The 70,830-nt window shown below is 41.5% G+C and overlaps 4 protein-coding genes and 1 pseudogene across 6 annotated transcripts in view; all 5 read left to right on the top strand.

The window, feature by feature from the left end:
* Window positions 1-5,189, top strand: part of RHBDL2 (rhomboid like 2) — a 26,624-nt gene extending 21,435 nt beyond the window's left edge. The window contains exons 6-7 of the mRNA XM_054571573.1: window positions 4,191-4,252; window positions 5,010-5,189. Coding sequence (XP_054427548.1) covers window positions 4,191-4,252; window positions 5,010-5,189 — 242 coding nt within the window. The remainder of the gene's footprint in view (window positions 1-4,190; window positions 4,253-5,009) is intronic.
* Window positions 5,190-11,151: 5,962 nt separating this feature from the next.
* Window positions 11,152-12,899, top strand: GJA9 (gap junction protein alpha 9; the record flags this gene model as incomplete). Its single annotated transcript, XM_054572205.1, is given in 7 exon segments — window positions 11,152-11,372; window positions 11,374-11,463; window positions 11,465-11,559; window positions 11,562-11,858; window positions 11,861-12,126; window positions 12,128-12,525; window positions 12,527-12,899. Coding segments are annotated over 7 exon segments (1,419 nt in total), but the record flags the coding sequence as incomplete, so codon positions are not given.
* A 930-nt stretch (window positions 12,900-13,829) lies between these two features.
* MYCBP (MYC binding protein) lies at window positions 13,830-25,944 on the top strand. Of its 2 annotated transcripts, XM_054572009.1 has the most exons (6): window positions 13,830-13,916; window positions 14,097-14,169; window positions 17,797-17,845; window positions 18,086-18,215; window positions 19,461-19,543; window positions 25,891-25,944. In XM_054572009.1, exons 1-5 carry the CDS (start codon window positions 13,833-13,835, stop codon window positions 19,503-19,505), a joined length of 381 nt encoding a protein of 126 aa, XP_054427984.1. In that variant the 5' UTR covers window positions 13,830-13,832; the 3' UTR covers window positions 19,506-19,543; window positions 25,891-25,944. The 2 variants fall into 2 exon arrangements, with proteins under 2 accessions (XP_054427984.1, XP_054427983.1); XM_054572008.1 differs by lacking the exon at window positions 25,891-25,944 and having other exon boundaries at window positions 19,461-20,658.
* Window positions 23,773-39,511, top strand: RRAGC (Ras related GTP binding C). Of its 2 annotated transcripts, XM_054572006.1 has the most exons (7): window positions 23,773-24,087; window positions 25,891-26,094; window positions 27,058-27,257; window positions 30,298-30,412; window positions 31,384-31,526; window positions 33,568-33,716; window positions 37,980-39,509. In XM_054572006.1, the coding sequence occupies exons 1-7, from the start codon at window positions 23,851-23,853 to the stop codon at window positions 38,129-38,131; spliced, it is 1,200 nt and encodes a 399-aa protein (XP_054427981.1). In that variant the 5' UTR covers window positions 23,773-23,850; the 3' UTR covers window positions 38,132-39,509. The 2 variants fall into 2 exon arrangements, with proteins under 2 accessions (XP_054427981.1, XP_054427982.1); XM_054572007.1 differs by lacking the exon at window positions 25,891-26,094 and having other exon boundaries at window positions 37,980-39,511.
* A 3,308-nt stretch (window positions 39,512-42,819) lies between these two features.
* Window positions 42,820-44,181, top strand: LOC129069466 (proteasome subunit beta type-3-like; annotated as a pseudogene).
* Window positions 44,182-70,830: the final 26,649 nt, after the last annotated feature.

The raw sequence follows: 70,830 nt of genomic DNA, 5'->3' as shown, positions 1-70,830 counted from the left end.
ACTTCATTTGTTTTATATACTAAATTTTTCTTGTTCATACATTGGATTCTGTATATAATTTTTTTTTCTGAAAAGGGAAAGCTTGAAAACCACTTCTATCTATGTCCTTCCTCAATATCTAAATTTCCAAATTAAAAAAAAACTAATCTAGGATGTAAGCGTGGAGTAGTCCTGAGGACTGAAAATGAGTGTGGAGGAGTTGGAAATGAGAGTTCAGGGAACTAACAGGGTGACAAATAAGGGTTTTGACAGCTCCAAGAATTACAGAAGAGAATTACATACTAAAGAAATTTTAGGAGGACTGTTCAATCTGGAGAAGAGGTGGGATTTTAGCTGAGTCCGAAAGTCAGGGTAGAGTTTTGGATGGTGGCGGACTGCACAAGGTAGAAGAAAATGTCAATGTGAGAATGTCCAAACCTGGAAAGAATTTTCATGAGTTTCTTTGAGCCAAACTGATGACATAGGCTGGGGAGCAAGATCTCAAATGCTCTGGAAAGTAGTTTTGTAGCTTCTTTTATGCATTTGAATTTAAGGAGGAAAGTAAGGAAAGATTGGAGAAGGCAAGGCAGGGACTGGATTAAAAGATAGTTAGCAAGTTAGGTGCTTTCTTGAGGGTTAATACACCCTTCCAGGGGTATTTAGACATTTCAAAGGTGTGTGAACCTAGGTGCACAAGAACAATAGACAGGGCTGGCTTAAAACCTTTCACTAAACAAGTTACAGGGTTGGGGCTTGGCAGCTTACCCACCATGACCTGCCCAGTTAGGGACTTATGATCAGCTTGCTCTGTGAGGTTACTTTCTAAAGAACCCTTTTTTTCATCCACAAAAACAAGAGCAAAAGCACGGCCAGTTACTTGTGTTTCCAGAGCTGATCCAACTGAAGCTGTATCTGCTCAGAGGGTGTGGGGAGAAGGGCAGATGTTGGGGTCAGACTGTGGAGTCAGATTTGAGGGCCAAGATAGAGATGACACTTGACAAAGCCTAAGGTTTTGGCTGTCCACATGGTAAGAAAAAATGATTCTGCTTATTGGTGTCAAGAGTTCAATTATACACACTGTGGGAACAGGGATAACTGCCTCTGAGAAAAGTGACTAAATTCAGTTTATGAACAGCTTAACTGTAAAAACAATGTTTGATCCTGATAGAAAATCAGTGACTTGTTTATAGTCTATACCGTACTCTGTCATCAGAGGTGTCCAACCTTTTGGCATCTCTGGGCCACACTGGAAGAAGAAGAGTTGTCTTGGGCCACACACTAAATACGTTGCAACGCATAATCACAAACAAATCTCAAAATGTTTTAAGTAAACTTACAATTTTGTGTTGGGCCACATTCATAGCCATCCTGGGCTGCATTCTCCAGAAGAAATCCAAGAGGTGGGGGAAGGCTGTTAGTACAGACAGGGGAGCAAGTCTGGGAGTGAGTTAGGAGTTGTTGCAGGAGCCAAGGTGCTGCCTGGGTTGTTAAGAGTCACAACCAGACCCAAGAGACAAGTCCTTTGATGGAAAAATGTTGTTACACAAGTTACCTTGTTCTTCAATCTGCTCTTTTGGGTAACTATGAGTGACTTTTATAAAATAAGTCTTACACCTTTGATGGGGAAATTGTTTTTATACTCTTCTTGAATAATCTTCAATGTTGGAGTAAAAACCCAATGTTGCTCATGCACATGGTTTCTCCAAACATAGTTTATGTAACGTTATGTCATTTGAGGTAAGTGATAGTCACTGAATGATGTGCTTTTATTATATTTTACAAACAGAGGTAGAACATGCCAACATTAATCTTCCTCACTTCCCTGCATACATCATTTCTAAAAGTTCTTTGGCCTTGTTTACCTACTATTTTAAATTAGAAAAGTTAAAACACACCCTAGATTAATACAAGAACATTTTAATTTTAAAAACATTCTGTTGGGAAAGTGTGTGTATGTGTGTGTGCATGTGTGTGTATTTTAATGGTAATAGTTGTTCTTAATTGTGGAGGACAATTGGCCTTAAGCATCTTCCTTCATTAAGCATTATTTGTCAGATGTGCCTTCTGACAAAGCAACTGAGCTTCCCTTTGGGAAAAATTAAAGAAATCTCACATTTTCATCCTTCCAAAAAAAAAAAAAATTAAAGGCAACTGTCTTAAAATGAGTGCCAAATTTTTAGTGAGGAGAAAGATTTGATTTATTGGAATAAGGGCATCTTTTCAGGTGGGAAAACTTGTCTTTGATTAGAGACTGCAGCAACTTACAAGCAAACTCCCCCAGGAAGCAGAGCCAGACAGAGCTGTGTGGAGGGGGGCAAGATAAAAGAGAAATGAGATAGAGAAATTGACATGCTAAGGGTTACAAAGACTTGTTGTGAGTTGGCCCCCTACCCTGAAGACTAGACCAGAGTAACTGTTTCCAAGCAGTCGGCCCTATTCTCTGGCAGGGTTTTTCTTATACGTTTCTAGTTCCATCTCTGTATGTCATTTACATGGGATCAGGAAATGCAAATGATTGAAAATACCATAAAGCCACATTTAGCCAGAACGTTGTATAATGGCCATTTACAATTAAATTAATATCGAGTACTTCCTTGATCTCCATTCCTGTCCAGTGACTTCAACCTCAATACAGTACTGAAAGGGAAAGGAGCCAGAACACATGGTCCTGAAGCTATTTTCCCAAAGGCAAGGACTAGTCTTTCCCTCTCCTGGGACACAGTGGCTCACTAAGTGGAGCACAGGGAATTGGGGAATGGGTGTGGAATGTGACAGCTGCAGGAGATGTTTCCAAGTTCTGCACATGTTGGGCAGAGTTCTAGGCTAAGAACCCTGGAGTCTCCTTTCGCAGCACAGATCTGAGCTATTTGAAGAATGTCTAAGTTTTGGCTCTGACTGTTCATTAGAGAATGTGGGCTCATTCCCTTTCTTGGCCCATCTTCAGTACTCCTGATGGAAATCACAGGCAATGCGTTTAATGTAGAGGATGAGAGTGGAATCATACTGCTTAAGGTTCCAATCCTGCCCCTGCCTCTGAGCTGTGTTAGGTACTTGGCCAAGTACTTAATCTCTGTGTCTTGGTTTCTTTATGTATAAAATACCCCACCATTCCTCACTTGGACTGCTGAAATAGCAGTAATCTAGCTGGTCTTCCTGCTCCTGTCCTTGCTCACCTATGGTCTAGTCCCTATATAACCATGAGAATGAGCTTCTAAAAACCCAAGATAGATCATGTCACTCCTGTGCTCAAAAGCTTTCAAAGGCTTCCTATCACTCAGAACAAAAGCCAGAGTCCTGGGGGGACTGTCTGAGGGAGGGGGGCAAAGGGGGAAAAGTCAGGACAACTGTAATAGCAAAATCAATAAAATATAATTTAAAAGAAAGTCAGAATTCTTACATTAACACATAAGGCCCCTACATGGTCTGTGCCCTGCTCATCACCTATCACTTTGTCGCTAATGGTAGTCCAGAATCACTCTGGAAGTCTTGTTAAAACAGGCCATGAGCCTTACCTTCAGAGTTTCTGGTTCATTAAGTCTGCTGAGGGCCTGAGAATTTTAACTTCTAATAAGCTTCCAGGTGATGTTGCTACTGCTGCGTTGGGGTGAGGAGGGAACCACACTTTGAAAACCACCTACCCAACAAGATCAACGGCTTTGGCATTCCTCAAGTACGCCAAGCACATTCCTGCCTTAGGGACTTTGCATTTGCTCTTCCTGCTGCCTGGCAGACTCATATTTCAAAGGTCAGCATGCCTTGTTCACTTATCTTCATCAAATGTCATTGCTTAGCGAGATCCTCCCTGACTCTCCTATTAAAAGTCACATCCCAGTTCTCCCTCCTCCCTTTGTATTCCTCCACAGCATTAGCACCACTTGACACACTGTGTGTTTTAACTTGTTTGCCTCACTTATTAGCTCTGCAAGACAGGGCTGATCTCACTGCAGTATGCCCACCACCTAGAACAGTGCCTGGCACATAGGAGATAATAAATACTTGTTGGGTGAATAAATCTGCAAAACGGGATAATGATTGTACCAATTTCTTAGGGTCATTGTGAGGATCAACGATTGTAAAGCTCTTAGAACAACATTTCGCACAGAATAAATCTCAATAAATGTTAGCTGCTACCATTATTAGCGGGAAACCAAAAGCATTTGGTGCACTGTTGTGGAGGCTTTGATGCTTCATCAGGTTGCCTTTCTTCCTAGTTGCATCGGATTTGGGATTTGCTCTGTACCGAAGGTTCTTTGTCCCTCTAAATGGGTCACCGGTGAGTTTGGCTTATTTTTTTTCTCAATGAAAATTTGTTTACCTATCCTATTAATAGTTAAAAAGGGTCATCAAATAGGGGCAAAAATTCTGTGATTTAGGGCAGTAAAATTTCCATCCGGAGAAAACTGAGAAAACCAGACTTTTGGATTGTCCCTTTCACTTAACTCTCTCATGGCCCTGACCACTGGCTCTACTTCTCTGCATCGGCCATACTGGTAGCCGTTCCGGAACAGGAGAGAAGGGACTTCGCTGTTCACAGAGAATGAAAAAGCAGGGTGGAAATCAGCAATGAAAATCTGGGCCCAGATAAATTTAAAATATAAAGAAAACTTACAAAGATCTCATTTTATTGGAATTAGCCTTTGAATTTGGTAGCTGCTGTGTTTTAAATCTGACATGCGGGAACAGATTATGCTGCTATAGAGATCCCTCATACAACTCAACTCTGTTCTCTTGGTTGGCTCTATATAGAACCCCCCAAAATGGGATGATGATCAAGAAGAAAGAGAAACAATCGCTCTATCTTGTGTACTCAGAGAGTCAGTGAAATGACGTTTTCTAGCTTTGCATATTTTAGAACATCTCCACTCTGTGCACCTGGAGTTTTGTGTCTCTTGCCTGAGCTCCTTGTTCTTCAGACTTTAAAAACTCTTGTGTGATTGTGATGGTATTTGTTGTTTTGTAAGAGAGGTGCAACTGAAATATGTAATTAGTATTCTTTCCACTTATTTCCATTTTCCCCCTTTTCTCCTAAGGTGTCTTTTGCAGCTCATATTGCAGGTGGACTTGCTGGAATGTCCATAGGTTACACCGTGTTTAGCTGCTTTGATAAGACACTGCTGAAAGATCCACGGTTTTGGACGGCAATTGCAGCTTATTTAGCTTGTGTCTTATTTGCTGTGTTTTTCAACATTTTCCTGTCCCCAGCAAACTGACCTGCTTCTAATAGAAATCAATGAATAAAAAGAGCTATCTGGGGAAAAAAAAAACCCTGGAGAACTCTATGAAGAAATGGAGAAGTCCCAGCAAATGCTAACGATTTTAAAAGAAGGCAGACCACCACTGAAGTCATCGGTTGCAAAGATCTAACAAAAGACTTAGGTTTTAAGGAGGGGCTTTCTAAATGCCAAGGGAGTGAAGAGGAAGAGAGAAAAGGGAAGTAAAAACCAGAACGTGGGTCTTTCCCAGGCATATATGGTGTGCATGCAGGTATCCTCTAAAAGGGACTTGTTCTTGGAGGATATATTGTAGGGATAGCTTGATAGAATCCATGAATACTACACTATGCTGATAATAAAAACTTTTCATACTCATGCCAGATTACTGATAATCACTTTTGATCACTGTTTCAGTTGACAGATCACTGAGGTGCTTTATATACATTACTGCTAATCTTTTTTTATTTTTTTTAAATCTTCACCTGAGGATATGTTTATTGATTTTTGGTGGGGAGAGGGGCGTGGAGAAAAAGAGAGAGAAATGTGGATCAGTTGCCTCCTATATGCATCCTGACTGGGGATCAAACCCACAACCTAGGTAATGTGCCCTGACTGGGGATCAAATCAGCAACTTTTTGGTGTATGGGACATGGTCTAAACAATTGAGCCACCTGGCCACAGCTATTGCTAATCTTTTTAAGAAACCAGAAAGGTGGGTGTATTCTCTGCATCTGAGAGAGGAAGACATGGAAACTCTTTAAAAAAAAAAAAGATTTTATTTATTTTTAGAGAGGGGAAAGAAGGGAGAAAGACGGAGAGAAACAGCAATTGGTTGCCTCTCACACACCACCAACCAGGGACCTGGTTGGCAACTCAGGCATTTGCCCTGACTGGGAATCGAACCAGCAACCTTTAGGTTTGTGGATCAACGCTTAGCCCACTGAGACACACGTCAGGGCAAGGAAAAGGAAACTCTTTTAAAAAACCAAGTAAGTTGTCTGAGAGGGGACACAATAAGATTGGTAATGACTTGAAAGCCCATACTCTCTTCCCCTACTGGTCTAACAATGCCAAGTCCCCCAAGTACTGAAAGTTAAGAGTGCTGTGGGAGTATAGGGATAAACATTCCGATGGGTGCACCAGGGATTGTAGAAATACCTTACAGAAGACAGAATTCTCTGGACTGCTAGTTTAAGATCCTAATAGCTTGTCTAGGATCCCAAGGAACCTGGAACTGGCTTTCCAGGGCACACTATGTACCTGTCTCTGGATCTTCCTCTGTAAGATTCTTATCCTTTGCATGGCTAGTGGCTCTCCTAGGAGTAGCCAGGATTTATTTACAGAAGGTAAAAATATCTGAAAGCTGAGATGCCTGTGTTGTTTTCCGGTAGGGAACCCAGATTTTTGGCCCTTCTTTTTCCAAAACGATAGTTTTAGTTTATCTGAAATTAGGAAATACAATTTTTCTTCTTTCATCAACGTGTTTTATTTATAAACACCCATATAAACATGTTGCTGTATATGAAAGGAGCACCTACACTTAATATAGTGAGAAAAGTATTTTAGCATTATGAGAAAAGGTGATCGGGCATTTGTTCAAATTTCTTTTTTTAAATTTGAGTATGAGAATATGAGTATGTTCTTGGTTAAACAAAGATTTGAGTGAGAACTTAAAAAGGTAACTCCCTTTTCTTCTCACCTGCCCCCCCCCCCCCGCCAAAACTGCCTTTTTCCCTGGCGATGACCAATGTCAACAGCTGGGTGTGTATTCTACACCCTTTTCTACCCAGGATGAGCAGAAAGGGAAATCTATTTTAGCTGACAGCTAACTCTACTCACTGCACTGATTTGCACTGAATCTGCTCTACACTCCAAAGGGACACATTCTGAGAACAAGTTGGAGATGGCCCTGGCATAATTTCTAAGCATGATGTGCTTCTCACATTTACCTACACAAAGAAAGGTTTGGGTTAATAATCTCTGTTTTAGTTAATAAAATATACACATGAAATGTAGGTTTTAACAGCATAAAAGAAGTTATACTACATGTACTGTTTTGTAACTTGCTTTACAATGTGACTGAGATTGCTGTTAGTCTGTAGAGATATTTATTCTCTGAGTTGCTGAATGATAAAGATACGCTATAGTTTATTTAACCGTTCCTCTATTGGACACTGAAGTTGTTGCTGATTTTTTACTATTACCAACAGTGCTATGCAGTGTGTCTCTGCGTATGTTTTGCTGAATAAATGAATATTTCAGGCATCTAAAAACAGAAATGTGAGGTTAATTTGGATAAATTTAAATTGCCTCTTAAATAGCTGTATCCATTTATAGTCTTACAGTATATGAGAGTAACAGTTTTCTTGTACTTCTCCCAAAAGCAGATATTATAAATCTTTGAAAATTTTGCACTCTGATAGTTAAAAATGCTTTAATTTGTATTTCTCTGACTACTGAGGCTTAGTGTTTTTCAAGTTTATTAATTTACATATGACACATAATATGTAATTTATATAACATAACATACAAATATGAGTATATATTTTTTCTTCCCAGATAAAATGTTTGTATTTAACCTGAAAAGTAGCTATGAGCTGCAAAGAGGCCCAGGGAAGAAACACTTATCTGCCAGGATGAAATACCAGGTCACTAGCTCTGAGGTAAGGTCTTTAATGACCTAAAGGGTAATGTAATCATTAATAGAAAACTGGACAGAGCAACAGCATTCATTTAACTATGAAACTGGACGTGACCTATTGATTATTAAGACTGATGACTAGTTATTATCTAGTCAGAAAGATTTTTTGGCACTAGAAACATTGTTCATGTGACCAAAAACAGTGGTTATCTTATTGGGTTCCCCAGAGGGCAAAATTAGCACCAAAAAAGCACAAAAATTTGGTGTTTTTAAATTTGATGTCTCTTACTTATAGAGGAACCACTTATTCAGCTTAATTTGGGGTTTATAACTTTAGTTTTCTAAATTGGTATTTTCTAAGCTGGGTTATTGGAAATACTGTAAGTATTCTTATCTGTGTCATTCCATAAAGTAGCCATTAGGCACAGATAGCTTATACAAGTCACATTGCCAGAGCTCAAAAGCTACATGTGGCTAGGGGCTACCTTATTGGACGGTACAGATAGAGTCTATATCAACATTGGCAGAAAAAGTTCTATTGGACAGCCTGTTTTAGAAGCAAGAATGAGCCCTGACTGGTGTGGCTCACTGGACTGAGTGCCGGCTTGTCAACCAAAGGTTCCCTGGTTCAATTCCCAGTCAGGGCACATGCCTGGGTTGCAGGCCAAGTCCCCAGTAGGGGGCATGTGAGAGGCAACCACACATTGATGCTTCTCTCTCTTTCTCCTCCCCTTCCCCTCTAACATAATAAATACAATCTTAAAAAAAAAAAAAAAGGCAGCAAAAATGACCTGACAGGGAAATGGATTTTAGCTGGTGGCTGACTCATTCACTGCACTGAATGGAATCTGCTTTACACCTGCAAAGGGGAAAATTCAGAGAGCCGGTTGAAAATGGCTGTGGTATAACTTCTAAGAATGATTTGCTTCAAATTTATCTAAACTAAGAAAAGTTTGTGTTAATCGCTCTTTTAGCTAATTAAGAGCCATTTGAAATGTCTTTTTGTTTTTGAATTCTATAGTACTGTATCTATGTACACTAGTATTCATGTCATTTGCTATGAAAGCTTTAGAACCTAAGATTTGTAGCAAAATAATACTGTTCCTTCTTTCAGTAAATACCATACTCTTTAAGGGAAAAAAATATTTTATTTGTGATTAGAAAAGTAAAGTGCTTATGGTAAAAAAAAGTTATAAAAAATCAAGTCAATTGTACTCATACTACCCAGAGATGTTACATTTTGATAAATATCCTTCTAGTCTTTCTTGTATGCATCTCTACATTTAAGTAAATTTACAATAATGGGACCATCCTATTGTGTTTTATAACTCGAATGTCATGGAAGCAATTTATCAAAAGTCTTTTCATATTAACATATATTTATCATTTCTACTGTTTGCATAGTACCACTCTGTGGATATACTATTACTTATGTAAAATAGTCGTTCTTGTATTGATAATTATTTTGGATGTTTTCAAGTTATGATTACTATCATGAATAATATTCTGCTTACACTTTAAAGTGCTTTGGGTTGTTGGGTCAAAGAATGTATTATTGTTAACATAAAGTTAAATAGAAGTTTACTCTCAGGAATACAACTCAATTTTAGAAGGTTGACGCTTTTTCAAGTCTTTTTTTAACTGCATAAAGCTTTCAAAAAGGCTCTAACCAGTTATTTAAAAAGTCAAAACTATCACTATTTAAATAATTAAACATTTAAGAGAAAACATGATTTCTTAATGTCTCTTTCATGCAAGTTTCTTCAATATGCTTAAAGAGAAAAAAATAACAGTTCAGTAAAAAGGCTTGTTAAGAGCTGTTAGACTTTAGAGCCACACTGACTGATTTTGAATTTGTTTTAGCTCTGTGACCTTGGATAGTTTAAGGTGTGCCTGTTTCCTCATGGTAAAATAGGGAAGTAACACACCTACTTCACAGGATTTTTGTGATGAATGTTATCTTGTAGCTTTAATATCTCAGTATGTTGTTTGACTGTGTAACATTTCCCTTTTTATAAGGGTTATAAGACATACTTTTATATGTTAAATGAAAGTAATGAAACATTTCTTTTTTCTTTCCTTTGGGATATATTTCTTTCATATCCTAGGATACCAACCTCAATATAAAACCTACTGGCTGGCTGATAATTCAAGCCACGTAAAGTATAACTTGTCCCATTTTTCCCTCCACAAAAGCAAGCTATATGTCTTAAATAGGTCAAATACTGTTACAATGAAAATTTCTATAATACCATCACCACACCAATGTTCCATTTATTTCAAGTAATATACTAATAACATCCTGGTAGTACAAAATAGTTCAGAAGTTTTGGAGTTAATTTTAAGATGATAAACATTTATGATATTTTTTCATAGCAAAGTATAATAAGGATTTTATGAATATTCATAAATATACTACTGAAATTATTTCTGAAAATGTTTTAAAAAACTGTCATAAATAAACCAGAATTTAGTTTAAATGTGAATTAAAAAACTAATTAAATTTTTGTAGCAAGAGCCAGACTTGTTTCCTCTGATTTCATTAAATGCTATTGATAACTGAATTATGAAATGAAACACATTCATTTTCCTTTGTGTATTAATGAGATTTTAAAATCACTGACTTTGGTTATACCTTTTATATAAAATAATCTTAATAGGTTTATAAGATCAAATCAGTAGTTTTAGTACTCTCTCCAAAAGCTCTTAGTTAAAAAAAAAATAAAACAACAAACTTTAAGTAAGAAGACTCCTTTCTTACAGGGAGTCCTATGGTTCAATTTTTTGTAGACATTATGTATACCCCTCCCCAATATCATGCTTCCCCCGACAATTTTGAATTATGAGGTCTAAACATAAGTGAATTTAAATTCCTGATATCTTTTTTTAAAGAACATATTTTCTATTTTTTTCTTTTTAAAATATATTATTTATTTATTTTTACAGAGAGGGGAAGGGAGGGAAAAAGAGGGAGAGAAACATCAATGTGTGGTTGCCTCCCATGCCCCTCTGGGGGCCTGGCCCACAACCCAGGCATGTGCCTTGACTGGGAATCAAACTGGTGGCCCTTTGGCTCGCAGGTTGGTTCTCAGTCCACTGAGCCACACCAGCCAGGGCCTGATATCTTAAATATATTCTTGGTAACAGATTATCACAACTTTCTAGGGAAAAGGTCAAGCAACCAGTGCACTGATAGACTGATGCTTTGTTCATATTTTGGCCATAGGTTTGCTTTGAGAAATAGCACACCGTCAGAATGGAAGACTTTATGCCTCCTAGTTGATGGGGTTCAGAGCTAAGATGGTGGACTAAACAAACACTGGGGACTGGAATTTCCTTGGAGGCATTCTGGAGGAAGTTCACATCCACTCCACCATAATTGGAAAGATCTGGCTCACCACCCTGTTCATATTCCATATGCTTGTTCGGGGTGCAGTAGCTGAAGATGTCTGGAATGATGAGCAGTCTGGCTTCATCTGTAGTACAAAACAACCTGGGTGCAGAAATGTATGCTATGACCGGGCTTTTCCCATCTCCCTGCAGATACTGGGTTCTGCAGGTGATTTTTGCGTCTTTACCATCCTTGGTCTACATGGGCCATGCTTTGTACTGACTAAGAATTCTGGAGAAAGAGGCAGAGGGAGAAAGTTCAACCAAGAGGAGAACTGGAGGGGGTAGAGTTTGAACTGTCTTGGGGTTGGAGGAGATTGAAACAAGAACTTTATCATCTGGATTTCATATAGAGCCTCTATTTAAATGCCATGGATATCCATGTCCAAATATAATTGATTGTTTTGTCTCAAGGCCAACAGAAAAGACAATATTCCTATTATTTATGCAATTCATAGCCACTGTGTCACTTTTCTTAAATGTCCTAGAAATTTTCTACCTAGGCTTTAAAAAGATTAAAAGAGGACTTTGGGGACAAAATAAATTGAAGGATGAGCATAATGAATTCTATTCAAACAGGTCAAAACAAAATCTTGCCAAATACCAGAGCACATCTGCAAATTCACTGAAGCAACCCTTTCTGCACCTGATTATGATCTGAGAGTGGAAGAGCAAACATATACAACAGTGTATCCTAGATTCAATTCCTCTGCATTTCAGGCAGATCCTAACAATCACAATAGAAATGATGAGAAATACATTTTGGATGAACAGGAAACTGTACCTTCTAATGAGATGTGCACACTTGGTACTACCTGTAGTCATATTCAACACATTGGCTCAAGTACTAATGAAAACACTCATAAAAAACCTAGAAAAGGAATTAATGGTAACCAGTTAAGGAAAAAAAAGAGAAACTGACAGCAAAGACAGCAAAAGAAACCATTACGCTACAGGTCACTGTATCATTCTAGGTGTTGCTATAGATCTGGACAACCACGTGGGTCAATCACCCCAAACAGTTTTCTCTCTGCCAGTTAACTGCATCGGGGAACCAAGGTGGCTTCGTGCTACACAGAGTTCCTCTACAGAAGATGAAAATTGGGTGTCACCTCTGTCACCTCCTAAAAGTAGCCTCAAGAGTCAGTTCACAGAAGGCACAATTAGAACCCTTTCTTCTTTACAAGGAGAATTCCAACAATTTGACATTCCAGACACTGCTGATTCTTTGGGAGAGCTGTCCTTGGGATCTGAGTTGGTCAGAACCTGCAATAATCCTCCTACTGCTTGTCCTCCAAAACACTGTTGCCAACAATCTCATTAGTAGGTGGGCTCGGACAGACCTTCAGACCTGAACTGTTGGCTTTTAGACATTCTGCATATTATATCATCACAGAAGTAGCCTAGTGAGAGCGGAACACAGACAAAACAGATAAGGACAGCTCTAAAGACCAGATGTTAACATGGGCAAATGCAAATCCATTTTAAAAAGGGAAAAACAGTTCCAATTCTGAATTGTGAAGGAGTAGCTTTAAAAACAATAGCATAGAGTTACCAAATCAAGATTACTTTTTTCCGAGCTCCCTTGAGAATTTGTGAAAACTGAGTTTGGGGAAATCATATGTTCAGAATTGAGACTAAATGGATTGGAACGAAGTTTTTCTCTGAAGGGGTCACAGTCCTTCAGAGATTGTTCTTGATGTATAGAATTCCTTCTTTTAGTTACTGATCTTTTATTTGTGCGCACTGGTTAAATTTTTTTGTTCCTGGGACTTAAGTTTCTTTATAGACTTCAACCTAATGTGTCGTGAATATAATCATAATGTTATTATCCAGTAAATAAAAATTTTAAAAAGTTGGTGGCTTTCTTTGACCAGTTTATGGCATCGTGATTCGATGCTTCTACTAACTAGTTATCTAACCTTGTCCCTTTACTAACATTATCTACTATACAGGTACACTGTGAAAGTTAAAATAAGAAACACGTGTTTAATTCAGTGCCTGGCACACAGCGCTCAAAAGTGCTAGCTATGATTAACACGTTACCTCTCACCCTCCACAGGCCCACATTAAGCAAGTAACAAAACAAGGAAACGCCAAACGTGAAAGCTAGAACCGAAACATACGATTCTAAACACACGCCTCAAGCCATTGGCAATCTAAGGGTCGCCCTGCGTCAGTTGCGAGAACTTGTTAGGGTGAAAGCCAAAAAGCTATCTCAGAGGTATAAGTTACCAAGGCTTCGAGGTCTCAATTGAGGGAGGTCCGCCCACTATCGGTACCGGGAGATCCTCCCCGCGGTCAAAGTCCTAGTAGTCCCGGGCTTCTGAGGCTCTGCCCCCGGGGCGCCACGCCCATCTTTAGTCCGACGCGGATGCTGTCCAGAGTTACTGAAACTTCGCTTCTCTCTAAGCAACCGAACCGCTGCAAGGACAGGAAGAGGAAAGAAAGCGCTGTCAGAAGAGCCAGATGGGCGGGTTTACGCAGACTCTATCGCCTCAGCCCACCATGGGGCATTCAGAGCGTCCTGGTCGCCATGAAAACAGGCCACACCCCGTCCACCCCGGACCGTAGTTTGCAAGAGCGCAAGCGCGCGCGCCCTTCCGCGCATGTGCAGTGCTGCTCAGAGCCCGCCAGCCACGGTCTCCGGCGCCAGCTACGCCGCTGCCGCTGTCACTATGGCCCATTACAAAGTGAGGGGGGCGTGCGGGCGGTGGCCAGCCGCTGGTCGGCTCCGGGTGGGAGTTGGGGCGCGCGCGCGCAGGTTTTGGGGGTCTGAGGTAGCGATGCGGAGGCGGGGTTTGTCGAGCTCCCAGCGCCTTCTTCCTGCTCCGGCCCCCGGTTTCGGCCACTGACCCGCCGTGTCTCCTCAGGCCGCCGACTCGAAGCGCGAGCAGTTCCGGAGGTACTTGGAGAAGTCAGGAGTGCTGGACACGCTGACCAAGGGTGAGTATGGTATAGGAGAGGATTCCTAGTGACCTCGTCGTGCTTCTCAGGGCTGCGCCCCTGACGTTCCGTGGCGTGTGGAAGGAGGGAGTACAGGTGGGACCTGTCCGAGGTCCAGCGACGTGGGCCTCGGGGTTCCGCGCACGCCTGGCTGTGGGACACCGCTCGGGCTCGGGTCGGGTAGCCTACCTAGCTCACGCTACCACTCCCTCGGCCGGGAGTGAAACTCTTGCAGCTGTTGCAAAGTCTCTTCAACTTCCGTTGCTTTGCCTCGAGCAGCCGCTGTGGGCATGTTTGCTAAAGATCTTGAGATCCCAATTCCTCCCGCCTTAGTTTCTGCGGAGTCCTCAAAATCCTATTAAGAAACATTAAAGCTCGAATAAAGTGGTGAATTTTACAGATGTGAACGTGTGCTATGAAGTAGCTAAGTGAGTCTAATCCCCAAAGTAGGCGATTGATACATAGTCATCAGGCTGTGGCTTTTCAGCCCGCGTTTCATAGTTCACTTCAGTTCCTATACTGTGCAGATTTCATAATTAAAGTATTATTACAGATTAAGCAGCCTGATAGCTCATCAAAATGGTTATATCGTTTTCACATTTTAAAATGGAAGCTGTTACACTGTGTCTCTTCCTCCGGGGCTCAATGAGGGTGCGTGGAGCTAGAGGGTTTCAAGAGATGGTTGGGGTGCTGCCTATTTCATTCGCTCAGCAGTCATTTGAATGCCCAGGGATGAGGACCAGGGTCCAAACGAAAAGAACAGTAAGTGTCTGGGGAATAATTTGGTAGCTGTTCTTTGGGCAGAAGCAAAGGTTAGGAAAAAATTCTAAAAGAATAGCTGTACCTTAGCAGAAAGCAGGACTTTTAATCCCAAAGCATGGACCGGTAATTTTACTTTGGCTACCTACCATGGAAGGGTTTAGGTTCTAGTTTCTCTCTCTCTTTGCAAATAAATTTCAGCAAACGTTAAGGGACTATGGTATGAAAGCCTTTTCCTCTGTTGTTTCGGCAAGTGTCACAGATTCTTGGAGGCCCTCCCCCCTCAAAAAAACTCTACAAGTTCATTTCTTTCCCTTATTTAACCATTTCATTCAGGTCTGTGTTCTAGGTACTGGCAACACAGCAGTAGAAAGAAAAATTTCCCTGCTCTAAATGAGCTTATATCCTAGTTTGGGGAGACATAATACATAGTCCCAGCCAGTGGTGTTACAAAAACAAAAACCAAAAACAAAAAAAAACCAAAAACAAAAAAACATAGCGAGGTAGGGAATAAAGAGGGTTGGGTGTGCCATTTTATGTGGGATGGGTGGTGTCGGGGAAGACCTCTCTTAGGTAGTAGCATCTGGACAGAGACCTGAATGTAATTTCCGATGTTAGGAGTTCCAGGAAGTGTAAAGAGGCCAGAGTGGGTGGATAGAGCAAGTGAAAGGCAGACTGGTAAGGGGCAGGGAAGTGACCCTTGTGGGAGCTGATACTTAGGTTGTACAGCCTTGTGGCCATACATCGATTTTTCTTCACAAGATTGGAAACCACTGGTGGCTTCTTTTCCATTGCTCACAGCTACTGGTGTCTAACCCCTCAACCTATCTACACTTCCAGTTTCCTAAATAACATCAGACAACCTAATATGCTATCTACTGATGTGCTCTATTTGAAACTTGATTTTCAGCTTCAAACATAGGTACTTTACATAGATTTAATTTATAATTTTTATCTAGTGTATTTCCAAGAGCATTTGAAATTGCTTCTAACATTAAAAACACTAAAAGACAGGATGTCTAAAGATAAAGATGATAAATCATTTGGAAGAAGAGGAATTTTAGTTATTTTGAGCACTGTATCAACCTCTAAAATCCTTGCTGCTAAGGCAAAAAGTGGAACATCAGGTATCAAGTTTTTCTTGTCTGATTAAAAAGAAGTGTATTCCATCTATAGAAAAAGCACAGAAAACTTGACATTTACATCATGTTCTGTAATTATCAGCCTTGTACCACTGACAGAAATTTAAAGGTTGAAAGAAATAGGATGGGGAAAAAAGAAGAAAGGATAAGAGTATTCATGTCTTATAAAATTAGGACTCAGTAGAGATCAGTGGAAATTAATGGAAGAAAGAGAAGTTTGAGTTTGTAATTTAAAGAAAAAGGTAATAAGTAGAGGAATTAAACGATACTCTAACATATTGATGGGTCGAGAAGAATGTAGCAGTGATGTAAATATACCCACTTCTCAAAAAAGTGTTGTAAATGTATTTAGAGAGAAGAGTAACTACCAGAATTCAAAGTAGTTGCCCATTTGAGTTTTTCCACACTCTTATTTTGATGAGTTACTAAAACTCTAAAAAATAAAGGGGAAGCATGTAAGTTGGTTTACAACAAAAGTTCTTAACTTGGGATCTAGATATGCACCTTTTTTTGTGTACTTTTTTTTTCCTTTATCAGATTTTTCAGGGGGTTCCATGCACAAAATAGTTAACCACTGGTTTAGAGAGATTTTTGTCTGAGTAAATCCTGGTAGGAATTTGTTCAATAGAAGATGAGCAAGGTAGTGCTGACACGAGCTATTGAATATGAAAACACTAAAGTGTTATATTTGAATGTTGATTTGAGCATGTTAACTACTGGCAAAATTTTTGGCTGGTGATTATTTAGCATGTTATGCATGAAACTTTACTCTTTTTAAAAAAATATTTTATTTATTTTTAGACAGAGGGGAAGGGAGGGAGAGAGGGAGAGAAACATCAATGTGTGGTTGCCTCTCATGTGCCCCCTACTGGGGACTTGTCTCGCAACCCAGGAGTGTGCCCTGTCTGGGAATCGAACTGGTGACCCTTTGGTTTGCAGGCCAATGTGCAACTGGGCCGTACCAGCAAGGGCTGAAACTTTATTCTTTAAGAACATTTTGAATTAAAAAATTTTCAGTAATTACAATAGCCATGTTGATTCTCTCCTGCATTTTTCTCAAATTTATCTACCATGTTTCTACTCCTCTATTACTTTAGTGCAGGTCACTTTTTTTTTTAAAAACCCTCACCAAAGGATATGTATATTGATTTTTACAGAGAGAGGAAATGGGGTTGGGAGGTGGGGAGAGAGATAAAGAGAAACTTTTATCTGTTGCCTCCTGCATACACCCCAACTGGGGATCGAACCTTCAGCCTTTTGGTGTATGGGATGATGCTCCAGTTGACTGAGCCACCTGGCCAGGGCCAAGTCACTATCTTTTTCAACAGGATGACCATATCATCCTCTTAACTGCTTTGTTCTTGTCCCACTCGTTGATGTTCCACACAGCAGTAAAGAGTGACCCTGTCACCTTCCTGTTTAAAATGTTTCCTTGCGGGTTCTTAGGATCAGAGTCCAACTGAACTTGCAGGTTAGGTGTTCTTCCACTGTGCTCCCATAACCCACTATTTTGATTGTCCCTTGATTCTTTCTGCATCAGTTTCTTGCTTACCTTTTGCACTAGACTACAAATTCATTGAAAGCAGGGACCTTGTCTGTCTTATTCACCATGGTATGGACACTCCTAGCAATGTGCTTGACATAATAGACACTTAATATAGACTGTGATTTCAATCATTCAAATTTAAGACTTTAATTGTTGCTTTTTCTGCTTTTTGATTTGCAGTATTGGTAGCCTTATATGAAGAACCAGAGAAACCTAATAGTGCTTTGGAGTATCCTTTTCATCTTTCAAGTCAGAAAAAGGCCTTATTTTTGGAACTCTTTATTTTTCCACATTAGATAACCTTTAAAATACTTTTGATTATTGAAAAAGTTACTTTCCTTTGAATTTTTGGATGATGCTCTGTGGGTAAATATGGGTGGTGGGGTGTGGTGACTCTGATCAGAGATGCTACCCTGGGCTATTTCATTACTTTCATTCAGCTTAAGTAAATTCTTAACTTTGAGATTAGTTTTTTAAAGCATCACTTAGGAGCTGCTACCCCAGAAAATCCAGAAATAGAGCTGCTTCGCCTAGAATTGGCAGAAATGAAAGAGAAATATGAAGCTATTGTAGAAGAAAATAAAAAACTGAAAACAAAGGTAAATTTTAAAAGAGAATTTATGTTAATAATACTTTCACCTTTAGTTAATAGTTTCACCTATTAATAATAAGTTCATGTTAATATTAATATTATCAAAACCTCACTAAAATGGACAGTAGGAGAGGGAGGATGGTGACTGTCAATCTCAATTAATGGCAAGACCAAACTGATGCCCTGTCTAGAAAACAACACACACCATTGTAAATAGGACAGTCAGCAAAGTGTGGTCAAGAAGAGGTTCTTGGGAACCTGCATCAACAAAAAGATGAGAATATTGGTAATGCTGCTTCTAAAAGTATATGGAGATTTTTGAGTCTTAAGCAGTTGATTTAAGTTACTTTGTGAATGGCACCTCTTAAGGGTTGTGCAGTGCACAATCTACCTAGTGATGTGGTGACCCTGTAATGTGTTAGTGTACCTCTGTAAGTTTGTTTGCACTTAATTTTGTCTAGTTCTGAAGTTTTTTCTTTGTTTAAATTGTGAGAATTTTCATAAACTTCAAATTAGTCAACTTTTAAAGTCCTTGAGGTTTCACTACATTCTGAAACACACAGTACATGTTACATTACTCTAGGAATTTCTCATAATGTGTTTTATTTTCTCAATACCATTTCGAGATAAGCAAAATAGGTACACAGGTGAGGAAACTACAGTATAATGAAGTCTAATTAGTTTCTCAAATCTGACAGCTAACTGAAACAAATCTTAGCCTAGTGTTCTTCCATAGTAGTAGTAACTTAGCATAAAAGAAAATGCAGAATCTTAAATTACCAAGATTCCACAATGTGCAAATACCAGTTAACTCTTAGGCACTTTGTTTAAATAAAAGACATTGGCAGCTCTTTACTGACTGGCTAGTTTCATTTATGTCTCATAATTTTTCTACTTTGTAGGACAAAGCTCATTAAACTTTTGGTGGAGGGGAAGAAAGTCCCTTATTATAAGTCAAATTATCATCTTTGGGAAGATAGAGATTATTATACATCAGTGTTTATCAGTGTAGTCATAAATTGGAATTAAATTTTAGTTTCATAGTAATATTAAAAGATTTATGTAAAAAGTATTCATTAGGTTTGATTGTATTTAATCTTAAAACATTGAATGGTTTAATTATTTAAACATATAAACTTACTGATTCAATAATTAAATTGAATATAACAGTTAACTTGTTTTGTTACTATTAAGTTTTTTTTACCCAATTTAGAACAAAATTCACTTAAACTCCTCTGTCTTTGCCCTATAGCTTGCTCAGTATGAACCACCTCAGGAGGAGAAGCGTGCTGAATAAGATTCTTCTCAGTTGAAAAGACACTGAAAAATGGTTTTGTAAGACTTGAATAGTTTGTATAGTATATAATCTTTTCTGAACAGATGCTATAGAAGTCTTTTAATATGTTAAATTCACCTATCACACTTTAACTGTTATAAACACATATTAGAATCACTAATAAAAACTCAATATAACTTTCTTTGGGTCTTAAAAGCAGAAGAATCCAAAGTGAATCCTGAAAAAAAAAAAATTCTAAACACAGCCATCTAATTCATTTCCTTAAAAGACATTCTCTTTACTAGCCTGATTAGGAATGGTGGTACTGGTTGTTTTTTAGCCCAGGAAGGTTAGCTTTTCTTTGGTTTAGTTCAGGATATGAGTACAGGTACAATCATTCTTTAAAAGGAAGATGACACTGTTTAAATTCTCCGTAGACAACTGGAGCGATCTGTGTGACATGAGATGCTTTTGCATGGGTTCCCACGAATCTTTCACTCATTTATATAATGCAGAATGAGTAACTCTTCTTCGCCACCACTTTGCCTTAGGTAACTGTGTGTGTGCCAGTTTGACACCACATTTTCCTTCTATGCAATCATGCCCTATTTGATAATGTTGCCTTGCTTGCTCTGTGCTTCAATGAGTTCTACTTGCACATTGGCCTTCTGTGTTGATTTTCAATTTGCTATAATAGCAGTTACCCTTATTGTAATTTATATAACTTGAAACAGGATCACACTGTTCCCCTGCCATACTTAGTTGTTCAGTTGAACACAGAACAGAGGCAATATAAAATTCTGGGTTCATGCACAATCTGGGATGAGAAGGGGAATGAGCCATATATCATGGAAAATTATAGTCTGTGGGTATAATTATATAGTGCTTTTTTTCTCTCAAAGTAGTTTTCTAGCCTTGAATTCATTTTATCTTCATTACCCCTGTGATGTAGGTAAGGCAGGTATGACGGGATGTTGGGTGCTGAATTTTTAGGTCAAAGACTGATATTAATACAAATTATTTACTAACTGTAGAACCTTGGGCACATCAGTAAACTGCTCTGAGATTCACTTTCTTCATCTGTTAAATGGAAAGAATAATATCTGTGCTGCCTACCTCACAGGGTTGTTGTGAGGGTCAAATGGAATGTATGTGAAAGATTTGTAAATGGTAAAGCACTATATTCTTGTTTGTTAGTCCTTTTTCCTTTTTTTTGGAAGACCTACAGGCGATGTTTTGTTTTCTTGATCATTTATTTTCCTTACTGATTGACTGATACTATTAAGTAGTCCTATTTCATGTATCCTGTCCTGATTGTTAGAGAACCAGTCTTTATTTTTCAGTCAAAAGATACAAACACAAAACGATCCATTGAAAGCTGGTTTAACTAGCAAGTTTCAGCACCTGCTAGAAACTGACTAAACCAATTATAAGGGCATTTTAATCAATCACGGTAGCAGAAATATGGCAGTGGTCTGTGCCTCTTCTAGTCACAAGTTTGTTTTTGAAGGGGGGCCAGATACTGTTGGAAGAACATTCACTTGAATTGGCTTATCTTTTACTACTCTGAGCACCTCCTACATGGACAGCAGTGGGCTGAATGCCAGGTGTTACAAAAATGAACTTGAAATTAGTTATAAGATATGTATATAAGCAATTCCAGTGTGGGCTAGGATGTGTAAGAATCATACCACCACATGGCCCAATAGGGTTTTGGAAGAGAGAGAGACTTCTTTACACTGTTGATATGACAGTCCCTTGTGGATACAGACTAGTAGAAATTTTTGTCTGGTAGCTAACCCTCATTGCTATTTTCCCTTGGGACTAGTATTAATATTTATGTAAGGCAGGTGGCTGTCTCTTGTACCATCCTTTTGGACAAGATGGCAGCCTGTGAGTTGGATAATCACACTTTTTGGTGGCACTGACCTGCTAAACTGCTGTACCAGTCAGTGCTATTTAAGAATTCAGGGTCAGCCTGACCTCTGGAGGTCCCCTTCAACATTTCTATCAATGATTTGCATGAAGACAATATACAAGAGGCTCAATGGAGTAGAAAAAGGATCCTATTCATTCAGTTCCTGCCATGCGTCAGCTAACGTAACTATAAAATGTAGATTTCATATCTTGCTTACCTCAAAAGGTTGTTGTAAGGATCAAGTTAAGTATAATGGATGAAAATTACCTTGCAATTTATAAAGGACTACATATGGGTCAGATGATAGTAAGCCAAATCTGTAGGTGCCACAAAGTTGGAAGGGTTGGTTAGTAAACTATTGAAACAAGCTTGAAAATGCTTAACAACTTGGAATACTCAAACTTCTGGGCCCAAAAAGAAAGCTGAAATATAAGTTTTATATTTAGGTTAAAAATTGCAGTTACACAAGTTTAGGCACTAGGCTTGTTGACAAAGTATAAGTTCCGGTGATTATTGTTGGGGACCACTTGTACTTCATGAATTTTTAAAACTCCATTATGGAAAGCATTAATAGAATTACTGTCAGGAGGCTAAAGTCACCCTGAAGGCTGTATTGGTCAGTATTGCATTTTAGGTGCCAGACATTTGATGGATGTTGACAAACTCAAATGCATATAAAGGAAAGTGACCAATAGAGGGCATTTGAAAACACAAGACTGTGCTAATATGGAAGCCATAGCCACAGCTGGCATTTAAAATTATAATAAAATTAAAAATTCAGTTCATTAGTCACACTAGTAACATTTCAAGTGCTCAACCCACACTGGCTACTACAGTGACCAATACAGATGTAGAACATTTCTATCATCAGAATAATCTACTGGACATCACCATAGACGGAATGGTTGAAGGAACTGAGTATGTTTAGCGTGGAACGGAAAAGATTTAGTGGATAATGACTACAATCTAGGGCTGTCATGACAGAGAAAACTACTCCTGTGTTGCTCCTCTGTAAGCTCCTGGGAGTATGATTTTTGGCCTGAGTAAGAGAATTTTAAAGTTTTACCACAGGTGCGATTGGCCCCCTTTTGAGATAGTTCTCTTTTGGAACTACTAAAGTGTATGCTCTATGTGTATCAGATGGTGTATAGTGCATCCTCTTTAAGGTTGGACTAGATCTCTAAGGATGTGTCCTACCTTTAACTTACAGAGTCAGACATAACCAAATCCAAGACCTCCATGAACAGGCTTTCCCTTCATAATCAAGAAGTTAGTTTCCTTGGAAGACCAGTACCACCACCACCCCTACTTTAAGACAAATATCCTCTTTTATCGAATTTCCAAATCTAAAGCCTGACTGTCAAGGGTGAAAATTCCTCTAGTTTTCTGAAACATTTAGTGACAAGGATTTCTTTTGATTTGCTTCCATTATTTATTCCTTTGGTCTGGGGGAGGGGGTGCAATGTTTTACTCGGGGAGCAGGGACATGGAATTACTGGAATAGACTCTGACTAGGTGGGAAGGAGGAGAAATGGACTCATGCTGAATTTGAAGTGGTAGCAGTATGCACTGTCAGTGATTTGCTGAAGTAAGAGATGTTCTACCCGCTAGAACGAACTGTGTCACACTCCTGACTGTCTCGATTGAGGTTTTGCCCTCACCCTGGCTGGCTCCTCCTCCATACCTTTGCATTTCCCAACCATACCCATCCATCCTACCGTAGACCAGCTCCTTGTAGACTTTCTTACCCTCTCTACTTCGATCGTTATTATCTGTACTTTTGACCTTCCCACTTGTACCGAGGCTACTTACGACATTTATCTTCGAACGACTGGAAGGTAGGCAGGGTCCGAGTCGGCTTTAGTTTTGTGCCCCAGCACTTCGCAGACGTCAGTAAGTGCTGGTTTGGGCGGGTACAGTTGTACTGGGAGAACAATCAGTTCTTCCAAATGCCCAGAAAGCATCTCCCTTAGCGATAGTCCCCGGAGTTTCGAGGAAGTCGAGAGCGGTGAGAAACAATGAGCGTGGTTGGGCAGGACCGAGGTGCGGGCTGCGGGCTGTGGACTCCAGACTCCGGGCTCCGGGCTGCGGGCTCCGGGCTCCGGGCTGCGGGCTCCAGCTCCGGGCTGCCGGCTGGGGTGGAGAGCTCAGGGCTCCTCGGTGGGGCCACCCTCCTCGTGACTCCTCCTCCCCCTCCTCGGTTTAGAGTCAGGTGATTCTGGGCACGTGACGGGCACCACCTACCCTGCTGCTTCCGAATGACACCTAGGGTAGCCAATGAACGGCTGGGCCTCGGAGCGGAGCCAATGAGAGCCGGGCTCCAGGGGGAGGGCCGCATGGTGGTGGCGGCTGCCGGGGGCGGCGGCAGAGGTGGTGAACTGGGGAGGCGGCGGCCTGGCCTGGCCTGGCCTGGCCTGTCAGGGCGCGGGTGGCGGCGGCTCTAGCACCATGTCCCTGCAGTACGGGGCGGAGGAGACGCCCCTCGCCGGCAGTTACGGTGCGGCGGATTCGTTCCCAAAGGACTTCGGCTACGGCGTGGAGGAGGAGGAAGAGGAGGCGGCAGCCGCGGGTGGTGGGGTTGGGGCGGGGGCCGGCGGAGGCTGTGGCCCCGGGGGCGCTGACAGTTCCAAGCCAAGGATTCTGCTCATGGGGCTTCGGCGCAGTGGCAAGTCCTCCATCCAGAAGGTGAGTGGGGCTGCGCCGTGCTCCTCCGCCCCTTCCCGGGGGCAGGGTGGGGGAGGCCCCCCAAGGAGGGCGGTGGCTGGAGCTGGCCGGCAGGGCTGTCCCACCGCACTTTCTCTTCTCCTCTTGGGGAACAGAGCCGAAGCGCAGCCTGTGTGAGGACTCCGACCTCTGAGTCCACACCCAAGTCAGCTGAGGCCAAGTGGGTCCCCGAAGGCGAAACTGGCTGGCTGGAGGCAGGTGCTGTGGCACTGCCGGGACCTCCGCCTCCTGGGGACCCAACCCCTGTGCCTTATACGAAACCGATGTACTCCCCAGTTGTGATTTAGAGAACACACAATATTTTGTGTGTTCCACTCAGTTAAGGTAACCTGAATTTGCAGGGACTCCCAGGTGAGCCCCAGGGAACAGCGTCAGAAAGAGTTGTGAAGAAGTCACTGGCCATTTTAATGCTTACTCTTGTTGCTAATTCGGAGAGTTTACTGGAACATTATTGGATATTGGGGGCTGCTGTTCCACTTTTAGTACTTGTGGCTTGGCGAGTGTAATTGCTGGTGATAATATCCCTGTGTGTGGTCACAGAAATCCTCTGGGACCTTAAGAATAGTTGCAGACCTATGTCCATTTGCTTTCACTTGGGGTCTGTCAGGACCGAATGGAGGACTATGCACTTTTTGTAAGGGGAAAATACAGGCCAGGTTAACCTGGTCATAAAATGCCAGATACCTGCTCCTTTGCTCTTCCCACTCTGTTGCAAAGGTCTACCCAAAATACATTTCTGTGTAATACTTTGTAGACAATGTTTTTGAAAAGTCATTTTTTTTTTCAATTTATGGGATTGCATGCGTTTCTCCTCTACAACAAGATTTGAGTACGTCTATGATAGGTTTGTAGCAAACTGATCTTAAATCTTTAATTATTACAATTACTGACTGAACCTTGGGAGTGACTGTCCATTTTTCTCTTCTAGAAAATAACAGAAGTAAGTTAGTTTTGTGTTAGAGTTGTATGGATTGTGATTATTGTGATTCTTAACAATTGCGTTTACCATTTCTTTTCTCATGGAGTTTCCCTGTCAATTCCTAACCCTTCTCTACCCCGCATATATCACTTTCTACTTGATAACATTACTGCCTATGTTTTATTTCTTCCCGAAGACTGCAAATTCAATGAGGACAGGGTTCAGTCTGTTTCATTTCTGACTTCTCTTTGGAACCTAATGTAGACATCCAATAAGTTTTCAATGAGCAAAACTTCTCTAGCTTTAGCTATAAGCTTTCATAATCTTAAAGCAGATTTTTGCAAAATTAATACAATTCAACAGAAAAAAAAATGAGATGAGAGTGCTACTGCTAGTATTGAATATGGTGCAGAAAAAATAGAAAAGCTTCAGCTTCAAAGTAGGCTGACTGGAAAGTAATTTGGTATCTTTTTTTAAAAAGATTTTATTTTTTAGAGACATGGGAAGGGAGGGAGAAAAAGCGGGAGAGGAACATCAATTCATCGCTCTCACGCACTCCAACTGGAAACTGAGCCTGCAACCCAGGCATGTGCCCTGACTGGGAATTGAACTGGCGACCTTTTACTTTGCTGTATGGCACCCAAGCAACTGAGCCACACTGGTCAGGGCGTTATATTCTGTTTTGTCAGAAGTAAAGAATGGTGGTTACCAACGGATACACTGTTTACCTTTTACCTCTTTTAAAGTTACTGCTCTGGCATCAGGTTCTTTAGGTTAATTCATGGTAGAATTTTCAACTTTAAATACCAAGTTGAACAGTCATAAAATTGTTTTTCTTTTAACAGGTGGTGTTTCATAAAATGTCACCCAACGAGACCCTCTTTTTGGAAAGTACCAACAAGATTTATAAAGATGACATTTCCAATAGCTCCTTTGTGAATTTCCAAATATGGGATTTTCCAGGGCAAATGGACTTTTTTGACCCAACTTTTGACTACGAGATGATCTTCAGGGGAACAGGAGCTTTGATATATGTCATTGATGCACAGGTAGTTAGGAATAATTGTTACTTATTTCAATTTTTTGGTGGCAAAAGATGTAGAAACAAAGCAGAGTTGTTTATCTTTGTCATGTGCTTCTTACAGCACATTTCTTTGCCAGTTGATTCCCTAGCAGTGTAAGAGATGCAACTGCGGATGTGCTTTGGAAGCAAGCATGCCATTGTGCAAGTACAGAATAGCAGATGATTAGGAGATGTGATTTATGTCCTTGAGTTCTAGTTAATGAGTAGCTTTCCATTTTTATTTGTTAATAGTAGATATTGCTCTACTTCACTACTTCAATAATGATGTTACTGAAAAGATCTCATCAGTGCCCATAATATAAGGAGGAATATATGAATTGAGCCAGTAAATGTTAAAGTGAATAGTTTACTTAATTGTCCAAACTGATTTTAGTCCAACAAGCATTTATTAGGAGCTTAGCAAGTGGCAGGCCCTCAGATAAATGGGACATGTCTCTATCGTTAAGAAGCTTACTTTTTATAAGCTTGATTATATAGGAGTGCTTTCAGAGTGACGGGCTCTGTAATGGGTGCTTTCACATATCTGATCTAATTTATTTTTTATAATACTGTGAGGTAGGTAACTGTAATTCCAGTTTTTATGGCTGAGTAAACTGAGACCACAGAGTTTAAGCAAATCTGCTTCAAGCCATATGTCTAATGGCAGAGCTGGGGTTACTTTAAAAACAATTCTATTGGAAGAAATGTCCATTTCCTTTTCCCTTTCCTTATATTATCAGTATCAAAAATTACAAGCATTAACTTGGTAATTGAAGTTTTTCATCTTGAGAGATTAAAGATCAATTTAGTGGTATAAGTGAATGTATTTGAGTTTGTGTACTTATGAATAGTTAGGATAATATATTTTCTGTGGTGTTTTGAGGCTTTCTTAACTGATGACTTGCTTTATAAGATTTCTTTTTAAAAACTATTTTGTTCTGACTTACAGGATGACTACATGGAAGCTTTAACAAGACTTCACATTACTGTTTCTAAAGCTTACAAAGTTAACCCAGACATGAATTTTGAGGTTTTTATTCACAAAGTTGATGGTCTATCTGATGATCACAAAATAGAAACACAGAGGGACATTCATCAAAGGGCCAATGATGACCTTGCAGATGCTGGGCTAGAAAAACTCCACCTTAGGTAACAACATGTGTGTTTGATACGGGAGCCCTGAAAAATGTGTAAATGTGTTCCCATATCTGTCATTACAAATGCATAACTTTCTGTTACTGGTATACCCTTCCCAAATCTCTAATGTTTTTGACCTCCTCTTTGTTGAATTCAAGCAGTTTTGGGAACCTGATGCTATTGAGAAGTTACTTTTCCTCTTTTTCGCGTTTTCCTAGAGGTTGAAGTCATGTGAAGTGTTTCTGTTGGTGCTTTTCCAAATTCATCCCAAGAGACTGGAGCCAGGCTGTTTCCTCATGGCATAAAACTGTTTTGGGACTCCCCTTTTTTGGTTTCATCATTCCCCCCCGCCCCATACCTCATTTCAAGGACTCTGTTACATTTGCTGTAGATCTTCGTAGCTTGAGTTTTCACAGTATTTTTCTGAGTAGAAGGAGCCTTTTTTTAATCCTCACCCAAGGATATTTTTTATTACTGATTTTAAAGATAGAAGGGGGGATGGGGAGGAGTGGGGGAGAGAGAAACATCCAATTGGCTATACACGACTCAGTGAGAGGTCAAACCCACAACCTTTTGGTGTATGGGATGATGCTCCAGCCCACTGAGCCACCTGGCCAGGGCAGTAGGAAGAGCCTTTTAAAGAGGGTTTACTTTCAAATCTGGACTCTAATGTATCTTATGTTTTTCAAAACACTTTTATGCTTTTATGACAGTCTCAAGTTTGGGTTAGGTGGGTTTATCCTATAAATCTGTAGGGCTGCTATTAAGTTTGTTCTAGGTAGAAATGAGCAAGAAAATGTTTTTTTGATGATATAAAGAGCTGATGTTACAAACAGCTTAAAGGGGAAGCAGGGGAGAGACATGAGTGTATCTATTTCCTTGTCCCACGTCTGTTACAATGACTTCCTTATAGGCTGAAGCCAACCCCATCCTTGCCTGAAATATCCCCCGGGGCTTCAGACTCTAGAGTCCTTCAGTTCTTTTAGGAAATCATATAGAAAAGTCTTATTGATCTCTAGTTTACCAAGATTAAAATTTAAAAATATTTTTAAGTCATTCATGCATTAAACAAAAAGCAGTACAGTATTTATGAGAGAAGTGAAAGTTCTCGTGAAATTCCTCAATCATATTTTTTGGGAATCCACTATTAATAATGGATTTTAAGCCATGATTGTCCTGTGTTCCCTAGTGCCCATGGGAATCCTTCTTATACTCAATGTCCCTTTGCAAGGCTTCCCACTCCAGTGGTACACACTGTCCCTTTCCCCAGTTCTTTATAAGACCTTATGTCTTGTTAACCTCCGAATTCTGCATCAAGTTTTTAATAATTAATACCAGGCCTATGCATGAGGCTCCATTTGATTCCTGGTTTCCAGAAACTCAGCGTACTAAACTGCCGTTCTTCCTATCCCTATCCCTGTCCACTTCCAAGTCTCACTGTCCCTGCAGAACCTTCTCAAATTGCTAACCTTTTTGCCTAAGGAAACTCTAAAATATTCCTTGGTCCCTAGTGCCTTTGGTGAGTCATCTTGGTCTCATCTGTTTCCTTGCTCTCACGTCTAGAGCAGAGCCTCATCTTGCGTAGGGTTGAGTTCTTAGGTCAGCTCCTCGAGAGCACTGTGTCTTTAAATTAAATGTAAAGCGTGATACCCACAGTTCTGTGTTTCTGACTTTATAATATGTACTTACAAATATGTCATGGATACAACTGTATAATGAAGAGAATTGTTCACGCTGTTTAAATTGTTGAAGGTTCCTCTCCCTCAAATTCTCAAATATGTGTTTTGTCAAATGTATAGATGTTACTTCTCCAGTGTACATCCTTTTAGTCCACCAAATTCCTGTCCCATTTTTTATAGGTCACCAGCTGCCATCCTTCTTAATAGGTTATTTACATACATTCTAAGTACCAGTTGTATTCATTTATTTATTCAGATATTTATGAGCACTGTTTAGGGCAGTGGGGTGGCAACTGCAGGCAAGACTGACAGTCTCTCTTTGTGGAGCTTACATTCTAATGAATGAGACAGTGCAGAAGCACTTACAAATGTATAGTGTAATTTTAAGTTCTTGTCAGTGGTATGAAGAGAAATAAATTAGAGAAAAGAAGTAGAAAGCAATGGGTACAGAAATACTATTTCAAGTAGGGGGGGTCAGGAATGGATTTTCTGAGGAGGTGACATTTCAGTAGAGAACCAAATTATGTATACTTATTTATTAACTGTCACCTGTCTTCTCTAAACTCTCTTTCTCTTTTTTAAAGTACTTTTTAATTTAGCCCTGGCTGGTGTGGCTCAGTGCATTGAGCACTGGCCTGCAAACCAAAGGATCACTGGTTCGAATCTGGTCAGGGCACATACCTGGGTTCTGGGCAAGGTCCCCAGTAGGGGGCACGCGAGAGGTAGCCACCCATTGATGTTTCCCTCTTTCTCCCTCCCTTCCCTTTCTAAAAAAATAAATAAAATCTTTTTTTAAAAGAGTACTTTTTAATTTAATTTTTTAATCCTTACACAAGGATATGTTTATTGATTTGAGAGAGATAGGAAGGGGAGGAGAGAGAAAGAAACATGGATTGATTTGCCTCTCATATGAACCATGACCAGGGATCGAACCCACAACCTAGGTAGGTGCCCTGACCAGGAATTGAACCTACATCCTTTTGGTGTATGGGACACTGCTCCAGTCAACTGAGCAACCCGGCCAGGGCTCCTCAGATTTCTCTTGACTTTTTTCAGTTATGGGCTTAAGAAGCCAAGATTTTTGAATCAGATTGCAAGGAGTTAGGTGAATATTCAAGTTTCTGCTCGGAAAATGGCTTTCCTCAGTATTACCTCAATTGCCTGATGTGTAAATGCAATAAAAGGGCGGGATAGCTACAAGCCAGGTGGGAACACCGCATTTGTCATCTTCAACTATGGGAATGGTAAACAAGATAAAAAGGCTTTATTTGAACTTACTGAAATCAGTGTTAAGAAACTTAAAATTTTATGTATTATAATTGTCACCAAACTTGAGACTTTTCAGATTGATCAAACTGTGTTATGTTTTTCAGCTTTTATTTGACTAGTATCTATGATCATTCAATATTTGAAGCCTTTAGTAAGGTGGTACAGAAACTCATTCCACAACTGCCGACCTTGGAAAACCTATTAAATATTTTTATATCAGTAAGTGAGCTATTTAATTCACTATAGTTTTTTATTTCATTTTCATTGAATATATTTGTATTATCAAGTTCTCCAAAAAAATGGTTTGAATTTCTCTGAATCAAGTTTAAAAACTAATGACATAGTTAACATATAAAAACATTAAAAATGGCTTGAGTTATTTTCTGAATTCTTTCCTTGGTACTTATCCTTTTTGTCTTAAAATGAATTGGTGAAAAATTTTCTCATGCTTTCTTAATTTAAAAATATCTTCATGATACCTGTTTTCTGAAAGAAGAGTAGCACCTGGACAAGACTGAGTTTTGGGAATTTGGCGTAGTTTATTCTCTGCCGTAACGGAGGTCACATTAAAAAATGGATCTTTTCATTTTCTGGCTAACTAATCTTAGTATCATAATTTACGTTCATGTATTTTGAGGACTTAGCTTAATAAAAAAGTATATCCCTCCAATAAATTTAGCATTCAGCCATTATATTTTCTGAACATTACTTTGAAGGACTCAATGTGTAGTGATCTCCAGTTTTTTGGGCTTTTGCATTATGCTTTGCTAATGGTCACATAAAGCCTTTCTGGTGGCAAGGTCATTCAAATCAGACTGATTATTGTAACAAGAAAGGGTTACTGAAAATGTAGCATGGCTTGATTTTTGGAGAATTTTTTTGTCAATGTTTTTTATGGTGTACTAGAAAATAATTCATTTAAGTGATGAAGAAAAAAACAAATTTGACTGACTGATGCACTTAATGTCAGTAAGTCATAACAGAGAAATAATTTCACTTTTTTTCTTTGGGTAGCAGAAGTGCCTCTCAACCCAGTACTATCTTTTATTTTAGTATTGGGTTGTACCATTAAAAATGTCCTTGGATATTCATCAGTAATTCAAGATCTTTGATAAGTTGCAAATTGTGATTCTTAAAAAAAAACAAAAAACCCCAGACTGAACATTTCTTCTATTTTTTCTCCCCCCAAGAATTCAGGTATTGAAAAAGCTTTTCTCTTTGATGTTGTCAGCAAAATCTACATTGCAACAGATAGTTCTCCTGTGGATATGCAGTCTTACGAACTCTGTTGTGACATGATTGATGTTGTAATTGACGTGTCGTGTATATATGGGTAAGTTATGTACATACACCTCCAAGATCTCAGATGGAAAACTACCAGTTCGATTTGTCAACGGGATTAGTTTCTGAGGCCTCTAGTAAGTACTGTCTAAAGTGGACTTGTTCTGACCGTAGTGCTTCAACCTGGCACATGATTTCTCTGCTGAGTCTTACTCCTTCAGAGAGGATGGATAAGAACAGTTGAAAAAAATGTGACTAGAGCCATACTTTCTCCTGCCGTTATTTGGCAGCAGGGTTGGGGGGGAGGGGGAGGGTTGTACTGCATCTTCTCACTTAGGGACTTAGCTAGATCAAGAGGCTAGATTAATTTATTTAAAACATTCTGAGTGACATAGTGGGTACTGGTTCCTAATTTAACCTGAGGCTTTGTGGAATGAGTTATCCCTAAGGAAATTGATGTCAGAAGGACTATACGTCTAAAAATGTGACCCATATATCTGAATTTCTAAAGTAAATCTGTAAAATATACACTCTTCCTTTATATAAATTCACCAAACTCCATACAGAAATTTATAAAAGCCAACAAAGATGTGATTTTGTACATTATCCCAGAGGATGAGTGAAAACTTTGGAGAATTACTGGTATTTCAAAAGCCAATAACCTCTGTTGCCTCTGATAGCCCTGATTCCCCTAATATAGCAATTTTTACCCAGTGTGCCACAGCAAGCACACTGGTGTGCTGCAAGAATTTTTAAACCATGCAATCCCTGACTGTGTAGTCAGGGGCACTGACCTCTTTTCCCTTAGACTGTCAAATTAAAAAAATGACAATAGCCAACACAACAATAGCCATTTGGTGTAAATGAATAAAAATTATACCTTTTTTGGGGGGGGGGGTCAGATCAGCAAAAAATGTATTTTTTGATGTGCTGCGTAATTTTATTTATTAGTTTATGTGTGCCATGAGATGCAAAAGGTTAAAATCGCTGCCCTGTTACATTAACATCACTATTCCCAAGGCACTGTCTGATGGTCTGACGTTGCTTTTGCTTTCAGATACCTGTGCCCTTTATCTGTTTTTCTTCTCTGCTCCACATAGTCTAAGGTCCTCTTTCATTTCTCTGTCCCTACACTTTGCCTTGGTCTTTCTGCCTAATTTGTCAGTGCCTTTCTTTAGCTGTCTCTGAGTAGCAGAATGCATTTGTCTCAACTGTTTTTTACTTGTCTATTCCATCTCTATTTTTCACTTTTGGGATTACATACCCTCCTTTGTTTTTATTTTTTCCATAATGAAAATGAGATATCTGTTTATGTTATTCAGTAGAGTTTCATGTTTTCATTCCTAATTTTAAAAAATGGATGACTAGAACATTTGCTTTTTCTTAAAAATAAATGAAAATTTTATAAACCAATTTTTTTCTGTAATTAAAGTCAAAAGTAGGTGTAAAGTTTATTTTCAGTGTAATACATTACAAAGTTACATTATAAAGTACATTGTGAAAGAAAAAACCCATTATCATCTTCTTATTAACACAGTCTATGGGTGCACTTTGGTGTGCTTTATTATAGTTTAATTTCCCTCTTACCTGACTGTTGATTTACATTTTTTAAAGGGGAACTACATTTAAGAATTCTAGAATGAATGATAGTTCTAGTTTAATGAAGTTTTCAGACCCTGTAACGCTCCTTTTGCAGGCATCAGGATTTTGCATTATCTTTGATAAACTGTATTTATTTTAGTTTTTTTGTTACTCTTTTTTCACTAATGGTAGTTGTATTTTTACTTCGGGTCCTTTATTTGCAGACTCTGTCAGGACAGAGTAGCATAAAAGGACTATCTTAGCCCGCTGTGTTTTATGCGTCTTAGGTAAATAAGATGAAAGTGTGAATGTATGGGATGCTGCATCAAGGTCTGGGACCCTAGACACCTGAAGTAAAATGTCTGTGCCAATATATTTAATTAAGCCAGTATTCTTCTTTCATAAAAAACATTTGGGAAACGGGGTAGAAAGACTCGTCATTGTGCAAATGAAATGTGACAAAATAACCTAGTTGAGAACCCAGTAATGAACAATACTTTCTTTTGAAACAGGTTAAAGGAAGATGGCAGTGGCAGTGCTTATGACAAAGAATCTATGGCAATTATCAAGCTGAATAATACAACCGTCCTCTATTTAAAGGAAGTGACAAAATTTTTGGCACTGGTCTGCATTCTTAGAGAAGAAAGTTTTGAACGAAAAGGTAATGGCATTTTAAAATGCTGTTTTTATGTTAAGGTCTCTTGTTATAATTTTTTAGGTTCTTGAAAACAAGAAAATAATATTTCAGTGTTAGACCAGAGATTTTCAACCAGAGTGCCGCAAGAATTTTTAGAACACGCAATGCCTATTTAGTCAGAGGCACTGACCTCTTTTTCCTTAGATTACTATATAAAAAAATGGCAGTAGTTAACACAACAATAGCTGTTTGGTGTGACGAATCAAAATCATACCTTTTTTTGTTGTTAGATTGGAAAAAATATATATTTTTTGGCGTGCCTCAGAATTTTAGTAATTTATGTGTGCCATGAGATGAAAAAGGTTGAAAATGGCTGTTAGATGATTAAAAGCTCAAATTACTTTTGTCCCTTCCCTTCCATATATAATTATACTTACTCCTTCCTTTTGATATTCTATTTTAAATCAAATGTTTTAATTCCAGCCTCTGTTATTTCAGACCTTTTCATTACCCAGGTGCCTGCCATTTGGCTTCCACCTGAACCAGTTACTGAGATGATTCTTTCAGAGGTTACTAGGTTACCCCCTTGCTGCGTTCAGTGGCCTTTTCCCATCCTGTAGCCTCTTCAGCCTTCTGAAGCACATGACCTTGTCAGTCTCTCTTTACTCGAAGCTTCCTTCTTCCTTACTTGAAACTTTCTTCTCTCTTTGCTTTCCTAAAGCTGAACCCTCTGCATTATTTTATGTATTTGTTTTTCTGACGATCCATCTCTCCTGTTTCTTTGTTTTTCTTTTTCGTGGTTCTTAGTGTTCTTCAGAGTCAACCCTTTCTGCTCACTTCTCCTCTTCTCCAGGTCAGCTCGTCCAGCCCATGGCTTTAGTTAATCTTCTCTATATGGTTGATTGAAAAATTCACAGCTGCAGGTCTGACTTGGGCCCATATTCCTGTCCCATGTTTGAAGCTATTGATAAGACATGTACACTTATTTGATTGTTTTCTTGCCATGGTGTCAAAAACTGTTGAACATTTTCCCCTTTGTTTCATGGCCATCCTGGCTGCCCTACTCAGTTGTTTGTTATGACTTTTTTTTGATGTCCAAGCTTACTTGTCTCGTAGTCAGAGAATTTGGTGGTGGTATTGCTGAAAGGGCTTTTGCAAATAAGAGGGCATTCAGTGTTCCCCTTTTCCCATTCTTTTCCTGTATGCTTACATTGAATTTTCACCAAATCTTAGCATTTGTTATTAGGAACTGTTTCTTGGGTTTCCTTTTTATTTCCACTGTCAGCGACGCCAGTATAGATCCCTCCAGACTTGTGGTGCTGCAGCAACTTCCTATTTGAGCTTATACATTCAGCACATACAGGGATGGGCAAAAGTAGGTTTACAGTTGTGAGTATGTAAAACAGTTTATTCTTGTGTTATTATTTATTAATTTTATTATTTCAGTATGAACACCTTTAAACCTACCTTTGCTTACCCCTGTGTGTGAATCATCTTTTGTTTCAAAAGGCGGCTAGATTTTAGAGAATTGCTTTTATCATGTTACCTAACTATGTATGGATCTACAATATCTGCTACTTACCACAACAAGTCCCTGCCCTTCTGCCTGAGATTTTAGTTAATATTAAATGATAAATATTATTTCATTAATGTTAATATTAATTATTTCAGATATGCAAAGCTTTTTGGATAAAACAAAAATATGTACTTCTTTGAGCTTAAGAACTAAAACATGACAAATACATATATGTCCTCTGTGTCTTCTGTGTATTTCTCAGTTGAAAACCCCTCCTTTGCACCTGTAATGTTTTATTTTTCCCATGCATGATTTATTCTATTACTTCACCTCTATCCATAAACAATATAGAGTATTGTATATCTTCATATAAATGACGTAAAAATGTAAGTAGTCTCTTCTGTAATTCAAGATTGTTTTTGAGACTTATCCATATTGGTAGTATACACCTCTAGTTCATTCATTTTCACTGCCATACCATATTTTATGGGTTGAATATGCCACAATTTATTTTCTTGTTGCCGGACATTTAGATTATATTTAAGATTAAAATTAGTTTTGCAACAAATGCTCATTAACAATTTGCCTTTGCATATGTGAGAATTTCTCTAGAGTATATATTTAATAGTGGAATTTATAGAGGACCTAACGTCATATTTATTAGACATTGCTCTCCAAAGTGTCTTTACCATTTTTACCTTGACAGTACTGTGGGAGTTTTTGCCATTGATAATACTTGATATTGTTAGACTGTTTAGTTACTGTCAGCCTGGTAAATGTGAAATAGTATCTCATTTGGCTCTAATTTTTACTACTTTTAATAGTTAGGTCAAGCGGTTACCTTTTTATGCCTGATCAGGTTTCTTTGGTAATTTACTACTTCTTACTCCTTTTCTTTTTCATACCGTATCTTTTTTGTACTTCTTAGGAGTTCTTTATTTTTCTCCATTATAATGTTTAAGATTTTTAAAAAAACTCTTAGGTATGGAAATTTTCAGGTATGTATAAAAGTAGACCAGCACGATGACTCTTCCAGTACCCACCTCCCTGCTTTAGTAATGATTAACACTGCGTCAGTCTAGTTCCCTGTATGTCCTTTTTCCAGCTTACTCTTTTTTACTCCTTCATTGTGAAAACTGTCAAACATGTAAAATAAAAGTAGAGAAAATAATGCAATGAACTCTTTTTAATATATTACCCAGATTCAACATTATCAAAATTAAAGCCAGTCTTATTTCAAGTCTATACCTCTCTCCCTACTCCATTATTTAGAAAAACATCCCTGACATCAAATTACTTTGTACAGATTTCAGAGATATTTCTAAGAGATAGTACTCTTTTTCAAATGTAACAGTATTACCATTAAGAGATATAAACAAATTAATAATGATTTAATAATATCATCAGATACCAGGCCAGTGTTCAACATTCCCTGTCAATTTTATTTTACCATTTGCAGTTTTAATGTAGTTGAACTTAGGAAAACTTTTCTTTATACTTTTTTTCCCCTGAGTCTGAAGGATCTTCTTTGTTTGGCTCTAACCTACTTATTTAGACTTGATTCCCAGTACTTCCTACCAAGAATTCCCTGCCCCTCTCTTCAGACTAATACCTGCCTTCCACCTGTGCTGTGTTCTCATTGCCAGTGTTCTTAAAATTTTGTTCCTCTTTCCTGCCTGTTGAAATCTTGCTTGTTTCCCCAAAGTTCTGCTTAGTATCTGAAGTTTCATTAGCTGTTTTTGCCCTGTACTTTGCTTTCTTTCCTTTGGACTTCTTTCACGTTTGTAAGTCATTTTGACACCAGGCTGTTTTTTTTCCTTTTTCTATTTGTTTTTGTTTTTTTGTTTGATTTGTTCCTTGTGTGTTGTCTTTATGTCTCATATCCTTGAGGACCTAAGTACTTTTCTTTCTGCTCTACCATTCTTAGCACTGGCTTCTGTTCTCAAGTTCACCTCATAGTCCAGAATGTCTCTAGGAGCTCCAGCCATTTTATTTATATTCCAGTCATTAAGGAGGAACAGGGGTGAGGAAAGAGTATATTCTCTTCCTTTCTAAGGAGACTTTATGAAGTCCTACACACTTGGATTTATCTCATTGGCCAGAATTGGTCATGTGCCATACATAACTCTTAAGGAAGGCCAGGGAGTGTAAGTTTCAGCACCAGTATGCTTATCCAAGATTGGGGTTCTGTTTCCGAGGAAAAAGGAGGAAAATGGATGTTTAGTAGACAACTAGCCATTTCTGTCATACAGTAGAATTCTTTGATTGATCAGAATCTTGTTTGGGATCCAGTTCATGAAACAGATGAAGAAGATGCTGCCTTGCTTGAGAGGCGGGGTACAGGATGCCTAAGGCTCTGCCTGGTGGGCCTCTCGTACCTACCAAACCTCAGGGCTCTACCAAATGTTTGGCCAAACTACTATGCTGTTTCCTTTAGTTCTTCATTGGCTGCCCAAAAAACATGTAAAAGGAAAAGATTCATAATTCAAAAAGTATTATATTTTCATTGTAGATTTTATTGTAAAATTTTTGAGCAAATTCACCTTCCTAATTCCTTTGTTTGTTTAACCGCTCCACTCCCAGACCCCAGAGATACCAGTGTTAAAAATTTGGGCATGTGCTTTGTTCATTTTCAGTGTTGACAATTCCTCAGTTGGATGTGTGTTTTTTATAATGCATATAAGTTAGTGTTTTCTGTCACCAAGTGTGTCCTAGTAGATAATTTCACTGTTGACATTCAGGAGGACTGATCTTCTTTTTCCCTCTTGCAGGTTTAATAGACTACAACTTCCATTGTTTCCGAAAAGCTATTCATGAGGTTTTTGAGGTGGGTGTGACTTCACACAGGGGCTGTGGTCACCAGACCAGTGTCCCCAGCTTGAAAGCATTGGCACACAACGGCACACCGCGGAACGCCATCTAGCCTGAGTTCCAGTGGTCGGGGCTCTGTGCCGGCTTACTCTTCACTCCAGGGTCAGATGCCGCGTGCTACAGGACATGGGAGTTGCTGCTTGTGGGAATCTGGTGCCTGTCCCACTAGAGACGAGGGGTAGAGTTTCCATTTGGACGAAAACCCCTTCAATCAGTGGTGTACAACTGAAACTACTATTTCTTCTTTTTAAAAAATGGCAAAAAAAGAATTATAGAAACCACAACTCAAGTGTGTGTTTCTCCTCTTTGGGGTCCTACTTTAAGTAGTTGGGATATATTGGACTGGAGATAACACCACTTACCCATCCTTACCAGGGAATGTTGCCATCATTTATCAGTTGAAAATAATAGAACTGAGTTTTTATATGCTTCACTTAGGTTTTCAGTTGAGTAGTCTCTAAAAATGCTGCCTTGCTTAAGTTCTAACACTGCCTCCGATTTCAGTTTTGGGCATTGCATACCTAAGACCTTTTAAATGCATTTGCTTGCTAACTCAGAAGACTCATGGTCTGACTACAGCAAAGGACATTCCTGTATTTGTTACCGAAGAAATGAGAAAATTTTATGCTGCATCAGGTCAAGGGCAAAGTTCAACAGTGGAAGTACTGAGGAAAAAATTTTTAAACAGAAGAAAATTTTTGCGCCTGTGTTTTGGGTACCAGATATCTGGATTCTTTCTCCTGCATAAGATAAATGATCATGATCAATATAGCAAAAGGAATTTTTAAAAATTGTTTCCCCCACAATCTCCTCTCTCTAGGGAAGGAACTCATTATGTCATTGAAATAGTTAACTCATTTTTCTTTAAATTTGATACCAGCAGCTACATACCTTTTATTTTAAGCTGTCTAGATTCCTTAAGTACTGCTGTTTTATTGACTATGAATGACCCTATGGCACTGGTGGACTGTCCTCTGGGAGTTGGAGAGAGCACGTGGCACCACACATGTGTTGTTCAGCATTCTTTGTCTCCAGTATTCTGACACCAGGTGTCAACTGTGGTACTTTCTTCGCCTAGCATATTAATTCATAACTGTTTCTTTTTGTTGTTGGTTGATACCCTGTCTATTGATTTAAACTTACACATTATTTTTACTCCACATGCCCAGTAGTCGTATATTCCAAAGCCACTGGACCACTTGAGTACATAAGTGCCACTGTTTAATGAAATATGTATATTCAGGTCTGTAAACCTGACAGTGTGACTTGGAGTGCTTCCTGCAGGTGACTGACTGCTGAGTATTTACATGGACCATGGTGATATCCAAAAGAAAAATGCTTTTATATTTATAGATTATTTCATTGAACTATATAAAATGGGTATCAATAAATGTATTTACACCAAAATTAGTTTTTTTTATTTGCCTAAGATATGAAAAGGTGGGGTGATAGAACATAGGGTTGTCCCACTCTATCATTTTATCAGCCATTTCCTTTCTTTTGCTGCCTCTTATAGGTAACATGCTTATGTGTCAGGATTTCAGGTTCTGTCCTGCTGCAGGAATTGCATGCCCTGTATCCAGACAGCCCTCCTGGGCTGTTTCTGCTTTGGGTAGGAGGTCTGGGCCCAGGTGAAAATGGTTTTTTTTGGTTGTAGTGTTTCATACTAACAGATCTCACTCATGGTGGGGAGTATGCAGGGCCTGGCATAGTTGATGTATTATATTCAAGCTAGGGAGGAGATGAATTAAGTAGAACACCATATAAGAAATTTGCACAGATTCCAGCTTGTGATTCATTTCTTCCAGTTCCTGAGATACTTATTGACCCTAAATGTCAGTTAAATCAATGTTTGTTTATACAGATGCTTATATAGTTAGGTTGGGACTAAACTGATTGGAGTAAAATATGCATAACCTTATAAAAGGGAGGTAAGGTGGAAGATCTTTTATGATTGGGCTACTTTGGAAGGTCAGTTTTAAACCTCTGAAATAGAAATCACAGAAACAGACTGGGAAAAAAATCTTAAAATACTATCAGATCCTGGATCCTTTTTCAAATTATGGAAGCCTAAGCCCAGAGGATTAAACAGCCCTGACTAGGGTTATAGGTGGTATTACCATATAACTTAAGCTCCAGACCTGTTGATACTGTTGAGAGTGATGCCAGTGCAATAGGCAGAAACCAAGGGTGACCAACCTTGTCATAGATCTAGTTGGTGGGCAGGTGGGGTCTGTGCTCCAGATCTGGCAGCCCAGTGCTGCCTGCCTTTACCTTTAGCTTCAGGCTTCCGTTGGTTAAATGGAGGTAATGCCTCTAGATGACTGTTAATGTGGCACATAGGTGCCCCAGAAATATTTTTTTCTCCATTACTATGGTAAAATGTGAATTCAGGGAGTGATGAAGGAGAAAAGGTGAAAATGATGAAGTATAAATAAAATGAATGAGGAAAGGAGGCAACTCAGGAAAAGGGAAATGGGGGAATCAAATTATTAAGAAGGATTTGCCTGATGTATTTTACATCCCAGTGGATGTTTATCTGTACCGGGCTACCTCAGAGAGAGCTGGGACAGATGTTGAAGTAAAACCTTTAAAATCTTTTGCAGCAAGGTGTTTCGACTGTTTCACACATACCACCTCTCCCGTTCACACACATTCATGTACATGCACATACACACATGTACATTACAGACATCTATAATGGTGTCCCAATATAGAATACTCAAGGTGTTTGTGAGTTGTGCTAATTTACTTCCAAATTTTGAGTTCTGTGCTTATACAGAGAAACAATGATTAAAAATAAAATTCTGGTAGTTACAAACTTTATAGTTGGGGAAAGTAATGTATATGATTTGTGGACTTTTCTGTTTGTCCTGTTTTGTTTTGCTAATGCCGAAAGTTCTTCCTATTGTATCCGAAAGAGGTTAGTGAATTACATTATTGTTTTCCATCTAAGCTAGTAAAGTAACTTTAAACACTCCCCATCCCTAGAGACCCCAAAGGAGCATAGTTTTTACAGGGAATGTAGGCAGCAAACAGTTGGGCATAGCTGGAGTATATTTCTGTTAGTAGTATCTTCCCTGAAGTGCTCCTGCAGAGCTGGGAGACTTGAGCATGAGGGGGACCAGTGATTTTTGGTGGTTTATGTGTATTCTGTAATCTTCACAGTACTTTGCAAGGTAGGTATACATTGCTGTTTTGCAGATGGGGAAACAGTCTGAGAGAGGCTCAATTGCGAGTGGTGGAATTAGAATTGGAACCTATGCAGTTTGTAGAATCTGCGTCCTTAAACTGCCACTGGACCCTCCTTCCCCAAGGAGGGAGGATTTGCTCATGAGATGTTTTGCAGAAAATGAATTTGATCGTTAAATTTGGGACACAGCATTCTGTACTCTTCTTGGAAATTTACTATGTGCAGTCAAATACTAAAGATCAGTATTCTTTAGATTGCAAATATTAAAGATGCAATATTTGAGAAGACCTGCAATAGAGAAGTCTACCTTAGTTTATATCCCATGTTTGTAAGTTTTTTTGACCCTTTATGAAATGCTTATTCAAACAGAATATAATAAGTATACCAAAGGACACTTTACTAAAACGTTTTCAACAGGATTGGAAGTAATGATTTTTACTCTCTTTTTCAAATGTCTTAAGCATCAAGGAACTGGTTGTAAAGTTCGTATGTTTCACAATTGAGCTTAGTAGCTTATGTTGTTCTTGAGCCTGGAATTTGCTACCCTTGTCCTGTAGAAATTAATTACCCTACTAATCTAAGCTTAAATGCCACATCCTTCACAAAAGCCTACTTTGTCCTTTCCCTGCTGAACTTAAGCTATGGGTGGGTCTGTTCTCTGTTGGGGGCCTGTTTTGCAGGTAACGATGGGGGAACCCTATTTTGCTACCTTGTAGCATGTCCTCAATATTTCATATGTTGGAGAACCCTGTAGCATATCCTAAATATTTCATATGTTGAAGATTTCATATGTTCATTTAAATCGTCTCATTGCAGCGCAGTGTGAAGGCACGGGTGCCTTTCCAGTCTAGGCAGTGCTTGTCCAGCTTTTCACTGGGTTTAGATGTAGTGTCCAATGCCTTAGTATCCAGCCTCTAGGTGGTGGTGTTGTATCGTTTAAACGTGACTTCTAGCTTTCTGGCTCACACTGGCTCTGTTCTCAAAGATGAAATTGCCTGTATCACCCAAGTGTACACCTAACTTTGAGATCCAAAAAATTGCTGACGTTACTTCCCCTGAAATAATATTCAGGGCTGATTTGGGACGTTTTATTGGAGCTGGAGCAGTTTGTAATTTTCCCTTATTGTATCTGTTAACAGCTTTTAACAAAGAGTTGGATAGAACGAAGGTCATAACATCATTTGCTTTATGGATTATGGGTTATAAATGGGCCTTAGGAAGACCACTCTATCCACATTCCTACAGCAGGCAAACTACTTGCTGCTTATGCCATCTGTTGTAGATAGATGTACGTGCTCTTAAATGCTCCCAGGGAAAGGCCACATGTTTGAGTAGAAATACTTGCTTTTATCACCTTCCTTTGCCTCCAATAGGGTTTGTTGTAATCATTTCACACTTAAGAGTTTAAATATTGTGAGGGAAAAGGCTGCAACCCACTATCCTACCATGGACACTTGCGTTTTTTTTTTCTTTTAGAACCACATATGTCCACAATCCCCAGCTTTGACTTTTCTCTACCAAGACCTTAATGTAAAAAAATTAGGTACATAAGTGCATCTTCCAAACTGGTTAACGTATAATTGAGAAAATTGCAAAAGGACAGTTGTAATGAGGAATTGAGCGGAAGGAAACTAGTTGGCATCTCATCCCCGCAACTTCAAATTACCTGTTAATACCAATGTGTTGGCCTAAAACTGTTGGAACATATACTTTAAGATACTTACACTTTTATTTTCACATAAAAGTTCTAAGTTTATTAATCCTCATGAAAAATCTGCGCAGTCACTACAGATAAAATCACTGAAGAGTCTTTACTCCTCTTGACCAATCTCCAGCTCACTTTTGCCAGCACCATCGTTGGCCTTTGCAGTCCTCTGACTTTTTCCATTTTGTTCCTCTCTGTTTTCTTAAGGTCTTCTCATACAGGCCATGCCTCACCAGTCTATGGGTTCATTTTCCTTTGTGTAATCCAAGGAATCACAAATCATGCCAAAGCCAGTCTTCTTGACCACCAAAATGGGTTCTGAATCCAAATACGAAGATGGCATCTGGTGTGGTCTTACACATTTTGGCTAGTTTTTCCCAAATTTCTGTCTCAGGTATTATTGCCTTCCCACAGTGAAGGACTTCAATGACCATTTGTTTCCACTGAGTCTGTTGTTCATGAACTTCCTGGTACAGATAGTTACTGTGTCATTCATGATGGTGGCCCATCTTCAAGCCGCCAGGGAGGAAAAGTAGATATCTTACACTTTAGAAAGCATCTCAGGTTGTAGTGAGTGGAGGTCCTACTACACTGCAATCATGTCTACTATGTCCTATAATGGAGGTGCTCTCATGGCCATGAAGGGGAAGAACTGTGTGGCTGTCAACTGCCAACAGGTGCTTTGGGATCCAGGCCGAGATGCTGACCACGGATTTCCAGATCTCTCCCATGGGCGACAGGCCTGGCTGGGCTAACCACTGACATCCAGACTGTGGCCCAGTGCCTCAAGTTCCAGCTGAACCTGTATGAGTTGAAAGAAGGTCAGCAGATGAAGCCTTATCGCCCTCATGAGCATGGTGACCCACCTCTAGTATGAGAAATGGTTTGGCCCCTCATACACTCAGCCAGTCATTGCTGGATTGCACCAGAAGAACTTTAAGCCCTTCATTTGGTCTCTAGACCTCACTGGCTGCCTCATGGTGACTGACAACTTTGTGGTCAGTGGCACCTGTGCCAATCAAACACACGGGATGAATGAGTCCCTCGGGGAACCCAAGATGGATCCAGAACACCTGTATGAAACCGTCTCACAAGCCGTGAGGAATGCTGGGGACCGTGGTGCGGTGTCAGGCACAGGAGTCATTGTTCGTATCATTGAGAAGGACAGATCACCACCAGGACACTGAAGACTGGGATGCACTAACCTTATGTTCCCAGAGCCCACTTTAAAAAAAAATAAAAGTTTTTCTTAAAAAAACCAAAAGCCTTTTGACCTAAAGTAATCAGATATCAGATGATTGATTTAATATAACCTGTATAACAGAAGCTTGGACTATAAAAATGGAATTTAATCTTCTACAATTCTTTACTGTTTTAAAAGTGAGATACTGATACACTCATTTTGGTAAATTGTAAATATTCCTTCTTTTATTTCCATGTACTCTCTCTAGTTTCTATTAAAAAAGACAGGCAAACTTTGTGTTCCAGGTGATGAGTCAGCTGAGAAAGGATTGTGAATTTATTTGAGCAAGCTGGACCTATCTTGTTCTGAAAAACAGTGCTGGAACTCTCTGTACTGGGGCTTTATCCCAGAAAATGCATTGTCTTTACAGCTTTGGGAAACAGCTTAGGAAGTATGTTTATAGCCCTACTGACCATTTCCCTCATACCTGTCTTGACTTTGGAAATAGAGCTATTTGCTACTTTCATGCTTGGAGGTTGCCTTTTGCTGCACTGTATCTCTTCCTGGTTAGGTGTCTAAGACTGAAGGTTCTTGGGTTCTGTTTCCTCATTGCATGACCCCTGCGGCAGTCTATTGATAGAAATAGGGTGATTGAGAAAGGCAGGCTATTCGGCGAAAAGGAACTCATTTTGGTGTCAGGGGTCACATGATCTCAGTGGACCTGCTCTCTGGACAGCTACCATGATGAAGCTGGATGGAGGGGAAAAAGGCTGAACTGATGATTGAGCTAGCACACTAAGGGGACAGGGCATCTTTGGGAAGGCCATGATCAATCAGTGGAAGGAGGGTAGCTGGGCAAGAAGTCAGAATGATCTTTGCAGTGAGAGGAAAATCAGGTATTCTGTGAAATGTGAAATGTAGCACAGAGACCTGAAGAATGAGAACAAATAGACCTTAATTTTGCCTGGGAGTGACTTTGAAAGACCTCCAAACTGGAGATCTGGGCCACTTTATATTTCCTTAGGTCCTGACTGTCCTCTCCCAATGTATTTTTAAATCCCTAAATTGTTTATTTTTTATTCCTTTCCAATTCAAGATAATGGTTATAGAAGCACTCGTTTAATTGGTACTCTTTTATTTTACCCCATCCAGGCCGCATCCTTACCACATTTTATCTCAGTTATTACGGGAGCCTTAGCTTGTCTCTTCTCTTTTTCAAAATCTGGACTAGCCTATAATATAATAGTATTATTTTGTTATAGTAATTATTCGTATCATTAGTATTATATTTGAGTGCTTACAACTTGCCAGCCATTGTGCCAAGAGCTTACTTGTGCCCTCTCATATGATCCATCCAGTGTCATGAGGCTAGATCTGTTATGGGTCACTTTACAGATGAGAGAACTGAGACACAGAGAGGTTAAGGAACTTGCAAGAACATTGCTAATCATTGGCGGAGCTTGCACCCAAAGTCCCATGTGTCTGGTGCCAGAGCAAAGATCTGCTTTCTAGGTAGTAGCAGAGCTCCTTAGAAACAGTCTGCGTAAGGAGGAAGGATAATGGGGACATGGGGACTCTGGACAGCTTGCCCAGGAGCTCTTCAAAAGTATCTGTAGACACCCATTGTGCAGAGGCAGGATACCTGTTCACAAAACACGTTTCCTCTTCTTGGGCACAAGAAGAGCATTTTCAGCCTCCTTTGCAATTAGGGATGGAGTTGTGATTGAATTCTGACCAATAGAAAGTGAGTGGCAGGGATGTAAACCACTTACAGGCCTAGCTTCTAAAATACTCTCATCTCAGATCTGGGCATGATCCTTTCCCCTTCCCCCAGATTGCTGCCCATGTGTACGGCAACACTGTTGCAAATGCAGTGCCTTGACATGGAACGAACCTGGATTCCTGGGTCACACTGTGCAAGGCTTGTCTGCTGAACAGAAACACTTGCACTGGACTGTTAATAAGCAGTGAAAGCCTCTGATATGAAGTCTTTCAGATTACGGGGCTTTGTTATAGCAGCTGGTGTCATCCTAACTTAACACCTATATGCTATATGGGTCATGATTCTTGGCTAGGAGCTAGACAGCTAGGGAGTGAAAAAGGGTATAATCTCTGGAAAGAAGTGAACTGGAAAGATCCAGTTTTTGTGGCTAGTTGCAAAATGCTAAAAATAATGTGTTTTTTTTAGGCCAAAGAGAACATAATGGTTACAGAATTTGAAGTCTGAGGTTTGCTGGATACTCTTCAGGGCAAACTTCTAATGCAAGGAGTTCACCTTGACCCTAGGAGTCAATGGATGGGCTACAGGGGTTCTGAGAGCTCCTGAATTTGTGTACAAAATTACATATACCAGCTGGACACAGGAAGTCTGGCTTTTCTCTGTATTCTTGAAGGGGCCTGTACTCAAAAAGGTGAAGAACCAGTTGTGAATCTGAACACGAACCACTCAGGAAGCATATTTATAACAAAAATGAAAAACTTAATTTGGCTGAATGTTCTGGATTTCACATTTTTTATAAGGTTTCCAAACTTCCCCCTTGTATGTGTAAAAACTATAAAAGGAGAGCTTTTCTTGAAACCAATACATTAGCATATGGTACAAGTGTCAATGAGCAAGTAAAATAGTCTGGGTGAGGGAAATCATGAATATAAAATGTACTTGTCTCGTGGTCAAGCACTGCATTCGGCCAATAGTCTTAGGAATGAAAATAAGCCGAGATCGTGGTTTACCATCTGGCCTGCCAGCTTCCTCTTTGTGTGTTGGAAGTGTCCTCATCCTTCAAATCCCTTTATGCTCCCGTCTTTAATAAGCCTTCCCTGCTCCTGCTCTTCTCTTCCTGATCTCACTTCTCCGTGAGGCTCCTAGCCCACATTCTGGCTCATCTTATCTCTCCTTTTAATTATTCTACATATATAATGAAATCCTGCAAGGGCCATCACTAGGTCTAGACCGGGTCTATGCATTTTGCAATCACCAGGGGTGCTCAGAATAGGCCTGGCCTCCTTCTGCACACCTAATACCCACTTTGCTGTGCTGGGGAATAGTGGGAAAAGTATAAATAGCAGGACTGGAAGATACAACTTCTGACCCATGAAAGGCTTCTTAGGAACAGTGATGTCTGGGCTTGCTGTGGGCGACCAATATTTACTGGTTGCCTGCTCTGAGCTAGGGTCCAAACCAGATGTTTGTTCATTCATTGAACAAATATTAAGTATCCAAATGGTGCAAGGCCCTTTTCTAGGTTCTGGGGATCTGTCAGTGAATAAGATAGCAAAATTCTTGCCATTAGAATATTGACTGAATTTCATTCTGACAAAAGCTGGGATGCAGATGGGGGAAAGCGGAGGCTCAGAGAAGTGAAGTGGCATGCCCTAAATACACAGCGGGCAAGTGAGTGGCTTTGGACTCCAAGTCCCAGGGGCTTGTCAACACACACAGAGTGTAGGGAGGAGTGACACAAAAGATATTAGAGGCAATTTAATGAAGAGTTCTGTTTATTGCCCATTTTAAACAGTAAGAATGGGGAAGCTTTATGTCAAAATGTACTATACACAAAACAAGAGAAACCCTTAGGGAAAATGTTTGCTAATATAAAATAGAAAAAGTTAATATTATTAGTACAATTTCCCAAATCAGGAAGGGACACATTCCAAAATAAAACAAGGAAGAGGTATCAGCGTGTGACACGTGCAAAGTAGAAGAGGCCCAAAACATGAAAAGCCATAAAACCTCATGAGTAACAGGAAGATGCATGTTAAAATAACAATGGGTTTCTCTCTTTACCAAATAGGCATTTTTTTCAAAGGATGGTGCTCCATGTTGATGAGAGCTCAAGAACACAATCTTCACACATGGTTTTGCAATCAATTTTAGGATGTTTTTAAACTGATTGATTCTTGTACCTCTTTAACAGATTTGAAAAGTCGCTCACTTTTTTGTACATCTTTGACAGTGATTTCCAATTTTTCTACAGTGAATATGTATCCTTTTTTATAATTAACAAAAATTATACATGTATTTTAAAGAATCCTATAAAATTGAAGGAAAGATGCAGAGGAAATGTTTATTAGTTTTTAACATGCAATAAAGCATGGTCCTAGAAACAGAGTAGGAGACTGTATTTATTGTTTGCAGTTTCTATTGTATCCAATTGCTCTTCTTTTGTGCATCCCCACCTGGCCTGTCTGTGGGTCCATTCCTTTCAGCTCCTAGTTGGAGCCTGGTCATCAGGTTCTTTAGTTCTCTAAGCATGGTGTGTGCATTTGTGCAGTTTCTCTTGGCATGTAGCATGCCTTTATAGCAGTGTTTCTCAACCCTAGCTGCACTCTAGAACCACTTGAGGTGATTTTAAATAATCCCAACCAATTAAATAAGTCTGTCCCCATGTGACTTCATGTCAATTAGCGTTGTTGAGAACTGTTGGATCTAACCACATCTAGTTCTTCACCCAGGCCTAGGTCATGTGACATAATAGTATGCTTGTTGAATTGACTTAAATAGGTTTGGTCCCCCAGCTCCTCAAGCACAAAGAATTCTAATTTTGCTACCCCCCCTCCTTTTTTTTTTTCTGATGTGTCAGAGACAGACACACAGAAGGTATCAGATGTGTATTTGTTAGTACACCATTCTTTTTTCTTCTAAAATCCTGGATTGTGTTAGCTCAAAGTATCTACAGTTAGTTAGTACCAGGTTTATTGTAAAAATTTAAAACAAGATGAATTTTGATTCACTTGGTTAAATAAAAAAATATGTTGCATTAGACTATTTGACAGAAGCAGTAGTTAGCCACCACAGGATAGTTGCTGCATTTATCTATCTCTGGCACTTAGTAGGCATCTAATGAATATAGGATGGGTGAGTGAATGAATGAATGAATGAATGAATGAATGCCAAGATTGAAACCAGGGTGGTACTCTGTCTCCAGCTTTATACTTGTCTCTAATAAGGGTCCCTAGTTCCTTCTACCCATTCTACCATTTATCACTCAGTTTTTATTTCAGACTTAAGTTGAATATCACTGTTTTGGTGATGTTTTACCCCACACTTGCAAGCTCTAAATAATCTTCAAAGTAAACCAGTTTATGGGCTAGAACATGTTCAAGAACATTTACTCCAGAACTTGAGCACCTATAGACAGTCTGTCATTTTCTCAAATGCCAGCATTCGCTCTCCTACAAAATTCTCCCTTCCTTTCTTCTCTGACTAAAGACTCTAAAACACAGGTATGAGCCTCAACAAACTTCTCTTGCCTCTGCTCCGTCAGCAGGCATGCTCCTGTGAAAGCAAATGTCACTGCCGCCGCCGTAATTTAAGACGTCCTTTTAAAAAATTCCAATTTCATCATTTCACAGAAGAACAGATCAATATTTCTACAGTTAAGAGTTTAGTTAAAAACCCTGCTGTGCAATGAAATAATGCGTCTGCTATTGGCGCAGAGCGACGGGGATGTTAATTCCCTGGTTTTGTGTCAGTTAAGGGCAAATTAGCCTTCCAGCGCCAGTCATGACTCATTATGTCATTATGTGGAAGGCACTTACTGTACCTCCACTACTATGCAATTTAGATCCAATAAAAATGGTGACAGCGTTTTTATCCACTTCATTAAGCTACTAATTTCTTGTAAAAAAATGTACATTAATCTTTTTATAGCTTCATGCAGAGTGGCATATTTTTAGACTCTAACATTGATTAGGTCCTGGTTAAGAATAATTTTCACAGTACTTTTAAGAAATGTAAATAAAGTTACAATAATTTAATTTTTCAACAGAGTTATGACAGTATTGATCTTAAAATGAACATGTTGGCTGAATTAAATGTGTAGCCCAAATGAAATACAGACTGAATGTTTAAACATGCAACAAATTACAAAGCATGGCTTAACAATACCCTGCAAACAGAATGAAGAGAGGGAGCGTGAACCTCCATGGAAAAATATTAATTGCTCGTATTTTAAAAGATGTAAATGGGGATTTTTTTTTTGACATCTGACTTTTCTTCCCCAAATGTTTAAAAAATACAGTAAAAAATTATCTTCCTCCTTTGATTTTTCATTTCTTGTGAAGTGTTAATGTCTTTTCTGCCTGAATGCATTAGGGAGAAGTAGAAAAAGTTCCCTGCGCCAGGGTAGTTATGTTAGGGGGGAGTCAGGGAAAATGTGCCTAAGGTTTTCAGAGGGTACTGCAGGCAGTCGAGGGCAGAGTTTGGCATCTGGGTCCTTGGTGCCATCAGCTGATCTAGTTCACTCCAAGCAGCCATCCTACCCCGGTCTTTTTTTGAACCGGCTGACCAAGCCGTGAGTCACGTCCTCATGGGCCACAAAGGGGAGCTCTAAATGCTGGCTGGCGTTTGATGTAATTACACAGATTTCCCATTAGGTCCTGACCTGCCTTGCTGGACTGAGCTGCATTCTGACTTTGCTCCCTCTAGCAGTGTAGGCTTCTTTCCCAGGCCAGGGACACCAAAGCTCCATCCTCGCCTCCGGACCTACCCCATTCTAGCCCTTGACAAGTATCTGCCACACCAACCCCAAGAGGCGCTCAGGGGCTATGGAATGATTCGACTTTATCGCAGGAGACACGTAGAATGTGAGCAGTTCTGCTCTGGAGTCAAAAACCTAAGATTCTCCCAGGAAATAGTTGTGTCCCCTTTCCCATTCTATCCCTGTCTCCTCTAAGAAGGCTTTGTGCTGGGTGATTAGAAAGAGCTATTATGGGACTGAAGACCTCCCTCTCAAACAGAAATTCATCCCTAAGACATCCTTAGGGGGTTGTGTGTGGATGCTTCCAATGCCGGGAAGCTCACTTCCTTTTTGTTTTTTGTTTTTAATTTATTGAGTCCTGTATCTTTCCTGAAGGATTTAAAGTGAGGGTGGAGAAGAACTTCCTGCCTTATAACATCTTCGCTTTTATCGAGATAGTACCAGTCAGAGCAGTTCTTAGCAGTGAGTCGCACCTCAGTATGAAAGATGCTATAGTTGCTGCTAAGAGTAGTGATGGGCCTGTCACAATCGTTGAGGTCCCTGGTGCTGGGAGTATGATTGTCCCCAAGTAGGTTTGTGTGGGGCCAAAGGCCTGTCTTCAGTCTGTGGCCCAAGTGGCCTCTCTCTGGCCCTTGGTTGCTCCCTAGAGAGCCCACAAAGGCTGGAAGCGGTCGCTCTGCTTTTTAACTGCCCCAGACCCTGGGCGCAGCCTTACCCCCGGTGCTTCCCTAAAGCTGCTCCTCTTTGCAGTGGCTGCTGCTTCCCCACTGTTGACTGCTGCTCATTGCTGTTCCTAACAGCAAAGCTCCTGTGGTCTCTCTTTTCATCTATGCCGTGCTTTACCCATTAGGAAGAGCAGTCAGTCTCAGCCCTCCTAAGAACATCACCGTCACTCCCTGAGACAGGCAGATAAACTGAGACCTAGAGAGACAAAGTGACTCACCCCAGGTCACACAGCTACGAAGCAGTGGAGCCAGGATGAGAACCCTGGCCTTCCAACTCTGAATCCTGTTCTCAGTGTATCAGGGCTTGCAAAATGCTTTTGGTAGCAGCACAGGATAGTGGTCAGGAGCTTGGACACTGCAGTTGGGTAGATTTGGGCTCAAAATCCAGCCCTCCCACTTACTAGTTTACTTAGTTTGGATAAGCTTTGGTAGCTTACCTAATTTTTCTCAACCTCTATTTCATCTTGTATAAAATGGAGATAAATAACTTTTTAACCTTGCATAGTTGTGGAAAGATTTAAATGAAATAAGATGTGAAGCACTCAGCCTTGCTCTTGGCACATATTAAGCTCAGTAAATGGAAGCCCTTATCATCATCATCGTCATCATTACTCCTACTTCATTCAAATCTCACCATAACCCTATACAGCAGGTATTTATTCATTTATCAATATTTATAATCATAATAGCTAAAGTTGACAGAGGGAGAGATGAGCCTCAGCATGGTGTGTTCGGATGTCCTTAAAGTCTGCTCTTGCATGTTTTTTAAAAAAAGATTTTATTTATTTATTTTCAGAGAGATGGGGAGAGAGCTGGAATGAGAGGGAGAGAAAAATCGATTGTCTCTCACTTGTGCCCCAACCAGGGACCAAACCTGCAACCCAGGCATGTGCCCTGACCAGGAATCAAACTGACGACCTTACGCTTTGGGGTTTAACACCTGACCAACTGAGCCACATGGGTCAGGGCTGCTCTTGTATTTCTTTCTGCCTGTGCCCAGCATCAATTTGTCAAGCCCTGACCTACAAAACTTCTGCCTTCTTCCTTCCTTCCTTTCACATGCCCAGGTTCAGAGATGCTGAGCCTCATGGCCGGGTGACCTCTGGTTCTCAGCAGGCCACTGGGGGACACTGATGCAGTGGCTGGGGAAGCAGAACGCAGCTCAGAGGAGGAGCTGAGCTGTGCTCCAAACACCCAGCCTCTCTCTCCAGGAAGAACTAGTGTTCCGGGGTCACGTAATTACTCCCCACAGAAAGCTCTTTCAACTTAAGTATAGGGTTCTGCATGTGACGCTGTCTGCAAGGCAACCCGGAGGACTGGCAGGAGGTTAAGTTCTGTTTCTCTTCAAAACAATGATTCCTTTGAGGTTTATATAAATACTCAATCAGTTTCCTATTATGACAACGTGAAGGAGCAGTTGGTTGCATCTTCATAATTAAGACTTGAAGAAAGTCAATGGCAGTGAATAAATTAGACTTGAATGTTTTTCACCCACCCTGCTCTACTTTTCCTGGGTACCTTTGTGCCCTCCCGGACCGGCCTGCTGGCCTGGCCTCTCCTGCCCTAAGCATCAGGCTGAGAGGGGCGGGCTGCGAAGTCCCAGAGTAGAAGGGGTTTTGGTTTGCAGGCTCCTTTGCCAGATGGCATTTGATACGAATATTGATGCTGATGGCGTTTGGATAATGCCGCTGTCTGTGGCAGAGGCTTTATTACTGTTATGAATGGCGCAGTTCTGGAGGGAGCCATTCCGTTTAGTTACCTTTGTGTGCGAGTTGCAAATGTTTAACACACAATTATCGGGAGACGGTGTTCTAGGGGATTCGAGTTTTTTTCTGGATTCCCAGGCTGGTTTTGCAATCAGCCCATGCCGCAGGGCTCAGGCGCCTCGAGTCGGTCCGGGCTGCTTGAGATCATTCATTTTTGCGCATCATCTCCTCACCCTAATCATTTCCATTTGTCCATTCCGGGGGTTGGAGGTGCTGCTTTGTTGCAACCTCTCCATACCAGATACATCAAAACCCTACCTTTTATACTTCCTGGGGGAGTTTGAGCTTCTTCCTATAAAAGATGAATAATAAAATCCTTCACTTTCATCCTAATGGGGTTAGTAGGAGGTGTTTAGCTTTTTATAGCTACCTAGATGATCGAAGGAGGCAGATGAAGCCATTGCAAAATTGAGGAAGAGGTCATCATTCGAAGGCCAGGGACCGAACGAAGTCTTTAAAAAGCATTTCTGATCTTCATTCAAAGCACCTCTCTGGAGAGCTTCAGTGAGTAGAGGCCATGGGTTTCCTCTGTTGGAACCAAAGCTTCAGCAAGGTGGGTACTCTGTATATAAAGTAGGCTTCTCTTCAAGACCTGTGGAAGAACCAGTCCTTTCAGAGTAAGTACGGCACTTTCGAGAGGGATTATCTGGTGAATAGTTAGGCCTGTTTCCTTACATCATGCGAAAGCCCTCATGAGAAATGGATGAATGAATGAATGGGACCTCAGGTGTTTTCCTGGGTCCTAGAAAATGGTTTCATACACTAGGCTAGCAGTTGCTACCAACCAAATGCTCCTGGGATCTGAGATATTGGGCAAAATAGGAAATCAGAAGGCTGAGCTGAACTTCTGGAAACAGCATAAAAATGGATTGTTGTGTGTGCTCCCAGCGCAGCTCTAAATCTGAATACAAAATAGAGAAGATGCTCTTTTGCTCCTTTCAGACTAATGATTTTGTCCCTTTTCCCTCTCCTCTTCGTTTTATTTCTTCATCTATAACATCTGCAAGAGGGCAGCCAGACTAATAAAACTGTGCTAAGCTCGCCTAATGCCAGCCATTGATCCAAGGGTAGGGCCCGATTAATCAATGGGATTTTAGCAGTGTTCACGTCCTCGAGGGACGTCAGGCCCAAAGACAGCTCTTGTCTCAGCAGAGGGGAGGAATCTGAGAACCGATGGAGCTGTTATTCTGCCTGTGTGGATTCTGGGAGGTGGGGTGAGGCGGGGTGCCCACCCCCCAGGAACAGCCTTCGTGGTGGTTTCAGACAGCCACCTTGGGTGTTAGTTAGATGGCCTTGCTTTTGGGATGCTCACATCCTCTGCAGTATGACATCACTGCAGGATTTGCTGGGCTCCTGGGGTGGGTGCTGCAGGAGATGGAAGGGGTTTCCAGAACAGAGGCACCTCTCCCATAACTACAGGCCTGGGGGATCATCTCCTCTAACTTTCCTCCTTGTGCAGTAGAGGCAACTGAGGCCCAGAAAGGGAAGGGCCTTGCCCAAGGTCATCCAGTGAATTAGTAATGCTGCAGAACTGGAATTCAAGTCTCCTGGGCCAACCTCTTCACTCTCTCTCTATTTTTAAAGTTGAGTCAGGATTAGATTCTTCTACAGCCACATGAAAGATTCCAAGTGTTGATACAAGCAGTTGTAGAGAATTCAGGCAGGGTATAGACACCCAGACTGAAGAATTCAGTCTCAAATAATCATATTTTAAAAATAGGCTGCATACTGCATAGTTCTTTTTTTCTTTTTCTTGAATATATTTTTTAATGTATGCTATCACATTTAAAAAATATTTATTTATTTTGAGAGAGAGAGGAAAGGAAGTAGAAAGAGTAGGAGAAAAACATCAATGTGTGGTTGCTTCTCACATACCCCGCACTGAGGACCTGGCCGGCAACCCAGGCTTGTGCCCTGACTGGGAATCAAACCAGCGACACTTTGATTCACAGGCTGGCAGTCAGTCCACTGAGCAACACTAGCCAGGGCCACATTTTTAAAAAGTGTATCAAACACAGATGCAATTTGACAAATAAACCATAAAGGAAATACCTTTGCAACCACCACCTAGGTCAAAAACCCACTGTGTGCCCCCTTATTTCGAATTTCCCCTCCTAGAAGTAATCCCTATCTTGACTTTTGTGATAAACATTTCTTGCCTTTCTTTATAATTTTTCCACAAAAATGGCTTATTGCTGCCTGCTTTTAAACTCTGTATAAGTGGAACCATCCTGTATGCATGTGCTCTTTTATGTCTCCTTTCTTTAATTGTGAGATTCATCCATGTTGTTACCTGTAGCTGACTTTCATTCATTTTCATTGCTGGTATTTTTTTACATGAAAATTATCTTAAAGAAACCCATTGAACCCTGTTCTGTGAAGTAAAGTGTGATCCATAACATAGTTCACCCTGGGCGGGTGGGGGGGGGGCGGTGTTGGAACAAGGGTGCCCCCAAAAGTCTGATTTTTGAACTTTAATTCTGGCTGCCCTGACCAAGTACCAGCTTCTTTGTATTTAGCATTTGGGACCTGATCATTTCGTGAATTCCCTCAAAACATGCAGTTTTAATTTAAGGGGAAGACGATGGTGCTGGGGTGTAGATCTTCATATGGCTGGGCAGAGGAAAGGAATCCCAGAATTCCTTGCTTTGCCAATGAGGTACCTGATCTAGAATGTGAGCCCCCTGGGGGCAGGAACTGTTTTATCTCTTTATCTCCAAGGCCTAGTATAGTCAGTCCAGCAGGAGCTAATAAAGGTCTTTCAGCCTGAATTTCCTCAACAATAGGGTCTTCAGTGACCAGTGACTGAAGAACTATTTTCTTGGTGGGCTGGTGGAGGCCCTGCCCACCAGCTTAGTGGTAGAGGCAAGACCCCTGATCCTCCTTAGTACATTTGTATCTTACATTCAGAAGAAACTTAGAAAGGTCAGTGTTAACCAGAAACTCCCCATTTCTCAAGAAATTACATAAAAGGGAGTGTAGGAAGAGAAGCTCTTATTAAAAACAAACAAAGCCTGCAATGGGCTTTTGCAGGGAGCTACTGAAGAGCTGGGAGAGGCTGTCTCAAGCCTTCGGCTCTGAGGTGTAGGGTTTGTGGCCCCTGAAGCTTCTCCAGGCAGCTCTGAGCTGGGTCAGAGAGCCAGCCTCCCGCTTGGCGGGCGGGGGACTGCACGTGAGCCGGGATCTGCGGCTTCCAGGGGTTAAGCTGGCTGATGGGTTCTCTGTGTCCTCCACCTGCTGGTGCTCGGTGCCCTTTACCTTACCCAGCCAGGTCAGGCATCAGGACAGCGACGGTGAGAGCTGAAGATGTACATGAATGCTGTTTTAGCATTTTTTAAAAAGCCTATCCTTTAAGAAATACCTTAGAATATTTAGGACAATCACGGCTTATCGCAGGGTCAACTCTTCCCGCCCCTCCAGGCCTCCGGGGGGCTCCCAGAACTTTTGTGGAATTCATTCTGGAAGTTAAACATCTATACCGTACTTTTTTTTTTTTTGGAGGCACTCGGTGTAATTTGCATATATTCATTTGCTGAATTGTTCATTAAGTCAACCTTCCCCAGATGTGAATCCTACTTCCGTTTTGTTGGCCAGTATTCAGCTAAGGGATTAGGGGGTGCTTGGTAACGGGTAAATATTTGCTGAATAAGTGAGGGTGATTGCTGAGAGACCTTGACTCAGTTGTGGATCTAAGGAAAAAGACCTCTAGAGACCCCATCCATGTCTCGGAAGGACAGGTCAGAGCTCACGGTCAGAACCACAGCCTGCAAGTCCTGGGAGCCTTGGAAGGCAAGAAGGGGAGGCCCGCCTTCCTGGAAAGCCTCGCTTGGAATTGTCTTCAAAAGCTGCGACGCAGCCCCCGGAGTTTGAGCACGAATAAATCATTAGCATTTTATTTACAATTCTGGATTTACAATTCCTAGAAAAAGGATCCTGCTGTTCAGTACGCATTCCTGCTTTGCTGGCTTTCCACAGAGCCTCTTTCTTCATCCGTCTTTGGGGGAACTGGAAAAGGGGGTTTGAAGCAAAGAGGGCTGAGAACTTGTCTAAGGTCACACAGCTCGTGCTGAAGTTTGCACTTGAGTCCTTGGCCTCCAGACCCAGACGAGCTGCCGCAGACCCGGGAACCCTTTCCGCTCTGGACCGGCTCCGGTCACCCTCGGCGTCTCCCCGGCGCGCCCGCTAGATGGCAGCCTTGGTCTCCGCGCGCCGCGCCGGCCGCTGCGGCCAAGTTCAGGAGGGTCTGGCCGGAGGACTCACGGGCTGCTCCGTCGGGGGCGCTGCCGTTGGCACCCAAGTCCGGGTTTACGGGGGTCGAAGTGACCAAAGGAGGAGGGTTGCTGGAAGCAGTTCAGGCTCCGCTGCCTGAAACGAAATGGGGGCTTGGTTCCGACTCTCCAACTGGGGGACCAAGAGCATGGCGGCTTCGAGAGTGCTCTGCGCGGTGGCGGACACTTTCAGACCTGGGAGAGCTAGGATGCACGCACAGGGCCCGAAAGGACAGCGTTGGGGGGGGGGGGGGGCGGTCGGCGAGGTCGTGTGAGGTGATATCCGTGGATGGGAGCAACCCGGCCTATCCTGATCTGGTCCCTTTGGAGGTGACCTGCGGTTAAGCCTTCTTCCTTACCTCTCCACCAGACTTGGGCGTTCTGAGGCTCGCACTAGCTGCGTGGTGACCTGGGTCAGTCACTGCCGGTCACTCAGACACAATGATGCTCCCTTGACCCAAGACCAATGGCAAGTGGAGTCACCCACGCCCACCCTCAGGGCCACGCCTTTAGGGAAGCAGTGATTGAGATCGGTGCATCTCAGCTGGCACACCGTAGGGCCCAGCCACTAGTGAGAGAGATGTAGGTGGTGGTGAGGCCAACCCTGCCTTTCCCAAAGTAGAGGTGGGACCCAGGGGGCTGAGGTCAGTCCTCTTGTCTCTGGAGGGTATGATAGAAATTGTGGATGAAAAGGGGCCACATACTAAACCTGACAAGCTCAGGGGAAGCCTGGTGCCCTTACAAACTCAGAGACCAAAAGTGAGCACATAGGATGGTCTGAGAGTAAAGCTTTCTAACTAAAAGCAAGTCATATCGGGTAGTCCTGTCCTCGGCCTGGTATCTTTCCTGACCAAGGTCAATCTTTACTTTGGCTGAGCCTGTCTCTTGTCTCTTTGCATCTATGGTAACATACTTTTGGAATGTCAGGGTAGCTTCCTTTTTTCAGACTCAGTGCACCAGAGCAGGAAACCAGAGAACCCCTCATTGTTATTGTTATCGTGTTAATTGTTAGTTGTTAACTGTCCTATACCCACTAATGTAAAAGAAGTATGTGTCTATTCCTTTTCTTTTTCATCTGGTCCCAGAGATTTCCCCCACTTTGCTTTCTCCCTTCTTCCTGATCTATCACCAGTGGATTTCTTGTAGTCCCCTTATGTCTCCTCTTTTGATTCTAATGTGTAAAATAAGGTGCAAAACTGCCATTCTTGAGAGCATTTTCTCAATCCGTTGAGATTTCGCTTCCCAGCAATTGTCATCAGTGATTGGCTGGCTCTAAGAAACTCATAAACATTCTCTACAGGTTTGGACAATTCTTATGTTGACAGAATTCATGGATTCATTTTATTGGCCCCTTTCTTTTGGGCTCCAAGTCTTAGTGTCTCTGATTTTAAGGGTCCTACGTAAAACTCTGCTGAGAGCTGCCTTCTGGGCAGGTGAGGTCTACAAACATTCTCTTGCTTCCCTTTTCCAGTCAAGCTCCTTCTCAGAGGGTTGCTTCTCTGCTTTCTAGGAGGAGGGGGTCTCAGCCAGAATTTGTCTTGGCCTAGTGGCCATCTTTGTGCACTGGCCAGGGATAGACCTGAGCTGCTTCAGGTTCTGAGGACTTCGGTTGTCGCGGCGCTTGGAGGTGGAGGCACTGAAGCTCAGAGCGGGGAGGCCTCTGTGGAGGTCGCTCTTGGGCGTCCAGGTCTCCCACTCCGGGACTCTTGCTGCTGCTGCCAGTCCTGCTCAAAAGACTTTTCTAGTTGAGATCTGAGAGTTTGCAAGATCTGAGAGTCTTGCAAAGTTTGCATTTTGCATTAATTTTGAGAAGCATCTGAGGCTTTTTCCCAGAATACATGGACCAATGGGCCTCGGGAATGGGGTCCCCCACTAAAGAGGCGTTATTCCCTCTCACGGGTGGGTCTCCAGACCATGCCTTCCCCGACTGGGACCCTGCAGGCCAGTGGGGTTAGGGAATTGTGGTGTGAACACCCACTGATACTGTAAGTAATCCCTAGGAAAGGGACCTGCCAGGTTGTGTAGGAATTGGTATCCTGTGAGTAATTGGTATCCACCACCTACCCCTCTGTTAAGATCACAATTTCCATGACAGAGCCGCTCTCTAATGGAGCCTGTCAACTTGCCTTAGGCAGAAATGGCTTAGACACACCCGCCTAGAGCCCTGTGAATGTGGGATCCTAGGCGCTATAGACGCAGAAGGTGGCAGAATTCGATTTTTCGAAGGGGACTTGGACCTGGCATCTATCATGCCCACCGTCAAATTACTCGGTAATTATCCCTCACAGCCCTGCAGACGGAGAGGGAAGGTGAGTGTCCCCGGGGGCCCCGCGCGGGCACTTGGTGGAAAGGGCCTCTCTGAACCCACTGGGTAAGGCCCCTTTTGACCGCGTGCAAGGGCCTGGAGCAGCTGGCTGTCTTTATTGGCAGCCGAAGAGGCTGTTTGGGGAAATGGAAAAACTTGTGTCGGCGGCATCAGTCTTGCAAAGGGGGCAGCCAAGCAGTTTGCAGCGCGTTCTGTTCCTCGCGCTGACGCCGCCGCCTCAGCAACTCAGAGCCGGCCGGGGAGGGAGAGGAGGAGGAGGTGACCGAGTTCACGTCCCCACCGCTGCCTCTCCTGGAGTGATGGATGGCTGTCTACTCAGGCGGGGGAACGCCTGCACAGCTCCCTCTGCAGGGAGCGGCGCTCAGCCTCCCACACTCGGTGCTGCGGCTTCGTCAGACTTCTCTTCCCCAAATGCTCGCGGACTGTCTGCTCTGGGTCAGTTAACCTGGCCGGTAATTTTGCATTAATGAGACCATCTATTTTGGTTTCATCCTGATCTGTAGCAATCTTGCTCAAACGTCCATCTCCCCCTCCGATTCCACTGGCCCAACCTTTTACAACAAACCCACGTGGGTCCTCAGATACCTGAGGCTCAGGAGGTGCCAGGACTCACCTCGGTTTTCTTTGGGTGGCACTTTGCACTTGGGTTAGGGAACAACTTACCTTTGTGAAGACAGATCAGAAAGCGTGGCTCATCTCTTCTTTAAAAGTGCCTTTAAAAATTCTACTAATTGCGGGCTCTAGTTAACCAGTTAATTACAGGAATTATATTCTGTTTTGACTTTCTTCTCTCCCTACCCCAAAATGTCCTTAGTAAGTCTTTTGTAGCTGGAAATTCTGAAGTAAACACTTGGAGATGGAGGTGGAATTTGGGGAGGAGGAGTTCCTCCTATTAGAGGAGCTTTTGTTTTGCAGTTTGCCTCCTGTCAGGGGACCCTTGGGTCTAGATCATGATGCAAAACCAAATCCTAGATGTGGTTTCAGGGCAGGATGTGTGGATGCTACTGCATATGGGGTGCTTAAAAACCCACCTCACTAACAGTCACAGTGATGATGAAAATAATGTACTGCAGGCAACAGTTTTGGGCACCTGCTATATGCGAGGTACTATGCACTTTATCTCTGTTATCTTATTTAATCTTCAGGGCAGACCAATAAAATAGGTGCTATTGTTATTCCTATGTAGAGGAAATAGGAATATGCTCATTTTGAGTGTATGTATATGTGAGTGACTCACAGACATTAAAGTCAGTGAGGTTAATTAACTTGTTAAATGTGACACAGCTGGAAAGGGACAGAGGCGGAACTCAGCCTGAGTCCTGATTTCAAGGCCCTAGACATCATCACTCTGCCCTGTTCGTACACGGACTTGCAGTTAGCCTGCTGCAAAGCACATGTGTATGTTGGGAAATACCCTTTAAAATTATTTTACCGTTTGCAATGCGTAGATGTTTGGTTTGGCTGCCTTTCTCTCCCCCGCCTTTTTCCCCCCTCCAAAACAGCGTGAAACACAAAACAAAACAAAACAAAAACCAATTCTCACTTTCAATGGGTCAACCAGGTCAGAGGAAGAAGAAACTGCTGAGTTTCATTGCTGGCTTCTATAAAAGAGAATTTGCCTTAAAATTACCATCCCAGTATTTGCCCTAAAAAAAGGCCATTAATTTAACTAATATGTAATGAATTTACTGTGAAGTCATCTGGAATGTCTTTCTGTTGTCGCTCTTCCCGGAGTGACCCAGAGTCTAGGCAGAGCTGGACAAATCTGTCCTCAGTGCGGCACCACACTTGCCTTTCACGTTCTGAGGCCGGGGAGGGCTACCCAGGGAGAGACCTCCACGCGGGCTGCTCAGGCAAGCTGGCTGTGAGTTGGCCCAGAGCCATGGAGAGAAGAAGAAACTTTCACATTTCAAAACTGCCCTGGGCCAATTTAATAAACTTCTGCCACCTCCATCCTCTTCACATTTTTGAATTCTCAAAAATTGACTCCCATCTAAGATGCATACAAGAGTGGAAGGATTTTGGAATGTTAATAATGCAGAATTTTACAGCACAGCAAGGTGAATTCTCAAGGGGTAATGGTTAACATCTGCTTTCTCTTTTCCCAAGATAACAATGGGGAGACCTGTGCTCTCCACACACACTCGCACACCCTCAGCCAGGATTGTGAGAGCTCAGTTTCTCTCTCTCTCTCTCTCAGCAAAGAGGTAAATTGTCCCCAGATCTGGCACTAGGAACAATAAAATAACCAGAAAACTTGGATGTAGTAAGAGTGACAGTGATAGGAAGAAAAAAAAACCACACAAAGCCAATCTCTCAGGGGGCACTTTCTGGGCTGTGAACAAGACCCTTTCTTCCAGGGGGTCTGGAAGATGGCAAGAAGCTCTCTGCTTCCTCCTGGGGGCGGGGGCAATTCTTAGCAACAGCATCTGGGCTATGGTCCTGACACATCCCCTGGGAAGCAGCAGGATGTTTTGTATCAGAAAGAGACAAACTGAGAGAGCTCAGTCTCTAGTTCTAGATACAAGCCCTGGAACACTGTGGGTGGGAGGGGATTGTCTTAATGCTTGTCCTCTGTGAGGGTTTCTGTGCTGCTGCCACCGTCATATCTGCCCTCCATGGTAAAGCGTAGTGACTACTGGTGAGCTATGGAAACAGAGGCACCTGGGTCCCAGTGCCAGATCTGCCCGCGTGAACCTGAATAAATGAACTTCTGAGCCTCAGTCTTCTCATTCGTAAAGTGAAGGTAATGGCACTGGCCTCATGGGACCTGGGTGTTGCTTGCTACAGAGTCTGAGCTTGTATGTGGTAACTATTTTTAAAAAAAACCACACATAGCTTTAGTCCACACTTGTTTTCTAAGACCCGTTTTATACTCTTTGAGCTGCTTGTTTTAGGGAATAAAATGTTCTATGACTTGGAAGCAGGTGACCCAGAATATAATTTCTGATCTAGCCTTGCCCTACATGTTCACTTGACTAGACCTAGGGAAATGATCCAGATTCAAACCTAAGAGCAGGGCAGACATCCTTTTTAAGGGAATCTCTTGGTTAGTTTTATTGGTAAAAAATAAAAATGACCCAGAAGTTATTATTAGAAATGAAAGGTGTCAATCTTGTGCTTGTAGATACCCAGGGATTTTTATCACAGGATTTTCGGGCTGAAATAAATGCTTCTATCTGTTGCAGCAGCATCTTGCAGCTCAGAGAGATGTGACGAAATGGCCAGGCCTCGCTGTACAGATTGCCGTTCTTGCTGAATATTGGAAGCTCTGAACTGGTGCACCAGCTTCTCTCTTTTGCTTGCATAATGCAATTTAAATCCCTTGTTAATTTCCAGGTCGAGTTTCATTCATGAGGATAATCTTTAATTGATGTTAAATATAGGGATCAAGTTAAGTGCATTATTTCTTTTTTACAAAGTGCTAATTGTTCATGTTCTCATAAATTATTTTCTCTTCTCATGTAGCAGGTTTTATGAAAGAACTTTTCAGCCAGTGCTTTTAACCTCATTGTATGAATATTATCCTGTAATCAGCAGGTCGTTCAGATCTTTCCTGTGCTGATGATTTCTATGTCACCTTTCAGAGTAGAAAAAAGAAGAAAAATGAGCTCATTTTGAGTGTATGTATATATGAGTGACTCACAGACATTAAAAAAAAATTTTATACCCAAACATGTTGAACTCTAAGTGCATCTTTCAGCTGGTGTGTTCCTACTGAGAGCCTTGGGGGATTTAGCCTAAAGCTACTATTTTTAAAAAGGTCTAAACAAGTTCTTAATTTAATATTTTAGTGTTAATTGTGGTACAATATACATAACATAAAATCTACCACTTAACTGTTTTTAAGCATATGGTTCAGTGGTACATTTACACTGTTGTGCTACCAACCTCCAGAATGCTTTTCATCTTGCAAAACTGAAACTCTGTACCCATTAAACAACAATTCCCCATGCCCCACTCCCCCAGCCCCTAGAAACCACCATTCCACCTTCTGTTTCTATGACTTTGACTACTCTAGGTACCTCATATAAGTGGAATTATATAGCATTTGGGGTTTTTTTAAAAAAGATTTTATTTATTTATTTTTAGAGAGAAAGGAAGGGAAGGAGAAAGAAGGGGAGAGAAATGTCAATGTGTGGTTGCCTCTCACGCGCCCCCTACTGGGGACCTGTCCCACAAGCCAGGCATGTGCCCTGATTGGGAATCGAACTGGCGACTCTTTGGTTTGCAGGCTGGCACTCAATCCACTGAGCCGCACCAGCCAGGACTATATAGTTTTTTTGTTACTAAACTTATAGCACTTAGCATAATGTCCTCAGGGTTCATCTATCCATATGTCAGAATTTCTTTTTTAAGGCTGAATAATGTTCTATTTTTTGTATGTACCACATTTTGTTTACATTGATCTGTTGATGGACACTTGGGCTGCTTTCACCTTCTGGCTGTTGTAACACTGCTATCAACTTAGGTGTACGAGCCTGAAACTACTTTTGATTGTTTCATTTATTCTAAAAATGTGTTACCATGTTCAGAAAGGACCTTGTGCTGAGCTTCTGTAAGGAGATGAGAAAGAAGCTCTGTCTGCCCTCAGGAGCTTGCATACAAGGAAAGACAAGACAATGGTAATACCCATTGTATATTGAGCTATTACATGCATCCTATTACTTAATCTTCATTATAACCTTCTGAGGGAGATACTGTATTATTCCTATTTTATACATGAGGAAAGTGAAATTCAGAATCACTAAGCCATTTGCCTAAGATTACCCCAATCAAGGGAACTGGGACTTGAACCTAGTTCTGTTTGACTCAAAACTGTGCTGTTAACTCAGACAATATTGTGCCTCTTGCAAGGGCACAAAACTCCATAAAAAGAAGGTGAGGGAGCCGTGTCCCTTGAGAGAGCCACAGACATTGTGCTAGGAAAGTTCAGAGGGGCTGGGATAGCTTCCTCCTGGGATCAGAGCAGACTTCTTGGAGGAAATGATATTTGGGCTGGAGCTGGGAGGACAAGGAGGATTTGGGTGGGCAGAGATGAGAGGGAAGAGATTTTACAGGAAGAGTATCATGAACGAAGACCCAGATGTGAGAGGGCATGAAGAGTCCAGGGCAATGCACGGGCTCTGGGCGGAGTATGAAGGGACTTCCTGGGAGGTGAGGCTATAGAGTTACTCATGGAGTAACGCAAGCCATCTGAGCTAGAAGGGCTGAGAGATGAGGACTCTCATGTCACAGACAGGGAAGCCAAGTTTCCAGGAGGAAAACAGAACTCAGGTCTCCTGACTGCAGGCCAGTACTCATGCCACAGCCGGTTGGAAAAGGATGTGGGGTCTGGTTGTGGGGGTGATGGGAAGCCATTGAATGATGTTTGAGCAGAGGTGTGGCCTGGTTTGGACAACCTGGGCATTTTGACCTTGTATCCTGAGCCCCAGAACCACAGGGCAATCCTACATGGGAAGGTAGTGTCAGGAGCAGTGAAATACACACCAGCAATGTTGTGACTCAGGAGCCCTACTGCTTTTGGCTATGGGCCTATGCTGAGTGGACAGGGCAGCCCCTCCCCTCAAATTTCTGCTGAAAGCCAGTAATTGTTTCCCTGCAAGGCAACTGAACTTGCTTCTTCCATCATGGGTACATTTCCAGACTTAAAACAAACAAACACCTGGAGATTGTATGGGCGAGCATGGTTAGGAACACAGGCCCTGGAGGCAGACTGATGTAGGCTGTAACCCACCTCATTGTGCTATAGCTTTCTCAGTGTGAAAAAGAGGAACACAATAGGACTCTCCGTGCAGTTTCAATGAAACACTGTATTGAAGACAGGAAGGTGCCTGGCATTTGCAAGCACTAGTTCAATGTTAGGACTAGTGTGGGTTTTCCAAAGATGGTTCAGCAAGATACTGTTTTCTAAGTAGCAGCCCAGTTGGGGCCGTCAGCACTGGCACTTGGGCTGCAGATCCTGCACGATCTAGAACAACAGAGAAACCTAACAGGGCCCAAAGGCTGATGTCAGGTGTCAAGCACTTGATTTTTGGATTTTGACTGCCCTGCCTAAGTCAGAAAAACTTGCTGCTTGGGAATGAAGAAGTCAGACCTTTCTGTTCTTTCATCCATTCCACAAGTTATTTGTTAATGGCACTATGGAAGGCACTTCCCAAATGATGTCTGCACAAGGGGAGGACTGAGGCGCTGCGCGGGCTGGGCTTGGCATTGCGTGACTCAAGGCATGGCCCTTCACAATCTATTAAAGCTTTTGGTGTATGCATGTGGCAGCATCTATTTTTGACATATGAATGCATTTTGCTTCCCCCCTCCTCTATTCCCCAATCCCTCTGCTCCAAGCTAACAGCTTGGCCCTTCCAATTCCTCTGCCTCAGGGTTTCTTGCATGGAGCAAAGCAGTTGATTGAAGAGAGGGCTCTTGTTCTGCAGAAGCCAAAGCTCCTTGAATAAATAATGCTGGGTGTCTCAGAGTGGGGAGTGGCTTGGGAAGCACTGAGAGAAAGACAGAGCTTCTATGAACCTGGAATGGGAGAAGGTAGTGGGTCCCTCCAAGGGAACCACAGGGGCCTGCTTCCAACAGAGACAGCATGACCTCAGAAGGCTGACTGCCTGGCATAGAGGTAGCAGAACTGTTAGGCAGAAGGGGCTGTGAGGCTGGGCCTCTTGGGCATGTCCTCGGGATGGGCATGTCCTCAGGAACAAGCAGGACAGGTGACTTCTGGTAACCAGAGGACCTTTCTGAGGCTTGGTGCTGTCCAAGCCCCCAGCATCCCTGGGGAAACGTGGGGCGAGGAAGAGCCCCAATAACCACTGATTCAATTTCCCATGGTGTTAGAGGGCTGGATCTTCACAGCTGGACTTCAACTTATTTAAAGAAAATGAAAATGTTCCTTGGATACTTGAATTTGAAGATTGTACTCAATAGCTGCCACATTCCATTTCAGCCACCTGGCCCTGGGTGCGAAGTCAGGCAAGCATTGCTGGCCACTTGACAAGTGCTCAGAGAAGGCGCACGCAAGCTCACACAGCCAGCATGGGCCATGGTAACTCTTTCTGTGGTAACTATGATGTTTCAGCGCAGGGGTTTGCTTGAGCCCAGAGATGTGTTCTGGGACCCAGGGGAATGTGAGTGGGCAGTATAGCTGGGAGGGCTGACAGATCAGGACAGTGGCTAGCTGTGGCTGAAGCAGCCCTTGAGGAGTCATTCTTTCACCTTTTCATTTAGTCACTTGTTCAACACAGATGCAGAGCACTCACTAGCACAGGGGTGGAGCTGGGTTCTCAGCAGTGAACATGATGGCACTCTCCCGTGAGGCTCACAGTTCACAACCCAGTGTGAGAAGCCCAAGGACAGAGGGCTGCTCTGGGGACCCTGAAAGAGGGAAGAGGTGGAGTTTTGCTAGGTTGGAGCGGGTGGGAACAGGCAGTGGGAGGTAGGAGGGGTGGTTTGCAGAGGCTGTGACATCTGAGCTGCATCTTGAGGGAAAAGTAGGTATTAGTCAGGTGGGTGAAAGAATAATAGGACTTCCAGGCAGAGGGAAAAGTGTGTGTAGAGGCAAGAGAAGATGGTGTATTGAGGGATCTGATGGGACTCATAGGATGGGTCAAGGTATAGGAGAGTGTGATCCAGATCTGTGCAGACGTGTGTCAGTGAGAGGGACAACATGGCTGCCTGCTGGCCTTGGGAGAAAACCTCAGCTCCTTGCCAGGACCCACGATCTGGCCCTTGTACTTTGCCTTCTACCCATTGCATGCCTCTCTCCTCGCATTTTATTCTCCGGCCCTTCTGACTTCCTCCAGTTACCCCTTCATACCTCTCCTCTTGCTGTCAAATCTTCGATTCACAGATGCTGTTCCCTTTGCTTGGAACTCCCTTCCTCCTTGCTGTCCAACCTGCCTAACTTCTAAAAAGATTTTTACTTGCACAGTAATGCATAAACCCCTTCTCTCTCTCTCTCTCGTTTTATAAAGATTTTATTTATTTACGTTTTAGGGAGAGGGGAAGGGAGGGAGAAAGAGAGGGAGAGAAACATCCATGTGTGAGAGGTACATTGATCGTGTTGCCTCTCACATGTCCCCCAACTGGGGAACCTGGCCCACGTCCCAGGCATTTGCCCTGACTGGGAATTGAACTAGCAACATTTTGGTTCACAGGCTGCCACTTAATCTACTGAGGCACACCAGCCAGGGCACCCCTTCACTTTTTTAAAAATAGGTTTATTTAGAAATAATTCACATTCTTTAACATTTACTCTCTTAAGTGTACAATTCAGTGATTTTGGATATTCACAAAGTTGTGCCACTATCACAAATGTTAAGAGTGAACAGCACCAGTTGTAACTGGCAAAGTTAGACCTCGTTAGGTCCTTGAGTTTGGCTGAGAAAAAAAATCAGAGCCAAGAACCCTAATTATAAGAGGAAATTTACTTTGAATGTCACAGAGGTAGAAGAATTGAGCCAGCTGGCCTGTGTGGTTTCAGTAAAACAAGTTACAGAGGCAAAAGAAGGGCCCTTGGAGCTTAGGAGAAAGAAGGCAAGGGTATGTGCTGTGAGGAAAGAGAGAGGAAAGATGAGAGAGAGAGAGAGAGAGAGAGGCCGCGAGCGAGCGCGTAAGTGAGAGCACATGTGCACTGGGTCCTTCATCTTAGGGGTTTTATCTGTTTTCCAAAGGCAAGGATTTTAGGGGAGGTCTCTGGGGAGGGTCTTAATAGAATATTCATCGGCTTTCCCTATTTGTCCTTTTCTGGATTGTGGTCTCTACTAATTGGTTGGTGCAAGGATAGGGGGTCATTATAGTCATTGCAGCTGGTCCTGATGTCAGTTATGATGTCACTTTGTCTGGTTCTGCTGCTTTTCTGGGCCTGGAGCTGAAACACAACTGAGGCCCAAATGTGATCTCTAGTTCGACCAAAACTCTGTCTCTGTGGTCACCAGACCCAAGGTTTTGTTCTTAAGATTATCCTATGTGGAGCAGAATCTCATTTTCCTGAGGGCTTAATGCTTAAGGAAGTGGTTGTACAAGGGCTTGTATAGGAGTCGTATGAGGTTATTCTCTGGCAAGTAGTATAAGATTATTCTCTGGCCCCCTTGTTCCTCTTCTAAGGGGGTCTACCACATGACATGCCAGGGGAGGGAATGTCAGGGGAGGGTGCGAACCTGCGTGACCAGCGATATGAAAAGTCAGGGGTCTAAACTGCATGATTGGCAATATGCTAGGGGAGGAAAGGTCACTCTAGGGCGAGATCCCACCTTACAATTCTTGTTTTACCAGTCTTGCCCATCGCTGTCTAATTCCAGAACATTTCCATGACCCCAGAAAGAAACTTTGTGCCTGTTAGAAGTCATTTCCTATGACCTGTTCTGGTCTCCTCCTGAGCACCCTCCCCCACACACCTCCCAACTCCTGGTAACTGCTAATCTCCTTTTTGCTTTTATACAAGAAACTTACCAGTTCTGAACATTTCCTATAAATGGAATCATATAATATGTGGCCTTTTATTACCGTCTTCTTTCATTTAGCATAATGTTTTCAAGTTCTTCCATACTGTAGCATGAATCAGTATTTCATTCACTTTTATGGCTGAATAATATTCCATTGTATGGAGATCCCATATTTTATTTATTCATTGATAGACATTTGGTCATTATGAATATGCCTCTATAAACATCCATACACAGATTTTTCTGTGGACATCTGTTTTCAGTTCTCTTGGGTATGTATCTAGGAGTAGAATTGCTGAGCTATGTAATAACTCTATATGTAACCGTTTTCTAAGGCAGTACCATTTTGCATTCCCACCAGCAGTGCATGAAGGCTCCGATTTCTCCGTACCCAGTCTGTGTGTCTGATTATGCCCATCCTAGAGGGTGGGAAGCAAATCTCCTTGTGGTTTTGATTTGCATTTTCCTAATGACTAATGATGTTAAGCATCTTTTCATGTGTTTATTGGCCATTTGCATATCTCTTTCAGAGAAATATATATTCCAATTTTTTCTCCATTTTTAAAATTCAGGTGTTTGGCTTTTTATTATTGAATTGTAAGAGTTTTTTGTATATTCTAGATATAAGTCCCTTACTAGATATATGATTTGCAATTAGTTTCTCCTATTTTAGGGATTGTCTTTTCACTTTTTCTTTTTAACACAAAAGTTTGAAATTTTGATATAGTTCAAATTATCTTTGTGTGAGTACAAGTGTGAATTCTTCCGGTGTCATATCTAAGAAACCATTGCCGAACCCAAGGCCACAAAGATTTACTCCTATATTTTCTTCGAAGAGTTCTATAGTTTTAGCTCTTACATTTAGGACTGTGGGCCATTTTCAGTTAATTTTCGTATATGATGATGTGGCTGTCCAGTTGTACCACAACTGTACCAGCACCATTTGTTGAAAGGACTAGACTTCCCCCATTGAATTATCTTGACATCTTTGTCAAAAATCAATTGCCCATACATGCGCAGGTTTATTGCTGGCCCCTCAATACTATTCCATTGATCTATTTGTCTATCCCTATGCCAACGTCAAACCGCAGTCTTGATTACTGTAGGTTTGCCCCCCCCCCACCCCTGCCCCCCAGGGAACTGCAGTCGCTCAGCACAAACTCTTGTGTGTGAATGGTGGAAAGAGGCACCCACTGGCTCTGACTGATGCAGGGGCAGCAGGTGCATGCACACATGCGCCTGAACATAAGGGCTCCTTAGCTCCTCCTTAAAAGGTGCCACCCTAAGCACAGGTTTCTTCTCCAGCCCACTCGTTTGCGTTCATTTGTTCCCGAGATCCTTTCTGGGTTAGAAAACTTTAGTTGCATACAGAATGCACGCTGCAGTCTACCTTAGAGACAAATGCTTCTGCTCTTGGCTGCTTCCCCCAGCAGTGCAGGAGCTTTGGAGCTGTCAAGGCTTCTGCCACTTCACCCCTATAAGCCCCATTTACTTTGACAGTATTAATACATACCTCTCAGGATTGTTAAAGAATAAATTAGATAATGTGTCAAGACTAAAGGTAAGTGCTTCAGAAGCATTTACTCCTATGACATAGGTACTCAGCTTCATTTACAAAGGTGGGGAAACCGAGGCACGTGTAGAGGAGGCTGTAGGCCAG

This window comes from Pteronotus mesoamericanus, unplaced genomic scaffold (assembly GCF_021234165.1).
Source record: "Pteronotus mesoamericanus isolate MK-2021 breed Mesoamerican mustached bat unplaced genomic scaffold, CSHL_Meso_final contig_221, whole genome shotgun sequence".
Classification (NCBI taxonomy): Eukaryota; Metazoa; Chordata; class Mammalia; order Chiroptera; family Mormoopidae; genus Pteronotus; species Pteronotus mesoamericanus.
Note: the sequence above shows the minus strand (reverse complement) of the source record. Positions and strands in the feature narration are given on the sequence as shown.

Excerpts from the sequence above, each read along its gene's own strand:
- MYCBP (XM_054572009.1), top strand. The coding sequence starts at position 13,833 with ATGTGCAGTGCTGCTCAGAGCCCGCCAGCCACGGTCTCCGGCGCCAGC. Across the intron at positions 17,846-18,085 it reads AAACCTAATAGTGCTTTGGA|TTTTTTAAAGCATCACTTAG; the intron begins GTATCCTTTTCA and ends CTTTGAGATTAG. Across the intron at positions 18,216-19,460 it reads ATAAAAAACTGAAAACAAAG|CTTGCTCAGTATGAACCACC; the intron begins GTAAATTTTAAA and ends TTTGCCCTATAG.
- RRAGC (XM_054572006.1), top strand. The coding sequence starts at position 23,851 with ATGTCCCTGCAGTACGGGGCGGAGGAGACGCCCCTCGCCGGCAGTTAC. Across the intron at positions 27,258-30,297 it reads CTAGAAAAACTCCACCTTAG|CTTTTATTTGACTAGTATCT; the intron begins GTAACAACATGT and ends TATGTTTTTCAG. Across the intron at positions 33,717-37,979 it reads AGAAAGTTTTGAACGAAAAG|GTTTAATAGACTACAACTTC; the intron begins GTAATGGCATTT and ends TCCCTCTTGCAG.